A 71,692-nucleotide genomic window follows, 5' to 3' on the forward strand; every position below is an offset into this window, starting at 1 on the left:
AGATTCATCCCCTTCCTGCCCAAATCAAAACTCAGTAGTTCCTTGATAAGTTTTTGTTAAATCAGAACTTCACATATCTGGAGAAATAACAATGAAAAAGAAGGAGGGTTATCATGGAAAGTATTGGGGTTCCAGTAATTGATGAGAGAAATTTTATAATTGATGAAAGTATTTCAAATTCCCAAAGATTGCAACTTTACCTGAAGACCTGACCAAAAATCAAACCCAAATCAGCAAGCAGTTCAGGATCGTCGCCCTTGCCAAACCCACAAAAAGGACGAATTGGGTATCGTCCAAAACAAACCCAGACCAATTCCTCCTCTTCTCCTTTCTACTCCAGCAATCTCTATTATTCCTCTGCACTCTTCGCTCTCACAGTCTCTCTGTTTCTCCACTGAAACACGAAAGCGGTGGTGCTCACGATGATCGAATGAACAGTAAAATATGGTAAAATATGGAAAGGCAAAACAGAGAGTTAGAATGCAGTCGGATGCTTGAATTAAGAATTCTGTGTATCCAAAAATGCAATCAACAAATTATTTCTGCCAAAAATGTTCCCAAAATAAGAGGGGAAAAAAAAAAAAAAGACAAAATAATCACATAGAAAAGTTGCAGTGGTGATGGATACCTAGAGAGACAACGTGAGGAGTCCCCCTTCCCCTGAGACATCCGCTTCCTCTGACTAATTCTGTGGCTCCAGCGACATCCACTCCCTATTGTTTCATCACTCAAACGAGAAGCAGCAGCATATATATAGGACCTCCTAAGCACTCCTCCCCCTCTTCCTGCACCTCCACCCCCATCGTCTCTTTCCCTCTCTCTAGTGTTTCCTCCTTCTCTTACTCCTTATCTCTGTTTCTCTATTTTCCAAATTGCAAATAAGGTCCGTAGAGAGCTGGTCTCGCTGGTGAAGCCGTGAACTATGGCGAGGACGCCGAGGGCCTCGGTTGGAGGGAGTGGGGTCCACTACTGAGTGAAGAGCTTGAAGCTTCCGGGGTTGGTGACGTAGTCGGAGCCGTGAGAGACGGAGTGACGGGAGTAGAACTCTACGGCGGTTAACGCGCCGAAGGGGCTCTGCTCGTTGGCCTCCGACATTGGTTGGATTCATGTGGAATAACCGAACCCCGCAACTTGTGATCCAAGTGCAATCTTCCCAATCCTCTCGGATGACTCCATAGTCCTCTGCCACTATCCTAAATGTGGCCTCGGTGTATTTGCGTTCATTATGCCACTCTCCTAAACTTCGGAAATTTGTATATCCCAGCAACATATGATCCAACTCAAGGGGCACGTCAGTTCCACCTCGAAAAGGGGGGAGCAAAGGAAAATAGAAATTGTCCTGACCGTCATTTGCTTTTAAGGTACAGCAACAGGTGGTAGATTCAAGAGTTTTTCTATTATCAGCACCCCGCAAGTTACTGATGGCGCATATACCGAACCCCAGAAAGTTGCTTGCGAGCCAATTGGGTGGTAACGGCACAGTTACGGATAACCCTCCACTCTGATGGTTGAACCAATCTGGAATATCACTTCCAGGAAGAGTCATACGGCATTTATAATAATCCTATACATTGAAAACAGACAGTTAAACTAAATTAGTAAATTGGGATGTTTAGTATGTTTGTGCTAATGTTTCTGGGAGAGGGAATAAACCTGATTACGAGTAGCACTTTCCACAATATTTATAAATATATTGGTATTGTTTACCAACTTGAAGCAATTAAAAAATTGGAAGCAAATGAACTCAGCGTACGGAGGCTGTGGTGTTGAAACTGTCTCCAAAGATGTGCAATTGTGGGCTTCTATGTCTTGTATACTCGATGAAAGCTCTGGTATTGATTTCAGTCTCTTCAGACCTCTCAGATAGAGCAGTGTTAAATGACCCAGGCGATTCATTGCTGCAGGTAAACTTTCCAAATTCTCGTTTCTACACAGCTTTAATGTTTGCAACGAAGATAAATGAGCAATACCATCCGATATTTCCAAGAGATTGCAGTCACTTAAATCAAGATAGATGAGAACAGAGTAACTTGGATTTTGGTGGTTCCATGTTGGCCACGAGGAAAACGGCTCCGTCATCTCTTTACATCCATTACATAATAATGAAGACCTACACAAGATAGAGAATGGAAGTTGTTTTATACCACTTCCCTTCAGTTCATATCGATACAATGATTTCAAATTCCCGAAGTTCTCGGGCAACTTTGAAAGGTTAGAACACCCAGTCAGACAGAGATATTGAAGGCATGCCATATTGCAGATATTTTCCGGAAGACAGACAAGGCTTGTGCAGTTACTCATATATAAATCAACAAGCCCCGTAAGATTATTAATAGATGAGGGTAGTTCTTTAATTGCTGTCCCGTCTAATCGAAGCACCTTTAGCTCCTCCATTACTTCTGAAATCTCCAGAAACTCCGTAAGTTTCGAGAAGCCAGATAGATCAAGAGATTTCAGAGATTTCATGTGAATGCTGCTCGGAAGACCCCTGAGTTCTCTGCACCCAGTCAGACAGAGATATTGAAGGCATGTCATATTGCCGATATTGTTCGGAAGACATACAAGGCTTGTGCAGTTTCTCAAACTTAAGCTCTGAAGCCTCGTGAGATTATTAATAGATGAGGGCAGTTCTTTAATTGCTGTCCCCTCTAATGGAAGCACCCTTAGTACCTCCATTACTTTTGAAATCTCTGGAAACTCCGTAAGTTTCGAGCAGCCAGATAGATCAAGCTTGTTTAGAGATTTCATGTGAATGCTGCTCGGAAGACTCCTGAGTTCTCTGCAACAAGCGAGGCTCAAATCCCGCAGCCCGGAAAGATCATTAATTGACGAGGGTATTTCTGTAATTGCAGTCTGATCTAACCAAAGTTTACTTAGCTTCTCCATATTTCCGGATATATTTGGAAACTTATTGAGATTTGAGCAGCCCCGTAGGTCCAACTCGACGAGGCTTTTAAGAGCTGAAATGGATGGGTGAACCTCCAATAAACTTGTACATTCTCCAAGCCTCAGTTGCTTAAGATGTGTTGCCTCAGTGAAGTCGGGGGTTTCGATTAGATACTTTGAATGACTTAAATTAATGTATACCAAGTTTTGCAAACGCTGTAAAAACAATAAACGAAAATCATACGTTAAAGAAATTAAAATGAGATATGAGAGCTAAATTATATCAATGAAAATATGAAACATTCATGATGCATGGTTGTACATACCTTGGTTCCTTCCCAAAGTTGTTTAATATGACTACTGCACATGTCAATGTAAATAAGATTATTTGGTACAAAATTAATTGGGAAAGACTTTAGGGGGCATCCATGCCACACAAGAACTCTCAACTCATTTGAAAGAAACTTCAAGTTCTCATTCATGTCTTGTACACAGGGTTCATAATCTGCTTCTCGCGTCCTTGCACTTCCATAAGCATGTTTTTGTTGCCATCCATAATGATATTTATATCCATCTCCATAATGATATTCAGAAAGCTGGAGTAGCCTTAGTCTACTCATGCTAACAAAAACTTCATCATTTATGTATACCGCTTTTAACTTTGACAAGTCTAGGATTATGCCTTCAACTTTCGTAGCCTGCACAACCAATCGTAGAAATTACAAAGTGAGTAATACTTGTCTAGAAGCTAGCCTATTTAACAATAATATACACACACACACATGCAAAAATATGATTTTGGTTGAAAAGTTGAAGCTTTTCTACTAAATATTATGTATAGATCTAAGATATGAAAAGGGAGATCATGATTATAGGTCTTATAATAAAAGATATGAAAAACGGATATCAAGATCGTACATTCTTACCGTATTTTGAGCTAACACTAGGTGAACATCTTCATAATTCCATAATCTACTACGCATTCCCGGATCTTCAGTAGATTGTCGGTGGACGATGTCCCTACCCACTTCCTGTATCAAATCATGCATCTCTAGTTCACCATAACGTGAGACACTTACAAGAGATCTTTCTTCCAAAACTCTTAGTCCATTCTGGGGGAAAAAGCCACAACTTTCATGAAACTTTGTTACAAGATCTTTGTCCATTCTCTTAAAGAAACATGCAATATCTAGAAATATTTTCTTCTGATATTCATCCAATCCATCATAGCTTGCCCAAAGCACACGTCCAATATTATTATCAAGCGACGTGATTGAAACTTTCTTTATCTTCTCCAACTCATATTCCCACTCCTGTACAGATTTGTTGTCAAGCAAAGCTCCCAAGACTTTGAGTGCCAAAGGAAGACCATAGGCGTATTTTACTGCACGCCTTGCGATAGCATCGTAACTCTCTGAGGGTTTGTTTGTTCTGAAAGCATACTTGCTAAAGAGTGCAAGAGCTTCTTCATTAGTGAACAACTTGGGCTCGTATATCAAATATCCAGCTAGTAACTTCTTATCTCTAGTTGTTATAATAATTCTGCTCCCTCCACCAAATGTAGGTTTCTCTCCAATCAAGGTTTCAATTTGGTCCAGATTGTCCACATCATCAAGAACAAGAAGAATTCTTTTCTTACCTAGTCTTTCCCTAATCATATTCAGCCCTCCATCCAAAGTGCTTCGATCCTTTACCTTCAGAAGTTTGGATAGAAGTTTTTCAACCATTTGTACTGCACCATTTTTTGTGATGAAGCCCTCCTTTACATTATCAAGAAAGCACTTGTGTTCAAATTGATGAGCAATTCTGTCAAAAAAAGCTTTAGCTATGGTTGACTTGCCGATGCCACCCATACCCCAGATTCCAACAATGGGAAAATCATCCACCCCCAGTTGTAATAGCCTATCAATTGCATTTATGTGAGAATCCATTCCAATCAAGCCATCGGTTTTACTTGGTGAGATGTGGATCAATTTCTCTAAAATGTCTTTTACAATGCTGTCGATAAGCTGGGTATCATCCCTGTGAAATAAAAAAAATTGTTTTTGACATGCAGGTGGGATACATTAATTTGAAGCAGGGATCTAGGTATGCATCCATTAAAAATCAAGTAAATAGTTAAAAGAAAATCCAGTTAAACTAATTACTGGACAAAGAGTGATTTAATGAGCAAAAGTCCCTGCGAAATTAGTGGATCCTTCAATACTTGAAGATTGAGATAGGCTACTTTAATGCAATAAATCAGTTAAATTCCCCTTAAAAATATTACCCAAAATTTGTGGAGTGGTAGCCAGATATATTGGCGGCTCTGTTTAAACTGGACTTCCAGCTCTCCAACTCTTCTTTGTCGATCTTGGAATTGCTTTCATGTTCTGCAAAAGCTTCTGCAAAACTTTCCTCAAGGTTGCAAATATGGGAGGGATTTACTTGATAGAATATGGGCACCACAATCTGGCTCCGCCTATCCAGGATGTGGACCAGTTCTTTTAAGCACCATGTGGAAGAGGCATAGTGTCTAGAGAAAACAACAATCGAAAGCCTCGAGTCTTCAATGGCTTTGAATAGCGCCGAAAGGTCGTCGCCTGTTCTAAGCTCTTCGGAATCTATGAAGACGTCGAGTGCTTTCTGTTCCAGAGCTTTGTAAAGATGGCAGATGAAACACCTACGGGTGTCTTCGCCTCTGAAATTGATGAAAACGTCGTATCTGAAACTGCCTCCTGATGATGAAGAAGCACCAGCCATTAATTAACGAGCACAAGGGAGATTGAAGCGCTGATCAATAATAGACTAGGAATGAAGAAGCACTCAATTTTCTGATTGGGGCTAGGAATTTAAAGCGTGGATGAATTTCTAGCTTGCAGTTGATGGGGGATATGAACTTGCTGAGAAAGAACACAAAACACTCGATTTTGTGATTGCTGGCATAAAATGGGGATATGAAGTCAAGGCATGGACCCCATGAAATCCAATCGTTACTTGATCCTTGTCGGTGGGATAAGGTTGGGAACTTAATTGGGCAAAACAAAAGAGGATGGGGACTCACGGATTTTCGGCCCAATTTCTTCCCCCGGCCCAAATTACAGATGAGAAACTCTGTTTCTCTTGCTGTTGTTTGGGGATATGAAGTTGCTGATTAAGAACTCAAAAAACACGGTTTCCACGGGATTAGAGAAATGAAGTTGCAGACTTGCAGTACCCTTTACCATTTTTTTCTAGGAAAAGGACGTAAAGTTTTTAGCTTTTCTGATTTGGATGGACTATTACACTTGCTAGGAAAATAGGGTAATTTCAACTTAATCATGATTTGTAATTTATCCGTTTGGATGGACTATTCTCACTTTATCAGTTTGTTTATTATCATCATGTTATCTCTTTCCAGAACCAGACCCGGAAAATTAGGGACTTGGAGTCTTGTGCTAGTGGCTGTCGGTGAGTGCTAGAGCGATGGCAAAGTGGCAATTAAAAGGAAACAGAGATAACTGTAGAGAACTTGACTTTGGGAGGGAGGGAGAGAGAGAGAGAGGGAGAGAGAGAATTCAAAACACGGTTTCCACAGGATATTACAAAAATGGGGAATAGTGATGAGATATTACCTTTATTTTTACTTGTGAAAATGACGATATATGTGATTTAGATGGACTATTGAGCGTACTTGCTAGGAAAGTATAGGGAAATTTCATCTTAATCATGACTTATAATTTACTCATTTGTTATTGTTCTCACTTTATCAATTTGTTGTTGAAGAATGTTGATATTTAGTTTGTGCCTCGTCAAACTAAGATTAGTTCTATAGTTGTAATAGAAGAGATTTCCTACTCTGAGTTAGAATAAAAATCTTTGTACTCTAAGATTATGTACTTTGTAATACCTATATATCAGGCTCCTATCATCAATGAATACACACAATTATTCTCCCAATTCTCTCTACAACCTCTTTGCATTCCAATTTCCTTTAACACGTTATCAGCACGAGCCCTAACCCAATCTTTAAGGAGCCGAAGTCCCCGTTTGCTGAGCACCTACCTTTGCCAAGCACAGCACCCTTGCACCATTTGCTTTTACCTACCTGCGCAGCACCTGCACGCCTGTTGTACAAGCCCACCTGCACACACCTAGAGGCTCACCCAATTATTTGTGATGTCTAGGAAAGATTTGAACTGAGAAAACGATTTTACAAGTGAGTATAGCTCCACCAAAATCTTGCCTTACCTTACCTGGTCACAACCGAATTGGAGTGATCGAAATGATTGAGTAACTACTACTTGTCTAAGCTTGATTATCATTTTTGGATTAAATTTTGATTTAGAAACTTTGAAGTAATCATTGGCTTTCATTGAAATAAAGTGTCGATTTTGATTCGAACTTTATTCATTCAAGTATGTTTCCCGGAGAGCTAGAATGTCTCGTGGATAGTGCTACTATGCACACCATACTTTGAAATAGGCAGTTATTTCTTGAGATGACGCCTACTCGATCTTCAGTGACTACGATGGCAGGGTCATCTAAATTGATTCATGGTAGAGGACCAATTCAATTCTTGTTGCCACATGGCACAATCATTAATGTCATTGAAACTCTCTATGCTCCTAGGGCTGGAAGAACCCTTTTGAACTTTAAAGATATAAGAGCCAATGGTTTTCATGTGGAAACACATTGTGAGAATGAACGAGAATTCCTTTGCATCACCTCTAATGACTACAGACATAAACGAGTATTAGAGAAACTTATGTGTTATTCTAGTGGGTTGTATGCAACCACTATTCTAATCATTGAGTCCAACCATGTCATGAGAGATGACTTATGGAATTCTAACACATATAAGCTTTGGCATGACCGTTTGGGACACCTAGATCGTGATATGATGATCTGTATATTAAATATTTCACACAGAGGTCCATTCTTTCGAACGAAAAGAAGTAAAACTTGAATTTTGGACCAAGGAGTAGCACCTGCGCCTCACTGCACCGTCCCCCTGCAAGTACGGCCATCTATGGCCGGTGCCTCCTACCCTCTGTGGTCCAAAGGTGGCTTTGACGCCACCAGTGCCTCCTTGACTCCTCATTCTACTTCTAAAGTCAATTGTGACTTCATGGCTCGACCAAAATCCCAAAGCCCATCATTCGTTCTGCAAAGCCTGCTCTTTAGCAAAATTAGGATTGAGACCATCCTATGCAAAGGACACTAAAGAAAACATTCAATTCTTACAAAGAATCCAAGGTGATATTTGTTGACCTATTCAACCATCTTGCGGACCATTTAGATATTTTATGGTGTTGGTTGATGCATCGACAACCATCGACAAGCTGGTCACATGTCATGCTATTGTCCACAAGGAACGCTGCATTTGCTAAACTCCTAGCACAATTTACTAAGTTAAGGGTTCACCACCCTGATCATCCTATTAAGTCCATAAACTTGACAATGCTAGGGAGTTTATATCAAAAACTTTTGATGATTATTGCATGTTCATTGGGATTGAAGTTGAACATCCAGTTCCTCATATTCACACCCAAAATGGTCTCGCAGAAGCTGCCATTAAGAGACTTCAAATGGTTGCTAGAGCATTGGTAATGTGCACCAGTCTCCCTATTTCTGCTTAGGGCTATGCAATATTACATGTAGCTATGCAATATTACATGTAGCTGTGCTTATTCGTTTGAGGCCCACTTCCACTCAACCATTTTCTGCGTCCCAGATGGTTACTAGGTATGAGCCTGATGTCTCACACTTATGTATATTTGGGTGTACAGTTTATGTGTCAATTGCACCGCCACAGCGCACCAAAATGGGTCATCAACGATGATTAGACATTTATATTGGATATGACTCTCCAGCTATTATCTGCTACTTAGAACCCTTGACAGGCGATCTCTTTACTACTAGATTTGCTTATTGTCACTTTGATGAGACAGTCTTCCCGTCGTTAGGGGGAGATAGGAATATAAATGTTCAACAGGAATGACAGGAATTGCAATGGTCTGTCCCCACTTTGTCTCATCTTGATCCCCGAACCGCGCGCACAGTCCAAAATTGAAGTGCGGAGAATTCTCGATCTTCATAACGTAGAAGATTCGATGCTTGATGCGTTTTCTGATATCGCTAAAATGATGAGATCACACATACCTGTTGCAAACGTGCCTGTAAGGATTGAAGTCCCTAAAAATAGAGGACATGGCGCCGTCCTTAGTGTTATTAGCCATGGCGCCGCCGCCCACAATGGTGATGGCACAATGGCTCAGGTCGGGCTCCCTACAAGGAAATGAGGGAGGCCCAAAGGTTCGATGGATTCTCGCCTAAGAAAGAAAGCGAGTTTAGCACAAAATAATCCATTGATCATCGATATACATAATCCGTCTCATGAAAATATTCCGAATTATGGTTATGTTCAAGAGACATCATTGGGGGACGCTCCAATATCAAAACTAATTCTAGAAAATAGAAAGATCTCCATGAATTACACTAGTGTACATGATACGATGAATAGAAACTCTATTTCTATTGATGATGCCTTTGCATATTCTATTGCAAAAGGAATTATAGTGTATGGTGATATCGAACCTCGCTCAGTTGAAGAATGTCGACGAAGAGCGGATTGGCTTAAATGGAAAAATGCGATCCAGGCTAAATTAGATTCACTAGCAAAGAGACAGGTATTTGGGCCTATAACGCAGACACACCCTAAGTATAAAGCATGTTGGCCATAAATGGGTCTTTGTTAGAAAACTTGATAAGAAAAATGAGGTTGTTAGATACAAAATCTGTTTGTGAGGCAATGTTTCTCACAATGCCCTGGAATGGACTACGAGAAGACATATTATCCCGTAATGGACGTCATAACGTTCTGCTACCTTGTCAGTTTGGTAGTTTCTTAAAAACTTGACATGCAGCTTATGGATGTGGTTACAGCATATCTCTATGGAGATCTATATTCAGAGATATATATATATATATATATATATATATATATATAAAGGTTTCATATGGACTTTAATACCCAAATTAAGTGGCTCTAAACCATAGAGCGCGTTTTCAATAAGATCCATGATTGGCCATAGTCTTGAGCCTGGAAAAGATCCATTCCGTCCAAAGGATGAGGACGAAGAATTGTTAGAGGCCGACGTGCCCTATTTGAGTGCAATAGGCGCATTATTGTAATTAGCTCAATGTACAAGACTGAACATCTTATTCGCAGAGAACTTGTTAGCTAGACATAGCTCTGCGCCAACACGCCGTAATTGGATTGGTGTAAAAACAATCTTTCATTACTTAAAAGGTACGATCAATATGGGCTTGTTTTATCCCTACAGAGAAAAAAGGAATGACGAAAGAATGAGAACGGACCTCATTAGCCAAAGTGGCGCTGTCCATGAAATGGCTGCCGGCCATGTCACTGCCGCTACTGTCCATGGTGGCAGTCGTTCTCCTCCTCCTTTCTATCAAAATGACGGTGATGTTTTGATGGGTTTTTCTCTCTGACCCTCACAAATGTCGCTCCCAAACGGGTTATGTCTTTACCATGGAAAGCACTGCAATATTTTGGAGGTCTACAAAACAGACCCTTGTTGCTACTTCCTCAAATCATGCAGAGATTATTGCTCTACATGAAGCCTTGTGTGAATGCATATGGCTAAGGTCTGTAATTAGACATATTTAAGGAACTTGTGGTTTGAAGTCTACCACGGATGAACCTACATACATTTATGAGGATAATGCAACTTGTATTGAACAAATAAAGTTAGGTTTCATCAAGGGCGACAACACCAAGCATATATAGCCTAAGTTTTTTTATAATCAGCAACAACAAACACTTCTAAATATTGAAGTGAATCAAATCCGTTCAGATGATAATGTAGCGGACTTGTTTACCAAGTCGTTACCTAAATCCACCTTCGAGAAACATGTGAAGAGCATCGGATTAAGAAAGTTATCCGAACTCCCATAATTGTATAAATCAGGGGGAGACCTTGACATTAGGGGGGAGCTATGATGTCTACATGTTCGATCTCGAAGAGTGAAAGACGTGTTGTACTCCTTTTCTCCTCCTCAAGGTTGTTTTTGTCCCACAAGATTTTTATTACTTGAGGAAGGTTTTTAACGAGGCAACTATCATAGTGTCATCACCAAGTTTGAGCGGCACAAGGGGAAGTGTTGAAGAATGTTGACATTTAGTGTGCCTTGTCAAACTAGGATTAGTTCTATAGTTGTAATAGGAGATATTTCATACTCCGAGTTAGAATAGAAATCATTGTACTCCAAGATAATGTACTTTGTAATCCCTATATGTAAGGCTCCTATTATCAATAAATACATACAACTATTCTCCTAATTCTCTCTATAATCTCTCTGCATTCCAATTTCCTTTAACATTTGTTTATTATCATCATATTATTTCTTTCTAGAGCAGACCCAAACATTAGGTACTTGGAGAACCACCACAGTGGTTGTAGGTGAGTTAGAGTCATGGGAAATTGGCAATTAAAAAGAATTAGAGATAATGATAGGAGCATTTTAATATGGTATTTTAATAGTTAATTCCTCACATTTTGCTTAGTTAATTCCTTAATGAATCGACTTTTAACTCAATTTCTATTTTTAGGTACATTGGAGTAGATGAAGATGAAATGAGCATTAAGTCCATAATTACCTAGAAATGATGGAGAAAAATGGAAATGTACTAAAATGTCAATTTTACACATTTTCCTACTCCGGCTAGGAGAAACCAAGCCAAGCAAGGAAGAAGAAGCAGGCGCCTGACCAAATGAACTCCGAATAAGCTAAAACCTTTCAGATCCATTATAGACATCCTAAGAAACATTTCTTATGAAGAGTGCAAGAGCCAGATAGAAGTGGAACGCCTTCAAACAGTCAGTCCAATTTTCTGCAAAAGCAAAACTGAAAAACTAGACCTGTAAGGAGTTCAGCAGCGTTTTCGAGCCAACCACTGTTCCAAAAGCTCTGAAATTATACCAGAATGATCTATATTCATAGGGGAACATTTGTTATGAAGAGGTCAAAGGCAAAATCTGAAGTTTTGATGGCGAATTAATTGAAGCAATAAAGGGGCAGAAATTTTTTTCATCATCATGTTTTCTCCATCATTACTTACCCTACTTACCATAATTTACTCCATCTTTCCATCATCATGTTTTCTCCATCATTACTTACCCTAATTTACTTACCCTACTTACCCTAATTTACTTCATCTTTCCATCATCATGTTTTCTCCATCATTACTTACCCTAATTTACTCCATCTTTTCCAAATTCACTCTTCTTTCTCTTCCCTATATAAACACCTTCTCCTCTCACTCTCAAAATACATTCCTTCATCCATTTCATCTTCTTTGTCTCTCCATTTCCTTTCCATTCTCTAGTTCTTAGATATCTTCCTTCATCCATTTCATCTTCTTTGTCTCTCCATTTCCTCTCCATTCTCTAGTTCTTAGTTTCATTTCTTTTCCATTCTCTAGTTCTTAGTTTCATTTCTTATCCATTCTCTAGTTGCAAGTTCCGCGTTTTCAAGCAAGGAGAGGAAGAAGAAGAAGGAGCCGTGAAGATCATATCCTCCATCGTCCACCTTGAAGACTTGCTTCCAAGATTCAAGATCCAACCATCAAGCTCTCCATCTCCATCTCCACTCACGGTGTAAATCATTCTTTTTCCTTGTAATCACTTTTTGGTTTCCTTGTTTGATTTCGTATAAATTTGTTTCTAGTTAACAATAACGTTTAAGGCAAAGTTTAAGCCCAATTTCTATGTTTAATAAAGTTTTAGAATTCTATGATTGTGATTCTAAGTTGCTTATGTGAGTTTGTTCGATTGAATTTGCTTTACAGAAAACTTTTATATGGTTATCTTATTTGGGTCGACTCTTATAGGATTTGCATATAATTGGTGCTAGATTTAGATAAATGATTCACCTAATAGTTTTGTGAACCTAAATCACAAGTAGTAAGGGCTTTGGACAAAGGTCGAATTCAATTGAAGAGGATTGCAAATAGGTGAACTTATTCATAACTAGGTTGTGCACTTAAGTTGATAACCTTTCTCTATGCTTCTTGCATTGAACATGTTTTGATTAGCTAGCTTTCTAGACTATGATTGCATGTTTAATAGGATTGATCTAGGTGCTTTCACTTAGGTTAATTAGTAAAGGAAAGTAAAAAAATGGGAAATCATTTGCGTCAAATGTTTCACATGATCGACTTCTTTCTCATGACTTAGATGATCAATTATAGGATTTGAATTGAGTTTAATCATATGGAATTAGTTTTGATCTTTGTTTCTTACGTTTCATTCTTGTACATATGTTTATATTTTCTTTATTTTGTTTAGTTTAATTTTCGAAACCATAATTCTTAAACCCCCCTTTTATTTCGTTATTTGTATATATTCTTTTTGTAAATTTTTACTTTATACTTTTATTTTAATTCTTTATTTGTTTACACAATTGTATATATTTATATTCTTTATTTTATTTTTGTAAATAATACTTTTCTTTATTTGTTTCACAATTACAGGTGTACCCTTAATCCTCTGTTAGAACGATCCCTACTCATTCTATACTAACGATGACATTTTACAGGATTAAATTGCGTGCTACTTTTAGCGTGTCAGATAACTGTAGAGAACTTGAGGGAGAGGGGGCTTTGTATTTTATTTATAAAAAAAATTGAAAAAGAAAAAAAATCTAATCAATGAGTTTATTTGTTGTTAATGTGGCATTATTAAATAGGGTGGTGATATCACAACATATCGTCAAATATCCTTGATATATAAGATATTTAAAATATATCCTGATAAAATAAAGAAATATCTGTAAAATCAGATGGAAAAAAAAAATATTATTACATTAAACATACATGATGCAATATGGATGTCCTTTTAAGTTTTAACCATGGTTTCTAGTCAGATCCTCCTTCCGCCCTCGTCCAGATCCTTCTTCCGGCCTTCCCGTCCAGTCTGTCTTCCTCCACCGTGTCCCTCGTCCAGCCAACATCCAGCCCAACCTCGCTGCAGTCACCAATGATCGCCAACTACTTGAGTCAGCCACCCATCTGCAATCCAAGTGGAGGAGGAAGAAGAGAGGAAAAAAAAAAAAAAAAAGAGAGAAGAGAAAAAAAGAGAAGAAAAGAAAAAGAAAAAAAAAAGTGACCCGGCCCAAAGAGCTAAAAATAAGAAACAGGCCCCCCGGCCCATAAAGAGAGGAATCCCGGCCCAAAAGAAAAAAGGCTCTGCAGCCCAAAAAAAAACAGAAAAAAGAAAGGAAAAAAAAAGACCCGTGGCCCACTGCTGAAAAGAGAGAGGAAACGGCCCAGTTTTTCTCAAACCCAAAACATCGCTACGCACGCCTGCATCAACACGCGCATACACTAGGATTGTTTTATTTTCTCGAAACCAAGTATGTTCTCTTTTATTTTATTTTCGTACTATGGTATATTTAATTATTCATAATTAGAACTTTTGAGCATGTTTAGTTAGATAATTTTAATCCTTTTAAGCATGTCTTGTTATTTATGTTTTACATAATTATGTTTAGGGAGGTGCTATTCACACACCATTTTTCTCTATTCACACAAAGGCTATTTTTCTATTTCTTTAATTCAATTTTTTTTTAAATTACCTTAACTACCCTCCCTTGTAATTATGTTTTTTTTTTCTTTTTTCTTTTTCTATTTGTTGAGTTAATCATGAATCAAATATCATTGTACAATAAATCAATTTTTTTACCTATAAATTAAGGGAAACTAGTAAGTTTATTAACTAGAATGACCTATACTATTAGACAAGGAATATGTTTCTCATGTAATTACCTTCATCTAACTGAATCCAAATTGCAAAGTTTGTCCTCATGCTTTGCAAAGCACCAAACTCAATGCTTGTTTGTTTATGATTCTTAATACAGGTGCATCATCCTCAAATTATATATATATATATATATAAATATATATAATCAGCGTTTTATCCACTTCGGCCACAAACTTCCACACTGCAGCCGATAATGTACACATAATTTGGAGATGCTCTACATAATATTGAATGCAATGAGTTGCAATCTTCTTGTGGGGACAATATTATGTTCTACTAGCATAATATAGTAGAACAAATCATGTCTATCATTATAAGGTCATCATTATTAGGCTGTTGTAAAGTTCTATAGTTGCTCAGTGGATTCAAATACACCAAATAATTTCAGTTAGAATCTTATCAACAATGATGGATTCTAACGGGCTCGAATGATCACCGAGCTCATATTTTTCTTTCATGTCTCCATTGCAATCATATGTAAAATTTTATCCAAAGATAGGTCTAAAGTTTCTTGTTCTGCCATGATTGAACTTCAAAGCATCACATTAGAGATATAGAATGACTATGAAAGAAGTTTTTGATGGAAAAGAAAAGAGAGAATCGAAAAAAGTTTTGAAGTCTTCTATATATCTGCGGGAAAATAAGGGTTTAGAATTTGGGGATGATTGACTTGCCAAATAGAGAAAAGAAAAAGGAAAAAGAAACATAATTATAAGGGAGGGTAGTTAGGGTAATTTATATAAAAAATTGAATTAAAGTAATAAAAAAAGTAGAGGGGGTGTGTGAATAGAGAAAAAGGGTGTGTGAATAGCACCACCCTATGTTTAAGCATGTTTTAATTATGCTATGGTTTATACTTTATTTTGAACTTGCCATGTATATTTTGTTATATATTCTTTATGCAATTGTGAGCATGTTTTGTGAATTTTATTTACGCTTATATAATTATTCCTAATCATGCCTTTATATTATGCTATTGTTTACATTTTATTTTACGCATGATATATTACTACTACTATTATGTGTAACATATATTTTGGTGTATATTTGTGATTTTTGAGCATGCCATGTATTTTTTTTTTATATATGCTATGTTTTATTTATTATTACATGTGCTATGGTTATTTTTAGAATGCAACATATAAATTCCGTTTTGCCATGATAATGAAAATTTATGTGCATTATACATACACACTTACAGTGATAAAGCATTTTCATATAGCATCGAAAAAAAATGTGTGACCATTACGAATTTTGGTCTTGAAATCTAATTCATATTTTTGGAAAATAATTCACGTGGATGTCTTTATGATTGTGTAATTTATATCTTCCCTCTTGTTTATGTAGATGACTGATCCAACTCGACCAGAATTTGACATCATGGACTCAAAAGGACTTGAGTACCATCGTTGGGTTTCTGATGTGAAAACTGCCTTTGTGGCAACAATGCACCACGTGGAAAGAGACGTGGGGGGGGGGGGGGGGGTCGTGGAAACAAGGTGAAAAAAGCACCTACGAACCCTTCAGTCAAACAGGAAAGAGTTGGCAATGAACCATGCTATAGGTGTGGAGTCATTGGGCATTGGTATAAGAACTGCCAAGGAAGCAACATAGTTGCAGCTACTTACAAGAGGTATAGGGAGTCTAAAGAACAAAAGGCTCACTATATGGAAGAAGGAGGCCATGACCCAGACGTCAACCTCACAATTGCAGACTTCAATGGCAACGAGGCACTTGCTCAGTCAATGGATGCTCTCAATCTTGACTGATCTGCTTTATTTATTTTATTTTCCAAAGTTGTGAAGGCATAATGCCTCATTTTTAATTAGACTATTACTTGATCTTAAAGTTTATTTTCAATAATGGTTTGATGAATTAGATTTCTGAACAAGACCTTGATTTGATTATCATTGGCTTATTAATAAATTTCGGATTTTATTCTAAAGCATTGAATTTATTCGAATTTATTTACTACACATATTTACATGGTTCGAAATAGCACTATAAATATGTAAAGCAATACATCTAGAAAAAGAAAAAATTATTAAAATGAAAAGATTGTCATTCTATCCAAATAGAAATACTCACCAAGAGCTAATCGAACCTTGTTAAGTTTTCAAAGATATTTGTGCCAACGGTTATCATGTAGAAACACGCAGTGAGAATGGAACTGAATACATTTATATTACCTCTAATGAATGTGGAAGGAAACACATTTTAGAGAAACTTATGAGTCAATCTAGTAGACTGTACCTCACTACGATTCAGATCACTAACCTATGTTGTCACCAACAATGAAATGTAGGACACTGACTCATACAGGCTTTGGCATGACCTCCTGGGGTACCCTGGTCGTGACATGATGATCCGTATTTTAAAGAACTCACACGGACATCTCTTCTTTTGAGGGAAAAATAAAATGGGACAAAAATCCGTCACACTGCAAGGTGTCAGTCCTAATACTGCTCAAATGCAGCCATTGCCTTCTGAAATACCAGAAGTAGTACTACCTCCCTCCCATTATGCCTTATTAACTATTTCAAAGGCACATCATTCGTTTAGCAAAGTCTGCTCTTTAGCAAAAACAGGATCGAGACCTTCCTATGCTAAAGACACAAAACAAAACATTTCATTCTTACAAAGGATACAAGGAGATATCTGTGGACCTATCCATCCTGAATGCGAACCATTCAAGTACTTTATGGTTCTGGTGGATGCTTCGACAAGCTGGTCACATGTTGCTTTATTGTCCACAAGAAATGCTACATTTGCAAAACTCCTAACACAAATTATACGTTTAAGAACTTACCACCCTGATCACCTTATCAAGTCTATAAGGCTTGATAACGCTGGAGAGTTTACATAAAAAAACATTTGATGATTATTGCATGTCTATTGGGATCGATGTTGAGCATCCTGTACCCCATGTGCATACATAAAATGGTCTCGCAGAAGCCACCATCAAAAGGCTATAGAAGGTGGCTAGGGCACTGGTTATGAGCACCAACCTGTCTATATCTGCCTGGGGTTATGCAATATTGCACGCAGCTTTACTTATTCATTTCAGGCCTACTGCTAGCCAACCATTTTCTGCGTACCAGTTGGTAACTAGATATGAGCCTAATATTTCACACTTACGCGTATTTGGTTGCACAGTATCTATGCCAATTGCGCCCCCACAGCGCACCAAAATGGGTCCTCAGAGACTATTAAGTATTTATGTTGGATACAAATCTCCAACAATTATCCACTACTTAGAACCCTTGATAGGTGATCTCTTTACCGCTAGATTTGCGGATTGTCACTTTAATGAGACAGTCTTCCCGTTGTTAGGGGGAGATAGGAAAAAGGATTTTCCAAAGGATTATCTCCAATGTGTCTCATTTGAATCCCCGCATTTCACAAAGTGAAAGTGAAGTGAAAAGAATAATCGATCTTCAGAACGTAGCAGATTCGATGCCTGATGCGTTTACTGATATCTCAAAAGTGACGAGATCACATATACCAGTTGCAAATGTGCCTGCAAGGTTAGAAGTCCCCAACAATGGGCACAGCGCCACAGATAGAGGCGCTGCAACCACACTTAGTAGAGGTGTGGTTGAGGCCGTGGCTCCCTAAAGGAAGAGGCCGGGGAAGGCCACTTGGTTCGATTGACACTCACCCAAGGAATAAGAAGGCGAGTAAGGCACAAACCGATCCATTAATCATCAATGTAGAGAATCCCTCTCATGAGATTGTCTCTGATTATAGTTATGTCCATGAATCAATACCGGAGTACGCTCCGATGTTTGAAATGATTCCAGAGAACAAAGAAATCTCAATGGATTATGAGAGTGCGTATAAGTTGATAGAAAGATCTTCTATACACATTGATGATGTATCTGCATACACTATTGTTCAAGAAATCATATATCACGATGATATCGAACCACGCTCTGTTGCAGAATGTCAACAAAGAGTAGATAAGCCTAAATGGAAAGAAGTAATTCAGGCAGAACAAGATTCTCTGGTAAAGAGACAGGTATTTAGTCAGGTAGTGCTAAACCCACTAAGTGTAAAGCCTGTAGGACATAAATGGGTCTTTGTCAGAAAGCGTAATGAGAAGAATGAAGTCCTGAGGTACAAGGCTCGCCTTATGGCGCAAGGTTTCTCACAACGCCTTGGAATTGACTACGAGGAGACACACTCTCCCGTAATAGACGTTATAACGTTCCGCTATTTAGTTAGCTTGGTAGTTTCTGAAGGACTGGAAATGCAGCTCATGAATGTGGTTACTGCATATCTCTATGGGAATCTTGATTCAGAGATGTATATGAAAGCACCTATGGCCTTACATTACCCAAGTCAAGTGACTCTAAACCACAGAGTGCGTTTGCAATTAAGTTGAAATGCTCACTTTATGGATTGATTTACGGATTGAAACAATCCGGGCGGATGTGGTATCCATCTAAGTGACTACTTGATTGGGAAGGGATATAAGAACGATGAATTATGCCCCTCCGTATTCTTAATGAAAACAAGTATAGGATTTGAATTGTAGTAGTATATGTCGATGATATGAACATAATAGGTACTCTTGATGAAATAAGAGAAATCGCGAGATACTTGAAATCCGAATTTGAGATGAAGGATCTTGGGAAAACTCGATTCTGTTTAGGCTTTAAACTAGAACACCGAGTTTGTGGAATACTAATTCACCAGTCTGCGTATGTCCAAAAGTCAGGCGATTTAACATGGACAAAGCACATCCTGCTAGCACTCCCATGATCGGTCGAAGTTTGGTCCATTTTGTCCAAAGGAAGATGACGAAGAGGTGTTGGGAGCTGAAATTGCCTATCTAAGTGCAACATGACGCATTATTGTACTTACCCTAATGTACTCGACTAGACATTGCATTCTCGTTGAACTTGTTAGCTAGATTTAGCTCAGCGCCAACGCAGCGTCACTAAAATGGTATCAAGAACATTTTCCGATACCTAAAAGTAACAATTGACTTGGGACTGTTCTTTCCCTACAGAGAGACAAGAGGGACCGCAGATGGAACTACAATCCCTAAAGGAAATGTTGACAGCGAAAGCACCACTCACTACACCAAAACCCCAAATGATGGTTTGGTTGGTTTTGCTGATTCTGGGTACCTCTCTGACCCACATAAAAGTCGTTCCCAAACTGGTTATGTATTTACCATTGGGAACACGGTGATATCTTGGAGATCAACCAAGCAAACCCTTGTTGTTACCTCCTCGAACCACTCAGAGATCATTGCTCTACATGAGGCGATTCGTGAGTGTGTAAGGTTAAGAGCTATCATTACACATATTTGTGGGACTAGTGGATTGAGTTCTACCACTGAAGAGCCTACTTGCATTTATGAAGATAATGCAGCTTGCATCGAACAGATGAAGCTAGGATATATCAAGGGTGATAATACAAAACACATATCGCCAAAGTTTTTCTACAATCAGTAACAACAGGCTCTCCTCAAGATTCAAGTGAATCAAGTAATGTCTGAGGAGAATGTGGCAGATTTGTTCACCAAATCATTGCCTAAGGGTACATTTGAGAAACATGTGAAAAACATAGGCATGCGAAGATTTTCCAAACTCCATTGATTAATGTAAGGATCAGGGGGAGGTGTAGACGTCAAGGGAAGTCTAACACACACATGTCATCCTCAAATGTAAAAGGTGCATTGTGCTCTTTTCCTTTGACCAATGTGTATTTTTTGTCCCACAGAGTTTTTATTGTTACTTGGCAAAGGTTTTTAGTGAGGCAACAACTTATGCATCATTTTGTCTTTGATTTGGCACAAGGGGGAGTGTTAAAGGAAAAGCACATTATGTGCCTTCGTCAAAGTGACTGACGAAGAGGGAACTAAGGAATTAGTGATTACCATCAGTCAACATCGATTACATATCAATAAGCATTTAATGTCATCATTGTAATTGATATTTCCGTTATAATTCTCTCCCTATATGAAGGGACTATGAAATGCAGACCAATTCCAATTCTCATTTACTTTTACAAGTATGAATTTTTTTCATCTGTTGTTGTGTTCAATTTATCTTATTTCTATTGAACCTAATTTATTTAGTGTTTAAAAAAGCAAGATTCGAAGTGCTATCTTTGCATTTTTGTATATAAATTCGACGCCATTGAATTTCACTGACTTACTCAACAGTGAAACAGACTTCAATGAATCTCCTCAATAGCAGTTAAAAACTAGTTATTATTGATTTTTTTTTAAATTAAAACATTTAATTGTTGTAATAAATTAAGAAAACTGTAAAATATGGTATCTATTGGAGTCAGAGCAGAAAAATTATGAAGATTAGACATTTGCTTCCTCATAATACAGAAATTATAGGGAAACCATTGGAGTTGCTCTTATAATTTATATTTTCTTTTGGAGAGATTTTCTAATGAAAACCTTTGAATGAACGGTTGGATGATATGCATAAAATTAAGGATTCTTTACCCAAAGCACCAAAATGAGCAAAAAAATTATCTCACTTACCCCAACAACAGTTTCTTATTCCCACTATCCATTTAACAACTAAATGATAATTTTACCCTCGAACTAATTAATAAACTACCTCATGCCATCTTCTCTCTCTCTCTCTCTCTCTCTCTCTCTCTCTCTCTCTCTCAATCTTCCTCCTCCCGCAACGTGCCCGTTCCTGAGACAAGAGCGCCGCAGAGGCCGGAGACGATGCTGCAGTTCGAGGACTTTGTTGAGATCAGACGGCGACGAAAATGGAGCGCTGAGTCAACTCTGGCAGAGAGCGACTGCCACTGACGTCCTCAAGCCTTAGCACGTGCCGCAAATTCCGCCGTTTACAACCTCGAGCTTCTGGTCGATTTCGGCGATCTGCACTTTTTTTTTCCTGTCTACGGCGCCAATCAGAGAAGCAGTATCCATTCTTGAAGATGACGAAGCAGCTCCGGTCAGAGCTACCTTACCAGAGTCCAACACTTGGTAGGCTATCTCGGAGTCGGAGCTCCGAAGCACTGGCCAGAAACGTGTCCACTCTTGATGTGGGTGCCCAAATCATTTCTTTTATAGTAAAATGGGGTCAGAAGGAAAGAAAAAAGAAAAAAAAAATGTTTTGAATATCTATTGGGGTGCAATAGTTGTTTTGAATTGATGTAATGTTCTTATTTTTTTCCTTAATCAGAGTTTTACTTGTTTAATTTTATTGAGATTAGTTCTCATTCTGGGGACCGAAAGTTCTATTGGGGGCAACAGACGTCTACTGAGGGCAATACAGTTTTATTCAGGGGGCAATAAACCTCTCCGGCCCTATATGAGATCTACAACAACCTCTTTGGAGACTTCCGGCGAGGTTTTATAAACCTCTATTGACTTCCAATAGACATTTATTGGGGGGCAATAGACGTCTATTTGGGGGCAATAGACATTTCTAGTGACCAATGAGATCTTCGATGACCTCTTTGGGGACCTCAGGCGAGGTTTACAGAGAAATCTGGTGGGCAGCAACTGGTGATGGAATTCTGATGGCCGGTGACTGAAATCCGGCGACTGGTGACTAAAATCCGGCGACTGGTCACTAGATTTTGGCTAAAGTTTGTCGGAATCCGGCGTAGTCTCCTGGTTTCTTTCTCTCTCTCTCTCTCTCTCTCTCTCTCTCTAAGTAACAATGGGGTGAGGGTAAAATAGTCTTAAAAAAAATTTAATGGGGTATTAGGGAAGACTTCTTTAGAGTGTTTTGGGTAGGAGAAATTAAAAAAACTTAATGGAGTAAGTAAGAAAAAAAAATCTTTAAAATGGAGTAAATGGACAAAATCTCTTTTAATATCAACTAAAGTTTAATGTATTCATCAAATTATTTATTCAAAAGTCCTCACTTAATCATTATTTATAAGGTCCTCATTAAAGCTCTCCCATAATCTTATCTCTCTGGCTAAATAGGAATTTCTTATGGGGAGATACTGAAAATAAAAAAAATAATTCATCTGGTGAATTGGGATACAGTTTGCTTGCCTAAAAACCTTGGTGGTTTAGGAATCAAAAAATCTGCTGATATGAATCAAGCTATGCTTGCTAAGGCTGGTTGGAGGTTATTTCAAAATGATCCTGGCTTGTCGGCTTCAATTTATAGAGAAAAGTATTTGAAACGTGGCTATTTGTTCGACCAAAACTATCAGCAACCTAAAGACTGCTCTAGTACTTGGAGAAGTGTTCTTAATGGTGTCAATCTCTTGAAAAAAGGTCTTATATGGAGGGTTGGTGATGGTAGGAAAATCAAGTTTTGGACTGATGTATGGTTCCCTCCTACTGCATTTATCAATTATGCTCTGCCTGATTCTATTATTAATATCGAGGCTACTGTCTGTAGCTTTTGGAATGATAATGGTTGGGACTTGAATTTACTTTCTGCTCGTATTCCTACTGATATTACTGATCAAATTTTGCGAATTCCTCCTAGTTTTGATGGTTGTGGAGATGATACTCAAATCTGGGGAGGCACTTCCAATGGTTCTTTTTCTGTCAAGTTAGCTTACAACATCTTCTTTGAGGACTATGATCAAATGAACTCTCCTTGGAAATTTATTTGGAAAATGCATGTTCCCCCAAAGCTCAAGACTTTCCTATGGGTTCTCTGTCATGGTAAATTTCTCACCAATGCTCACAGAGTCAAAAGGAATCTCACCGATGATGATACTTGCCCTATATGCCGCTGCAATAGTGAATCCCTTTCTCATCTTTTCAAAGATTGTCCTGTTGCTCTTAATGTGTGGAATTCCTTCACCTTACCTCAGCTTGTTAAATTTACTTTCTCCATGAGTTGGGAAGGCTGGTTACAGGCTAATCTCTTTTGCAAAGCCAAATGCAATGCTGGAAATCTTTGGTGTTCTACTTTTGCTTTCATATGTTGGTTCATCTGGAAATGGAGGAACAAGCATATTTTTGAGGCTCACTTTCGAAATCCAAATCATCCAGGTATGGTCATCAGTGCTGCTATCTCTGAATGGAACAATGCTCAGTTGAAATCTGATTTGAACAAATCCTATTGTCTTCCCCTTCTAAATTGGATGAAACCTCCTCATGGATCCCATAAACTCAACATTGATGGTAGTAGAAATGGACATTCTGGAAAAATTGGTGTTGGAGGGGTTATCAGATGTTCTAATGGTTTATGGATCAAGGGTTTTCAAATAAACTTGGGTATAGGTGAAGTTTTAGATGTTGAATCTTGGGGTCTATATTATGGTCTTCAACAAGCTCTTAAATGTCACATCACTCATATTGAAGTAGAAATGGATTCTGCAATTTTAGCGAAGTTGATCTCTCAATCTGATGTTGCTCTTCATCCCATGGGCTCTCTTATTTGTTGCTACAAAAATTTGATCAGAGGCTTCCTTTGCTTTTCCCTAAAGCACATTTATAGAGGAAGTAATATGGTTGCAGACTGCCTTGCCAAGGAGAGCATCAACCATGACTATGGGATAATTGAGTTTGATGGTCCTCCCATTCATGCCTCTTCTGCTTATCTTGATGATCTTGTCGGTGTGACCCAGCAAAGAAGAATCCTTGTTAGGCCTGATGATAGGCCAAGCTAGCTATTTTCTTTTTAGTTTGTCTCTTTGTTTCTGGGTCTTCTGATCCCTTACTTACCAAAAAAAAAAAGTTTTCTTTCCTTCTCTTTGCGTGACTTTTGCCTCCATTGTAAAAAAAAAAAAAAAAAAAAAAAATCGAGATAATTTTCACTACTTGGTAACCTTTATTGAAACAACGCCGTCTCCTTTATCTTCTCCTACCCCAAAATCTCAAATGCTTCTCATTTTCCCGCCAAAGCAACTTTTCCTAACTTCAAAACGAAAATCGACGAATCAAAGATCCAAGCTTTCTATATATATATATATATATATATATATATATATATATATATAGAGAGAGAGAGAGAGAGAGAGAGAGAGAGAGAGAGAGAGAGAGATATGGAGGCTGAGAAAGCAGGGTGTTAGGTTCAAAGCCCCAACTGAAAGGAAATTGCAAGGAAATTAAAGCAGGAAGAGCAAAATAAACTTTTATTCATCGATGGAGGCTGATGGTTACAGCAAGGGAGTTTATATACTCCAAATCATGTGGACACATGTCGCACATGGAGTGAGCAAGACGGGATAAAGCCCTAACTTGATTAATTAAGCATAATAGACTAATTAACAGATAACAACTAATTAACTGATTAACTAATTAGTTAACTAATGATCACGTGAAAGCTATTTTTCATAACAATCCAGCCCCCATAAGATAAGCTTGTCCTCAAGCTTGGAATTCAGGAAAGCGCTGCAAGATTTCTTCAGCATCCTCCCATGTGGCTTCCTCCTCTGCCGTGCCAATCCAATGAATTAACCACTTGGTTACTAGTTCATTTCCCTGTTTAAAAAGCTTCCTGTCCAATATTCTAGCAGGATACCATCTGGGATTATAGGGATCTATATTTGGGGGCAAATGTGCAGAGACCATAGCTGACTGCCCAATCTTCTTTTTTAGTAGAGACACATGGAATACAGGGTGAACTCTAGCTGTACTTGGTAGCTTCAATTTGTACGCCACTTTACCAATCTTCTGCTTAATCTGATATGGTCCATAGAATCTGGAGGCAAGCTTGTGAACAATTCTTTTCTTGACTGATTGTTGTCTGTACGGCTGGAGCTTTAAGTATACCCATTCTCCTTCTTCAAATGTCCTCTCAGTATGGTTCTTGTCATAGAATTTCTTCATTCGTGCTTGAGCTACTTGTAAATTCCTTTTAATAATAGCTAACACTTCATCCCTAGTCTTGAGCTGGCTATCAACAGCTGCTACTACAGTGGAGCCTGGTATGTATGTCCTGATGGAGGGAGGCTCATAACCATACAAGGCTTGAAATGGAGTCATGCCTATAGCAGAACGGTGAGCAGTATTATACCAGTGTTCAGCCCAAGGTAAAGCATCCACCCAAGAGTGAGGCTTATCTCCCACTACACATCTCAAATATTGCTCTAGTGTTCTGTTAAGATTTTCGGTTTGGCCATCAGTTTGGGGATGGTAAGCTGAACTCTTGTCAAGAGAGGTTCCTTGAGCCTTAAATAAAGCCTCCCAAAAGTTACTCAGAAACACAGGATCTCTATCGGAGATGATGGACTCAGGCATTCCATGAAGCTTGAAAACATGTTGGACAAAATTCTGAACAATGACAGCAGCCGTGTAGGGATGGGCTAAGGGTATGAAATGACCATATTTAGTTAGTCTATCCACCACAACCATTATGACATTTTTACCTGCAGAAGTGGGCAGTCCTTCAATGAAGTCCATCGAGATCCTTGTCCATGCCTTGTCTGGGATCACATTTGGCTAAAGCAAGCCTGGTGGCTGTATAGTCTCATAGTGATTTTGTTGACAAAGATGACATTCAGCCACATACGTTTGAACATCCTTGTGTAGCCCTGGCCAAGCAAAAGACCTTGTAATCCTCTTCTTTGTTCTGTGAATTCCAGCATGACCACCACTGTAACCATCATGAAATTCTGCAATAATTTTAGCCCTCCAACCATCTTGTTGTGGGACATACAACTTCCCCTTATACATTAATTGAGAGTTAAACAAGGAGTAAAGAGATGAGACATTGGTACCCTGCTCCAGTTGTTGAATGATTTGGCTAGCCTCAGGATCAAGAGCAGTGGCTTTTTGAATCTCTGTGAGATAGTTGTGCACAGGTGAAGAAATCCCAGTAATTGCATTTAGTGTTCCATACTTGGTGATGGTTTCAGATTGAATATTACTGAACTCTTCCCTTCTTGATAAAGCATCAGGAGCTGAGTTGTTCTTACCAGCCTTATAAGCAATAGAGTAGTCATAACCAGCTAGTTTCAATAGCCATTTCTGGTGTGTTGGAGTGGAAATCTTCTGATCCAAGAAGTATTGGATGGTTCTATGGTCTGTGTAGATTTTAAAATGGTTTCCCAGTAAGTATGGTCTCCAATGTTGGACTGCAAATACCACTGCAAGCATTTCCTTATCATAAACTGATAATGCAATGTGTCTCGGGGCCAAGGCTTTACTAAGAAAGGCAATGGGATGCCCTTCCTGGGATAGTATGGCTCCAATCCCAATTCCAGATGCATCACATTCAATAACAAATTCCTTTGAAAAATCAGGCAGGGCTAATACCGGAGTGTTCATGAGGGCTTGCTTCAATTTCTCAAAAGCTGCCATTGACTCATGAGTCCATTGAAATCCTCCAGTCTTCAGCATGTCAGTAAGGAGTTTGGCTATGGTACCAAAGTGCTGCACATATTTCCTATAATATCCTGCAAGCCCCAAAAACCCTCTCCAAACCTTTCAAAGTTTGTGGTCTACCCCAATTTTTGATACATTCTATTTTTGCTGGATCCACAGCAACTCCTCGAGCACCAATCACATGTCCCAAATACTCCACTGTTGGAACACCAAAACTGCATTTGCTGTGTTTTACCTGAAGGGAATGTTGCTGCAACGTCTTAAAAATCCTCTCCAAATGATCCAAGTGTGCTTCTACAGAAGGACTGTACACTAGAATATCATCAAAGAAAACCAAGGCAAATTTTCTCAAATAATCTCTCAGTATATCATTCATCACTGACTGAAAAGTGGATGGGGCATTGGTCAAACCAAATGGCATGACCAAAAACTCATAGCGGCCATTGTGAGTTCTGAAGGCAGTTTTACTTACATCAGAAGGGCTCATTCTTATCTGGTGATATCCAGACCTCAAGTCTAATTTGGTGAAGATGGTGGACCCATGGATTTCATCTAATAGCTAATCGACAACTGGGATTAGATATTTATCTTTGACAGTTGCAGCATTCAAAGATCTATAGTCAACACACATTCTCCAAGTCCCATCCTTCTTCTTAACCAACAACAATGGGGAAGAGAAGGGGCTTACACTTGGCTTGATCACCCCATTGGCTAACAATTCTTGCACAATCTTTTCTATCTCAGATTTCTGAAAAGACCGGGTTTGCAACGAAACCCTAGCCATCCCCAAAGCAAAAGTAGTTCCTTTTCTCTCTCTCTTTCTCTCTGAGTATGTGTGGATTGGGCTTTGTCTGATTTCTGAGAAATTTTATGAAATGTTGATATATCTGTATGCTAGGTCTTACGATTTTCAACATTTCTCTTTAAAGATGATGTCAAAGATTAAGGGAAATTTGTTCAAAAGTTTGGGTGAAGTTTGTGATGATTGTGTTTGTGGCTACTTGGAAAATTAATTTGAAAGATGAATTGGAAAGAATTTGATCTTCGGACTAGGAAATTTAAAGAAGCATTTTTGATCATCTGGATGTATCATAAACTGTCTAAATGAGATTTTTAATTTTTGTTTTCTAGGTTAATGAAGGTTTTAGTTGTTAGTCGGCTACTGCTTGTATAATTAGATGGTACGATGTGATGGCAGAAACTGATCGATGCATCGCTAAGCAGCAAAGGAAATTGAAGGATATGTCAATTTATGCCCCCACTCATGTTCCTGAAAGAATGTCGATGTTGACTTTGGACACAAATAGATGGTAATACAACTTTCTTGGGCATCTCGCATCAATAGATGAAATGTCATTGATGTGAGTTTGAAATTTATTTGCTTTTGTTTGGTAGAGAGCTTATACTGTTTCTTTGTTTCAGTTTATTTCCAGAAAGCTCTCAGCAGCAAAACGCTGGTTCTGGGACCTTCAAGCTTGAGGAGGATCCTGCACCACCACCCCCACCCCCACCCAAGGTACATCTCTCTCTCTCTCTCTCTCTCACACACACACACACACACACACAGACACTTGTCTGTTCTGTAATCGTCTATAGCTACATGCTCTGTAAACATTTTGAGGGCCACTATTCTTTCTGTTTTTGTTAATTTCAGGAGAAAAAGGGTCGTTCCACGCCACCATTGTGGTTTATAAGTGCTGAAGAGCTGGATTCCTTGTCATCGTGAGTAAAGTTTCCTTTCTTAATTCTTTTGCTATATTTTTCAAGAGGAAGTCCTGTCTTCGTTGTTTTCTTTCGGACAACAATAGCATACTATCATGGTAGTCACTTATACTGTTGTACATCTGACATGGACATAGTCACATAGGCTGTCTGATAAGAGATCTCAAAATCAAGTAATGCTAACCTGGCAAAGTGATATACATAGAGGTGGAACTTTGGGTACCATCTAGTATTGTCATTGTCGCAAGTGTTAACTAGTGGCAAAAATGTATAAAATGTTATTTCTCCGCTACTTTAAAGTACTATACATTCACAAACTACTGCAATTTCTTTTCTTGCTAAATAAGAATATATATATATATATATATATATATATATTTTTTTCAATGAACAAAAAAGTTTCAGAAAGAGATATTAAGAATGAAAACAACCCTGACAGAGCTGAAAATGGATTAGGAGGTCTCTGCCTTTTAACTCATATATGTATCTTATAAAATGAGCCTTTGTCTGTATTGAAGAATGTTCTACCCTTTGAAAGTTGTACAACTCTTTCCAGCTATAATTTTGATCCCAGATACCATGAATTTAAAGGTTTGAAAGACCACTAATTGTAAATTATCAAGCCATCTTTAACTTGGTTTGTTTTGCCTCCAAAGAGGAGAAAATGATTTCTACGGCCTCAAAAGTAATGCTATATAGTAGGCTGTTGTGTATCTACTCCATGATGGGTAGGTATTGAAAAAAGAGGTCTTCTGTATCTAGCCTTGTTATTGGCATCATTTTCTTGCTCTAAGTATTACTAACTGCAGATACATGAAAGGAAGGCTTACACTAGAGAAGGTCAATGCAGCTATTAGTGACATGGCAACATATGCTGAAGCGAATTATCAGCTCATAACTGCTCCAAAGAAGAATGTTTTTGTTCTGCCTCTGATTTTTGGTTTGTACATCTTTGGCACAGGTCTGATTTTGGTTATCAATTATCATGCAGGTGGCAGGAGATCGATGGGAAAAAGCCTCGGTAAGTGAATTAAATCAGGTTATTGGGTCTGTTCTCTGGTCCTAAGTAAGATGTTAAAGGAATTAACACACTTAGCTAGCTAGTACCTTCTACATCTCAAATTTCTAGATCTCTCTCTCCCACCCCCTACCCCCACCCCCCCCCCCCCCCCCCCCCCCTTTCCTCATAAACCCTTGAATTTCATTAGTCATGAAGATGACGTCCCTTCTCTGAATTTTTTATGGCCAGTCAGGTCCTTACTCCCAGTTCTATCAGGATTGGGGCTGCCTACCTCATATTTTGTCGCTCATTGTTCATCTGTACTAAAAGAAAAGAGAAGAGAAATAATCAATATCCTTTTGGAACCGTTGTTTTATGCAAACAATGTGTCAAGTATGGGATTCTGTAATTTGTATTGCCATGTGAATCAATGAGCATGTAGCTTTGTCAGTTCTCACTGGTGGTTAACTTTTCATATTTGTAAGCATGGTTTATAGCTGCTTATGTATGCCATTAGCATTGATACCGCTATAATGAATACAGGAAATAAGAGATGTAGCAATGCATGAAGCAGTAAAGGGAAAACACTTCTTTCTCGAAACTGACATGAAGGGACCATCCTTGAAGCTTGACAACTCTGGAAAAGCAATACTAACTGTAAGGTTCTTGTCTTTATTTTTCAAACATGTATTGTGTAGACCTTAAACAATATCATGGTGCACTCAAGAAAGCTTCAATTCTATTTGGCATAAGTTGAGTGAATACATGGAGCTCCCATCTTCACTAATAAAGAGGTCTCAAGTCCAATCCTCTTTTCTCAGTAACTGATAATGTAGTAGTTTCTGTCATATCTACTTGGACTTGGAAGATCATGGCTCTGATATGTGTATTCTCTGAAATAGCATTTATCTTTCATGACTCTTTACAAATTCAGCTACTTACAGTGATGAAACTTTTGTTCTTGGTGCCTTTTGCTGCTTCACAGGTCCTTCGTCACCTTGGTTGTGTAAGTGAGGCACGGATTGGTCATCATCGGGTGATCATTCTTTTGAAGCCTCACTGATAGGGCTTGCTTTCTGGACAAATGTATGCATTGTTTTTAATCCTTTTCTGCTTGCATATGTTGTAAATTAACGGTAACTAGTAAGGTGTAGAAGTTGAAAACTGTTTTGGAAAGTTATGAAAAAGTGGGTTGTTCAGAATTTATTCATCCTGTGTTTTATTTTATTCATAGTATCATTATATTATGTAGAAGTTCAGAGTGATCAGATTTTTCAGAAAAGCCCAAGAAGGTAAAAGCTCTAAGAGTGTGTTTGGATGAGAGAAAATATGATGGAATTTAATTGAAAGTGAGGATTTCATAATTCCTACAAGCTAATTCCCTCGTTTGGCATTATCAAACTGGAAATTTTAAATTTCTCTATGGAAAAAAAATGAAGGAATTCATCAATTAAATTCCCCACTTCAATTTCCACCAAAATAGGTGTCATTTACGAATTCCCTTGCAGTATTCAATTTTCATTTCCAAAACAAGGTTTTTTTCTATTTTATTTTTTTATTTGTTTTAAACTTTCTTAATTTATTACACATTTGAAATCCTAAATGGTTACAACCAAACAACAGAAATTGCAATTAATGGAATTTTAGATTGATGAATTTAAAGATTCCATCATTTATAAATTCCTATGGATTTCATAATTTTCTCATCCAAACGCACCATAAAGGATCAAAAGTTTCCTGGGAGTTTGCTTCTGCTGAAAATAAAAAAGATAAGAAATTTATGTGATCTGGAAAAAGGAAGGGAGTGAAGCAATTGACCTGAAAATTGAGGTAGAGATGACTTGGCCGTCGCTGTGTGACTGAGCAGCTAACGACGCAAGAAGAGACCTGAGATCTTCAAGCTCAGTATGAGTGAAAGCTCTGCAATGAGTTCGAGATCAAAGTTAATTTGTGTGTGAGATTGGTTAAGGGGCTGTATGGATATAGTTGGAGAGAGAGAGAGAGAGAGAGAGAGAGAGAGAGAGAGAGAGAGAGAGAGAGAGAGAGAGGAACCTGGAGAGGTGAGCGAAGATGGAGCAACCTCGAGAGTTTTCCGAAGAGTCCAAGGGGAGAGCAGAGAGAAAAGTCAGCAAAAGAGCAAAAATGAAGGGAAAACAGAAGGGCAAAACCGTCACTCCACTTTGTGCACAGTGATGAAGAGAAAACCGGGCAACTGAACTTTAGTATATTGTAAAGGGGAAATATCACCAATGGTCACTGAGTTATGATTTATTCGACACTTAACTCACTGTATTTTCAACAATATCACTTAACTCACTCAGTTTTACATACGTCTTTCACTTAACTCACTGCCGTTAATTCTACCGTTAGACGCCGTTAAAATTGAGAGTATATTTGTCAAAACACTTAAAAATCATTTTTAACTTAAAAAAATTACATTTATTATATTTTTTTCAATTTTTTTAAATTTCTGAAATTTTTAATAAAAAATGATTTTTTAAACTTAAATATAATTTGAAAAAAAATGTCTTTTTTAAAAAAAAAAAAAATTAGAAATGCATTTTTTTTAGTGTTTAGACAAATATCCCTCAATTTACATTTATTAGACTTTTTTCAATTTTTTAAATTTCTGAGATTTCTAATAAAAAATAATTTTTTTAACTTATATATAATTTGAAAAAAAAAAAGTTAGAAATGCATTTTTTTAGTGTTTAGACAAATATACCCTCAATTTTAATAGCTTTTAACGGCAGAATTAACGACAATGAGTTAAGTGAAAAACGGATGTAAAACTGAGTGAGTTAAATGATATTGTTGAAAATACAGTGAGTTAAGTGTCGAATAAGTCATAACTCAGTGACCATTGATGATGTTTTCCCTATTGTAAATAATAATTTCTTGCAGTTGTTGGGGGATATAAAGTTGCTGAGAAAGATCTCAAAACACGGTTTCCATGGGATTAGAGAAATGAAGTTGCAGTACCCTTTGCCATTTTTTTCTAGGAAAAAGACGTACAGTTTTTAGCTTTTGTGATTTGGGATGGACTATTACACTTGCTAGGAAAGCATAGGGAAAGTTCAACTTAATCATGACTCTTAATTTACCCACTTATAATCATGACTTGTAATTTACCTATTTGGATGGACTATTCTCACTTTATCAGTTTGTATATTATCACCATATCATCTCTTTCCAAAATCAGACCCCAAAATTTGGGACTTGGAATCGTGTGGTGGTGGTTGTAGGTGAGACCGTGAGAGTTAGAGTTATGGCAAATTGGCGATTAAAAAGAAACAGAGATAATTGTAGAGAACTTGACTCTGTGTGTGTGTGTGTGTGTGTGAGAGAGAGAGAGAGAGAGAGAGAGAGAGAGAGAGAGAGAGAGAGAGAGAGAGAGAGAGAGAGAGAGAGAGAGAGAGAGAGGGCTTTGTATTTTATTACAAAAATTGAAAAAAATTTAATGAATGAGTTTTTTTTTATAGGGGAAATGAAGATATATTCCCGTGATCAAAAGATCATACAACCGTATAAGGTTAAGTTAAGGGATTCAAAAATCACCCATTACATTCACTACTCAAATAGTGCACTGACAACACATTTAAAAAATCACTACTGGCGTAAATTACTACGCGTTGATCAAATGAAGCTACAAAACCCAAAGACCAGTACATCTGCCTAAGACTCTTTTGGTGTACATCAATACTGGCCCTTGGGCAAAACATCGTAACAACCAACAGAACAAGGTATACAGGGACAAGGCCCACGACACTCCCTAGCAAAGATGGAGCATTGTTAGACAAAATAAAACAAACAAACCATAAGGTTTGGGCCCAAAACAAAGCCTAGACCCAAGGCCACTCAAACCCTAGACAAACTCCAAACAGTAGCAGCCACCACACCTCCACACACATTTGCAAAACCCTGGCCGCCGCCAACAGTAGACGCGGGACGATCAACCACCTCGCCATCATTGCCAGCACGCCGACAAAAATCACCACCTCACCTAAACATGCGAGGAAGCACCCATACCAGATCGAAAAACTCTAATATGAATCGAGCCTGTCGAAACCCCACCTCAACGCCATTCTGCCAGCCGTCATCGATCAAAGGGGATAGAATGCCGATACCACCATTCAACCACCGATAGGGCCTCCAAACGATCTCAAGACGCAACACCACCACACGGCTTGCAATCTCGTCAGGGTCCAAGCTACGCTGCCGTAGCAGAGGCTGAGAAACTGCCATCAAAATTTCTCTGTCCGGCTGCACTCACCACTCACCAATAAGGCGAAAGTGTGGCGGGACGTGGGAGTCGTTGGACGAGGGCCTCCAAGCTAAGAGCAACTCCAACAGATTCCCTATATTTTGATTTTTCTCTACTTTAGGGAAAAATAAGTCTCTTTTGCTCCAACAGATTCCCTATAACTATCCCTATTTTAGGGAAAGTGAGGAAAGAGAAAACCAAATTCCCTATATTTACAGCAAACTCTAAAATTTTAAGGAAGAATATGGAGATTTTAGAGATTGTTGTAAAATAGGGAATCTGTTGGAGTTGGATAAGAAAAAGAGGCTAAAGCTTTGACTTTTGTTTCCCTATAATACAGAAATTATAAGGAAGCTGTTGGAGTTGCTCTTACCGAAGGAACCCTAACCATGGCTGACTTCTATATGATGTGACATGATTGAATAGGGTGCTAATATTACTAAATTTATATATCTCTAAAATTTTAAAGAAGAATTTAAGGAATAATAGAGAATATATTGAAATTATGGGTCATCATTTAGCCTGCGGACCGAAAGGCTTGGCCCGAAAAAGTCCATAAGGCCCTAGGCCTTGATTTTTAAGAAAAACCTGCCCTGCCCAACCCAAAAAATAAAAAAAAATACGTTGAGGCCATGCCTGACCTGGCCCGAGCCCATTGATTTTGGGCCTTGCAGGCATTGATGACCCCTAGTTGGAATATGTATTATATATTATGAGTCCCGTTCCCCTGGTCAAGGTTTTAAATATCGGTATTTTCATATCATTGGTACTTTGAAACAGGGAGATATCGGATATATCGGGGATACAGTGTACAAAAATATCATTTTTGAAAAAAGTCAATTTATTAGAAATTTAGAACTACATATAAATACATATGAATGTAAACTTCATCCACATCCAAAAAGAGACTCTAGGCGGTTGAAAAGCCGCTTGCTGGTCTACGAAAATGCAATAATCAGACCAAGACATATGACCCATATAGTGCGAATTGTAGTGATGAACATGATAGTTATAGATCTCTTTAGAGCTGCCGACTGTTTCCCCTATAAGGGGATAATAAGGATGAACCTAACTAGATGACTGATCATATACTTCTCCATATTGATTATATCCATAAGCATCATAACCAAATTGATTGTTGGCTTCATGAGATTCATTTGAGATCCCACTGCGCTCTGTGCCTAAACTGATAGAGTCAAAACTTAAGGCAATTGAAGAAACATCAGATGGGGTACTTTGATCATCAGTTGCACCTCTAGTCCTCCTCCCATATCGGGTCTTCTCTTGAGCACCATGACCAGCTATTCTCACCCCGTGGTCTTCATCTTGGGTGGCTTGATCAAAATTACCTTCACAGGTAAATTGGAATCCTCCATCCACAGAAGATTGTCCATATTCATATCTTTCACCTCCACCAACTGTTCCGCTTCCACCCTCTCCACCATCATCAGAACTATCTGGAGTTGCTGTACCACCCCACGCATCATCACTATCTGAATTATCTTCTGGGTTTTTAACAACTTCTTCATATAAGACTCTCTCTACGTTGATTCCAGCATTAGTTGCAGTTTCTACAACTTGTGGAAGAGGTCTTCCAGCTTCATCATCGAGGTGTGCAGACATAATCCAATCATGAAGTGGATCAATGCCATTATCAAGCGGCTCGCTTGCAACATGAAGTAGATCTATATAGTTTTTTTCATTGACCACCAAATTATTATTCAAGTCTCCCACCAATAATTTCTATGGGAAATTGATAGGAAATTTCCTTCCCTAATCAATTTGGGGCCCTTTGTATAGTTTTATAAACATTGCACTTAATAAAATAAAATCAATAAAAAAGATGAATTACATTTAACTATTTAACCGTCTGTAGTTTGCTTCATATCATATATCACTTTCTATTTTTAATTATGTTGATCCACTAAAACAAGAGACAACTTCCAAAATAAAATTTCAGGTTTAAGACACAGACTACACAGTAGCTTCGTTATTCCTCACTTTTTCAAGATGCATAGCCAAAATTTAATACTCCGTACTCTGCACTCTCTTCTCATCATGTCATCCATATATGGTTCCTTGACTTTCTTTTGCAATGTCATTTGGCCTCATTTGAATAATTGAACCTTTATGGCTTTATCTTCTTTCTATTATTCAACTACAGAGTTACAAACTACATACAGAGTTACAGAAATAGTCACAGACTACACAATACCAAATCTCTCCTCACATAGATTTGCATTTAGACTTTTAGAGAATTACTTCTCACCCAAAATCGCCTTGAGGGTATTTATCCAATTCTCCTCACCTAGATTCACCTTGAGGGGATTTCTCCTCACTCAAATTTGCCTTTAGGAAATCTCTCTTCACACAGATTTTCATTTAGAGAATTACTGAGTTTTTTTTTTACCTCAAATTTTACAGATATTTCTTCACTTTATCGGGATATATCGCACATATCTAATATATCGGGGATATTTGACAATGTCAGAGAAATTTCGCAGAAACTGTGACAGATAAGATATTTACCCCTAGATATATCGATCCGTCGAAAAAAAAAAGATATCGGGGGATATATCGGAAATATCGCAGAGATTTAGAACCTTGCCCCTGGTCAGCTGGTCAGCTACTGACCAGGGGATCATGAGTGTATATATTATACTTTCACTACTTGGTTACCTTCATCGATACGACGCCGTCTCCTTTATCTTCTCCACCCCAAACTCATGCTTCTCATTTTCCCGCCAAAACAACTCTCCCGACTTCAAAACGAAATCGACGAATCGAAGATCGAAACTTTCTGGAGAGAGAGAGAGAGAGAGAGAGAGAGAGAGAGAGAGATGGAGGCTGAGCAAGCAGGGGCGTCGTTGGACTCGCTGATCGCCGTGTTCAACAGTCGGATCTCGGAGCTCCAAGAGCTCGTCATTGCTCGAAACAGTAAGACCCGACCCAATTACTCAACCTTACTTCATTCAATTTCAAGCATAGCATTCCCTAAAGCTCTGAAGTGTTCACGTTGCAGTGTACCCAGCCAGCAGCGTCACCGATTTGACGGCCGTCGAGGCCGCCGTGAAGGCCATGGAGCTTCAGGTCCAGGCTATCAAGCACCGGGTTCGCGATGAAACCCTAGCCATCCCCAAAGCAAAAGTAGTTTCTTCTCTCTCGCTTTCTCTCTGAGTATGTGTGGATTGGGCTTTGTTTGATTTCTGAGAAATTTCATGAAATGTTGATATATCAGTATGCTAGGTCTTACAATTTTCATCATTTCTCTTTAGAGATGATGTCAAAGATTAAGGGAAATTAGTTCTAATGTTGGGTACAGTTTGTGATGATTGTGTTTGTGGCTACTTGGAAAATTAATTTAAAAGATGAATTGGAAAGAATTTGATCATCTGGATGTATCATAAACTGTTCAAATGAGATTTTTAATTTTTTTTTTCAAGGTTAATGAAGGTTTTATTTGTTAATTGGCTACTGCTTGTATAATTAGATGGTACAATGTGATGGCAGAAACTGATCGATGCATCGCTGAAGCAGCAAAGGAAATTGAAGGATATGTCAGTTTATGCCCCCACTCATGTTCCGGAAAGGGTTTCAATGTTGAATTTGGATACAAACAGATGGTAGTAGAACTTTCTTAGGCATCCGGCATCCATGGATGATATATTGTTGATTTGAGTTTGAAATTTATTTGCATTTGTTTGGTGGAGAGCTTATACTGTTTCTTTGTTTCAGTTTATTTCCAGAAAGCTCTCAGCAAAACACTGGTTCTGGGACCTTCAAGCTTGAGGAGGATCCTACACCACCACGACCACCACCACCCAAGGTACATCCATCTCTCTCTCTCTCTCTCTCTCTCTCTCTCTCACGTTTCAATTTATGGCATGTCTGTGTTAGGAACGTTGTGGTATGGGGCACCCAATTACAACTGAAGTAGAAACTATGAAAATGAGTGAAGCACATGATGATAGGCAAATTGTAGAAGGATTTCACTATAGCAAAATGATACAACAATTTCTCTACTGCAATAAGAAGAGCAACAATTGAGAATACCCTCTCTCTTATAACAGGAGGAATTACACACTAACAAAGGAAAGACACTTGAGTTTTAGGAGAAATCTCCATTTTCTCTCTAAACTCCATTCCTTCTCTCTCTTTGTTTTCACTCACCACAACATGGGATTACAACTCTATAACTTAAGACCTCTATTTGTACTAGATAGAGGAGGTTACAACTTGCTTCTTAAAGCTTAAGAAACTTAGCTATAGATGAGTTGTAAATACAATCTTTACAACTATCATATGTTAGAAAGCAAGCCACAAACTTTGACCTATCAACAACTTAAGTATGAAGTAAGTCACAATCTTTGACTTATGAAAAACACCATGCTTATCAAGAACTTAAGCATGAAGCAAGCCTCCATTTTTGACTAATCAAGAAGATCATGCTTATCAAGAACTTAAGCATGAAGTAAGATGCACAAGTGGCTTTACTTCTACATATCTCCCACTTAAAGTCACTTTTGCAATTCTTCTATCCTTTCTACTTTGCCATGTCCACACTGCTCATGTTTCTACTAGGCCAATAGAGGATCGACACCAAATAAACTTGTCATTGTTGATCGGCTTTGTTAGAGCATCTGCTAGGTTTTATGTATATCCACACTTCCTTCTTCCACCTTCTCATGAACGAAGTGATATTGTACTCTTATGTGCTTTGTCCTTGAGTGAAATGCTGGATTCTTTGGCAAGTGCAAAGCGCTCTGACTATCACAAAATAGAGCAATCTTCTCTTATTTGTGTTCGAGCTCCTCCAATAGCATTTGCAATCATATTGCCTCTTTGTTAGCTTCTGTAGCTGCGACGTATTCTGCCTCTGTCGTAGACGTAGTCACAATAGACTGCAGTTTTGAAACCCAGCTTACAGCTCCTCCAGCAAGAGTAAACACATAACCTATGGTGGACTTACTCTTATCAAGATCACCTGCAAAATCTGAATCAACATAGCCTCTAACAATAAAATCTGATCCTCCATAACATAATGCAGCATTTGAGGTACCCTTGACATATCTCAGGATCCTCTTCACAGCATTCCAATGCTCTCTACCAGGATTCTCCATGTATCGACTAACCGCTCCCACTGCTTGTGCAATGTCTGGTCTTGTGCAAACCATAGCGAACATTAAGCTACCAACTGCTAATGCATACGATACTCGAGACATTTCCATCCTCTCTGCTTCATTGCTAGGGCTCATACTTGAGGATAACTTGAAATTAATAGGAAGAGGGGTAGAGATTGACTCACAATCTTGCATGTTGAAGCGACACAAGATTTTCTTTAAGTAGTTTTTTCTGAGAGAGCCAAATCTTCCTACTATTTCTATCTCGGTAAATTTGCATCCCTAGAATCTTGTTTGCTAGTCCCAAGTTCTTCATTTCAAACTCCCTAGCCAACTGTGCCTTCAATTCTTTAATACGATCTTTGTTGGGGCCTGCTACCAACATGTCGTCAACGTACAATAGCAGAATAATGAAATCACCATCACCAAATCTCTTGTAGTAAGCACAAGGATCTGGACTGAGTCTGTTGTATCCAAGGCTCATGATGAAGGAATCAAATCTCTTATACCAACATCTTGGCGCTTGTTTAAGACCGTACAAAGATTTGTTCAACCTGCAAACCAAGTTCTCTTTTTCTTTTTCCTCAAATCCATCTGGTTGGAGCATGTAAATCTCTTCTTCAAGTTCTCCATGAAGAAATGCAGTTTTCACATCTAACTGCTTTAAGCACAAGTCAAATGTTGCATACATCGCCAGGACTACTCGAACTGTTGTAGTCTCTAGTTTCTCTTTTGAAGTGCTATCATTTTCTTTTCCTTGTACCTTATCTTCTACATCTCTGCTGATTATCACCTTGTGGGCAGTGGGATCCCCCAGGCGGTACCCCTTAATTCCATCAGCATACCCTAAGAAAATACATTCTCTGGATTTTGGATCCAGTTTTGATGTTTCTTGGGCGTTGTACATAACGTACACAGGACTTCCAAACGTATGTAAGCGAGAATAATCAGCTGGCTTACCAGTCCACATCTCCATTGGAGTCTTCAGATCAATTGCGGTTGATGTTGACCGATTGATCACATAACAGGCGGTCTTCACTACTTCTGCCCAAAATGACTTGGCCATCTCCGCAGTCCTCAACATCGCTCTTGTCTGTTCTAACAAGGTTCTGTTCATCCGTTATGCTACTCCATTTTGTTGTGGAATGTATGCCACTGTGAACTGCCTCTTGATACCTTCTTGTTTACAGAAGTTATCAAATTCATTACAGGTATATTCTCCTCCATTGTCCGTCCTCAAACACTTGATCTTCTTTTCAGATTCAAGCTCCACACGCGCTTTGAATACTTTGAAAACTGGGAACACGTCCGCCTTCACTTTGATTGGATACACCCAACATCTTCTGGAGTAATCATCAATAAAAGACACAAAGTATCTTGCACCTCCTAGGGATAGAACTGGTGCTTGCCAAACATCGGAATGGATCAGTTTTAAGATAGCTTTGCTTCTAGCATTAGAACTGCTGAACTTTAATATGTGCTGCTTACTAGTGACACAATGCTCACAAAAGGGTAATGAAACCTTTTTGAGCCCTAGAAGAAGCTTTTGTTCAGCAAGAATCTTCAAACCTCGTTCCAACATGTGGCCAAGCTTACTGTGCCACATCATCATTGATTCTTCTAATGATCTTACTGACGCTATAGATGCTTCTCCTTCTTGTTGTGTTTCTCCTTTAAGCATGTACAGATTTGCAGCTATCTTTTCCACTTCCATCACCACAAGCGCGCCTTTAACTATTTTCATGATCCCATGTTGACCATGGATTTGGTATCCGCTATTATCTAATTGTCCCCAAGACAATAGATTTTTCTTTAGGCCTTTCATGTGCCGTACCTCCTGAATGGTGCGAACTGTACCATCATACATCTTCACTTTGATGGTACCAATACCAGCGATCTCATAGGGATAATCATCTCCCATGAACACAGTTCCTCTTGAGATAGGTTCATATTGGTGGAGCCATTCTCTTCGGGGAGTCATATGCCATGTTGCTCCTGAGTCTATAAGCTAGATATCAACAAACTTTCTCCTCCCTTCAATAACTGTTGTTCCCTCGCTGTATAAGACTTCACTATCATCTGAGGTACTTGCTACACAACCCTGTGCTCTTGATGACTCAGGACCTTTTCCTTTGGTTTCTTCATTCTTCTTGAGACGCCAACACTCCCTTTTGTAGTGCCCTTTCTTGCCACAGTGATGACACTTGACATTCTTCTTACTTCTGGATTTTGATCTACTCTGACTTTGACTCCCACTGGGGCCACGTTCCGTTGATCTCCCTCTCGTTATCATCAAAGCTTCGGCCTGCTGTGAGCCACCCAATCTATCTTCTTTGCTCTTGCGCCGACTTTCTTCTTCAAGAACCGCAGCTGCAATATCATCGAAGACTAGTATTTCTAGATTGTTGGTTAAGTTGATGATGAGTTGATCATACGAATCAGGTAGACTTTGAAGTAGAATTTCAGCACGTTCACCCGTCTCTATGTTATGCCCCATTACTGTGAGCTGTGAGAACAAGGTGTTGAGTGTGTTGATGTGGTCGGTCATTTCGACTCCATCATCCGAAAGGTGTAAAGCTTTCTCTTCAAGAAGATTTTGTTGTGTAGTGATTTGGCCTCGTACAATTTTATGAGTGTATCCCATATCTCTTTTGTCGTCTTCTTCTCCGCCACACTTGACAATACTTCATCGGCTAGTGCTAGATGCAGATTAGCAATCGCATTGCCATCCATCTCGTTTCACTTGCCATCGTCAATGATCTCCTCAGGCCTATCTCCAATTGCCGCCAAGCAGTTATCTTTTCTCAAGACTGCTTTTATCCTCATTTTCCACAATGAGAAATTGTTCCCATTGAACTTCTCTATTTCGTACTTCGTCGTCATTGTTGAAGATGCCTCCTTTCCACTAACTAGATCTCACTTTAGCACGAAAACCGGCTATAAACCCGGAGCTCTGATACCATTGTTAGGAACGTTGTGGTATGGGGCACCCAATTACAACTGAAGTAGAAACTATGAAAATGAGTGAAGCACAAGATGATAGGCAAATTGTAGAAGGATTTCATTATAGCAAAAGGATACAACAATTTCTGTACTGCAATAAGGAGAGCAACAATTGAGAATACCCTCTCTCTTATAACAGGAGGAAATACACACTAACAAAGGAAAGATACTTGAGTTTTAGGAGAAATCTCCATTTTCTCTCTAAACTCCACTCCCTCTCTCTCTTTGTTTTCACTCACCACAACATGGGATTACAACTCTATAACTCAAGACCTCTATTTATACTAGATAGAGGAGGTTACAACTAGCTTCTTAAAGCTTAAGAAACTTAGCTATAGATGAGTTGTAAATACAATCTTTACAACAATCATATGTTAGAAAGCAAGCCACAAACTTTGACCTATCAACAACCTAAGTATGAAGTAAGTCACAATCTTTGACTTATCAACAACTTAAGCATGAAGTAAGTCACAATCTTTGACTTATCAAAAACACCATGCTTATCAAGAACTTAAGCATGAAGCAAGCCTCCATTTTTGACTAATCAAGAAGATCATGCTTATCAAGAACTTAAGCATGAAGTAAGATGCACAAGTGGCTTTACTTCTACAGTCTGTTCTGTAATCGTCTATAGCTACGTGCTCGGGATACAGAATGAGGGTCGTGTATTCTTTCTGTTTTTGTTAATTTCAGGAGAAAAAGGGTCGTTCCACGCCACCATTGTGGTTTGTAAGTTCTGAAGAACTGGATTCCTTGTCATCGTGAGTAAACTTCCCTTTCTGATTCTTTTGCTATGTCAAGTGGGAGTCCTGTCTGCATACTTGCATTGACAATACTTACATTGCAGTACTGTTGTACATCTGACATGGACAGTCACATAGGCTACTTAATGGGATATCTGAAAATCAAGTTATTCTAACCTGACAAAAAGATATAATGTGCTACACAGAGATGGAACTTTTCACAAAGTGTAGTACTTTCATTGTCTCGAGTGTTAACAACTAACATTAGCTGTCATGTCCAATACATAAAAAAATTGTCAATTTCTCCTCCTTAACAAGATTCAAGTCTAAGATTAGTTTCCTATTTCATAGCAAAAATTTATAAAATGTCTTCTGCTATTTTAGAAGTCCTATGCATCCACAAACTACTGCGATTTATTTTCTTGATAAATAAGTTTTCTGTAAAAAGTTTTTATCTTGCTATGCAATAAGCGTATACAAAATGAAACAAAAAAAATTTCAGTAATAGATATTAAGAGTATAAAACAACCCTAAACGAGTTAGTAATTCGATTAGACGTGTGCCACGGAGAACCCGCCTCACGCGCGGAGAAAAAGGAGAGAGAGAGAGCGTCTTCGAGAGAGAGAGCGCCTCTCCCGGCCGAACGCCGCCGGCTCCCTGCAGTTGCGGTCCGGTCCGGGAGAGGAAGTTTTTCCCGGGCTAGCGGCATGGATCTCTGGCGGAGGCCTGGTTCACTGATGGTGGAAGGTGGTTTGACGTTGGACGGGGCAGATCGGGTGAGATCTCTTCCCCTTGGGTCATGGGTGAGATCTGACAAGGAACAGCGAAGGGGTGATTGCCAGCGGCTGTTCCTGGCGTCACAGATGGTTCAGGGTGTACGGAGGTGGCTGGGGCTTCGATCCCAAGGCAGGGACGAGCTCGGAGATGGTTCGCCCCTTTCTGGGCTTCAATCTCGGACATCGACCAGGTTTGGGGGTGACCGGCTTTGTGGTGCGGCGATGAGGAGGGCGGCGATAGTTCCTTGCGGGAAGTGGAGGTTGGGCCAGGCCGCTGTGTTTGGTCAATTTTTTATTAGGATTTTAGTTTCAGGTTTTTGGTTAGGTCAAATAAAACGTCCTTACTCAATTGAGCTAGGGTTTGGAGGTTTTGGTCGTGTTGTGGAGCCATCTATATGGTGTTACTCCTGGGAACAATATGTTAGAATTTCGATGCTGTTTGGTTATCAATGGAAAGATGGATTTCCCTTGCACGTGGTCTGGCGGTTTATGGACACGGTGTGGAAGAGGGTGGAGTGGTTCGTCTGGCTGTTGGTGACGAGGTTGTATCGTGACACTCGGGATTGGTTATCTTTCTTTGTAGCCTGGGGTGATAGGCATAAAAATTGGTTAGGGGTTGGACCTTTTCGGTTCATGGATGTTACTATTAGTGACGGACCCATAACTATGGATCTTGGTAGGAATATGTGTCGTGGTGTTGTTACCACAACCGATTATTCCAATGCTTTGTAATTCTTTTAGTTATTAATGGATTCTATCTTTTCTAAAAAAAAAAAGAGTATAAAACAACCCTGACAGAGCTGAAATGGATTAGGAGGTCTGTTCCGGCCCACTCATACAGGTATCTCATAAAATGAGCCTTCACTTTTATTGAATAATTTTTTACCCTTTTGAAAGCTGCACAACTCTTTCCAGCTATAATTTTGATCCAGGTACCATGAAAATGAAGGTTTAAAAGACCACTACTTGTAAATTATCAAGCCATCATTAGCTTACTTTGTTTTGACTCAACAGAGGAGAAAATGGTATCTAGTTATTAGGCAGTTCTGTGACTAATCCATGGTTGATAGGTATTGGAAAAAAGAGGTCTTCTGTATTCAGTCCTTGTTATTGGGGTCATTTTCTCGCTCTAAGTATAAATAACTGCAGGTACATGAGAGGAAGGCTTACACTAGAGAAGGTGAATGCAGCTATTAATGACATGGCAACATATGCTGAAGCAAATTATCAGCTCATAGCTGCTCCCAAGAAGAATGTTTGTGTTCTGCCTCCCTGAGTTTTGGTTTGTACATCTTTTGCACAGGTCTGATTATGGTTATCAATTTTGATGTAGGTGGCAGGAGACCGTTGGGAAAAGGCTCTGGTAAGTGAACTTAAACCAGATTACTGGGTCTGATTTTCTGGGGCTTTTGTTTGTGGGCGGTTGGCCCATAGGGTACCTAATGTCTGGTACGTAGCTCCTCTTCATCCTTGGTGAAGTTGGGAATTCATCTTTAGTCCTAGATAAGATGCAAAGGAATAACACACAGTTAGCTAGTACCTTCTACGTCTCAAATTTCTATATCACTTCTTAATAATACCTCTCTCTCTCTCTCTCTCTCTCTCTCTCTCTCTCTCTCTCTCTCTCTCACACACACACACACACACGTTTGTTCTCATATATCCTTCTATTTCATTGGGAAGATACGTCTCTTCTCTGAAGTTGTTATGGTCAGTCAAGTCTTTAGATGGTTATAACAAAGGTCATGCTTGCTCACACTTTTCTCAGGATGGTGTCTGCCTACCTCATATTTTGTCGCTCATTGTTCATCTGTAATAGAAGAAAAGAAAAGAGAAATAAGCAATATCCTTTTTGAACCCTGGTTTTTACAAATAATGTGTCAAGTATAAGATTCTGTAATCTGTATTGCCATGTCAATCGATGAGCATGTAGCTTGTCAGTTGTCACTGCTGGTTAACTTGTCATATTTGTAAGCATGGTTTATAACTGCTCATTTATGCAATTAGTATTGATACCACTATAACAAATACAGGAAATAAGAGATATAGCGATGCATGAAGCAGTGAAGGGAAAACACTTCTTTCTTGAAACTGACATGAAAGGACCATCCTTGAAGCTTGACAACTCTGGAAAAGCAATACTAACTGTAAGGTTCTTGTCTCTCAAACAAGTATGTGTAAATTTTAAACAATATCATAGTGCACTCAGGTAAGCTTCAATTCTATTTGGCATAAGTTGAGTGAATACATGGACCTCCCATCTGCATTTACTATGAACTGATTATTTTATGTAGTGGTGAAGTACCTAGGTAATCCTTTAAAAATGCTGGTTTGCAGGGGGAAGTTGAACCTGAAAATAGATTTAGGATACTCCATGCTGTTCTTTACACAGCAGAGGGGAAAATTGGTTCATTCTAATTTCACTTTACTAAAAGTTCCTATTTACTGCTAATTGAAGTGTGAATGTGCTTGAATAAAGTCACCATATGTATAGCCGTATAGGTGTTTCCTCTCTTGTTTTTTTTTTTTTCCCTTTTCAGATGTGAACATAAATCATGTCTCTGAATTCCTTATTTCCTAGTCACCATGTTTTGGTTGAGAAAATTTGAGTTTGCATGTTATGTAAAGAAAGAGTTCTTGTGAGTTATAAAGAGGCCTCAAGTCCAATCCTCTTTTCTCAATAACTGATAAATGAAGTAGTTTCTGTCATATCTACTTGGACTTGGAAGATCATGACTTTGATTTGTGTATTCTCTGAAATAACATATATCTTTCATGACTCTTTACAAATTCAGCTACTTACAGTGATGAAACTTTTATTCTTGGTGCCTTTTGCTGCTTCACGGGTCCTTCGTCACCTTGGTCGTGTAAGTGAGACACGGATTGGTCAGAACTTCTTGATCCTGTGTGTTTGTTTTCCTTGTATTATTATATTATATATATATTTCTTACATTTATTTCCTGTTCTCAGTAGAAAGGACGAACCATTGACCGATGTATATCCCTTTTCCGTGCTAACTGCCAACTCCCTAGGCACAACTCAACCCACACACACACTCCCTGCATCATCCACCATGGCCAGATCTGAGGGTAAGCCAACTCATACCCCACTACTGATGATGTGTTGCTACAATTAATTAGGGCTGGGCACAGGCCAGGTCCAACTAAAACTTCACTGGGCCCGGGCCCCTTTTTTACTATTCAGGCCTAAACCCCGTTTTGGCACTAACAGGGACTGGCCCGTTTTCTTTCGGGCTGGGTTTATGGGCTTTCGGGCCCAAATATCAGTTTTATTCTTTGCTATGTGCCCATATATATACATTCCAAAATTTAATTAATTTCAACATGTTGAAGTTCAAAACACCATCCATATCCAAGGTTCAAGCTACACATTTAAATTTCCAAATTTGAAACACACATTATCCATATTTGATACACATTATCCAAATTCAAATACAAGAAGTCAAGAACAATTTGACATGCAATTGAGCAATTCAACACAAAGTCCCAATTCAAATACAAAGCTGCAATTGAAATAGAAAGTCCAAATTCGGAAGAAGCAATTCAGCAGCCTTTTTTTCTAGTCTCCTAAGCAATTCAGCAACTATTTAGCAAATCCAGCCATCAATTGGCAATCATGGTTTACCCTACACCAGCCAATATATAAAAATTATCAACAAGCGATTCAATTATGTAAATAAACCTTTTGACATCAGTTTATGATAACATCTTGAACATAATAATCAGTTTGTCACAATACTTCATAAATTGATTTGATTATCTTGCAAGCTTAGTCATAATAGGAAGAAGAATTAGATTAGTCATAATATGAACAACTTCAAGCAAAGGATGAAGGGATAGGAGAAGAAGAAGGGGAGATGAATTTTTACTCACTTAAGCAATCAGACTATCCAAAATCAAACACCCTCCAGAGCCACCAGTTCGAAGGCTTTTGAAGCTTCCAAAATGAAACCAGATGATATTAATTAACCCATAAAAGGCACAAAATTCACAACCTAACTGAACCTAATCAACCGATTAAAACCCAATTTGATACTTGCAAAATTGGATTGGGCCGATCACTGTAGAAACCTTGGCACCAAACACAAACCCAACGAATTGCCTGCAAATTGATAACGAATTAAAAACTTGACAAACAAAAACACAGTAAAAACACAAAGAGATTGAAAGGGGGAGAGAGATACAAAGAGAAAGAGAAAGAAACTTAACAAAGAGAAAGAATCTCACAGCGTAATGTGGAGAGAGAGAGAGAGAGAGTCTAATCTCGGCTGTGTAATGGTGCAGGTGAACTGAAGAGAGAGAGAGATAGAGAGAGAGCAGTCTCGGCTTTGGTGGATATGGCGGAGGCAGCCTCTCTTGGTTCAGATCGGGTTTGGGAAGAAGGACTGAATGAGGCGGCCTCCCTCTGTTCAGATTGGGTTTGGGAAGAACTGAAGGTTGAGGCTGATTAGGTTTAGTTGTTTAGGTATTTGAGTGAGGAATATAATTCAAGTGTGTCCGATCCTATGTAAAGATTTTGAGCCTTATATTAGGACCAATAAAACATAGACATCTGTCTCTTTTTTAACTAAGACGGGCCTGATAGGCTTTTCCAACTTTGAAAGTGAAGGCCCGGCCAAACTGTTTTGCTAAAAAAAAAAAAAAAGGGTTCGGCCAGAACTGGTCAGGCTTTGACAGGTTGGTTCGACTTTGCGGGTTTTCGGGTTTAAACGCCCAGCCCTACAATTAATTAACTAGTATTGTGCCCACTAGTTCTATGGAAGGTTTCTGAGCATATTGTTGAAACAAGGGAGAAGGGAATGGTTGGAAATTTCAGGTCTAGACCTATAGGTAATGGTAGCACTATGGCTTTGGTAGGTAGTACAGTAAGTGGAGCAACAAGTGGAGCACCGCCTCATTACTTCCCGCAAACCAATTTTGGTTCTCAATTAAATCATACCTCTACAGGATCTAGTTGCCTGGGATTTAATCATTCTCAAACGTAACCATCTCATACGCACACACAGATCCCACATGAACATAACCCTTTTGTGATGACATATTTTGGTCCTTACTTTGTCACAATGCATAATTTCTCAAACAACATTACTTGAAACAATGCAGCACCCACCTGCACACAGAAATTTATACCACAATTCAATAGTGCACCATCCACATTTGCAACAACCACCACCACTCAAGTATCTCAATCACCATACTCATACATTCCAAATCACCATGAGGCTTCATTTTATCAACAACCATTACCACAAAGTGTCCCACAATCTGTTCTAATGTGTCACATGAATTACCCTAACCCATTGTCTCAAGCACCTCCTTATCCATACCCTCCACCATATGTAGATCCTAACCTCCCCACAATGAAGAAAATGAGATTGGAATTCAGTGTTTTCAGTAGAGGAAATTCAGTAAAATGGTTAAATAAGACAGAACAATACTTTGAATTTTATAAAACACTAGAGGATAGGAAGCTATCAATTGCTACTATGCATCTATCTGATAAAGCCTCTGATAGGTGGTACATGTTTAGACATGAGTTTCCATGTACTTGGCAAGGCTGATTGACTTATGAGAGAATTCAATGGATATAAGAGGACTAAATATCAAGCAGCTCTAGCTAGAATGTCCCAAACAGGCAGTGTTGAACGCTACAAGGAGTAATTCACCAAGCTTCCAGAAGAGCCCTAGGGTTTCCTCCATAGATGTTGCTGTCATGTTTTATTGGTGGTCTTAAGGAAGATATAAGGGTAGATGTGCAAGCTCAAAAACCTAGAACATTATATGAAGCATGTGAGTTGGCTAGGGTCTATGAGACTAGAAATGAAGGACGTAGAAACTATGCCAGAAATTCTGGAGGGTCAAGATCATCCATAGGATTGCCAACTCTATTGCATACTAAGATTCACTCCTTTAGTACTGGCACTAAGGTTTGGGTACCCCCATTTACATCTAAAAGCATTGTGAACAATACTGCAGGACACTCTAGTGGCAGCAAAAGATTATCTCACTCTGAGTATCAGGAGAGAAGAGTAAACAACCAATGTTTTTTCTCTGAGGAGCCTTTCAAACCAGGACACAACTATAGGAGAGGGAAGCTAATGATCATGGAAGTCTTACAAGAGGATTGTGATTTGTAGAGCACCTCATAAGAATTGGATAAAGCTGAAGTACCTCCAATTGTGGAAACTGAAGAACCTTTAATTAGATTACGGATAATGGGTGACAGCAATGCAGCTACTATGCAGCTAAAAGGGAACTCCAATGGCAAAACTGTGCATGTGCTCATTGATTCAGGAGCTACACATAACTTCATCCACCCTCAACTGCTTAAAGGTACTAAGGTACAAGTTCATAAACTTTCTCCCTTGAATGTTATACTAGCTAGTGGTGCCAAAATGAAGACAAGAGGTGAGGCCAGAGTTGAACTCAATATTATAGCAATTTACTTTTTCTTATGGTTTTTATATTTTACCTATAATTGGATGTGAAGTTGTGTTAGGGGCCAGTTGGCTTAAATCTTTGGGTAACATATTGTGGAACTTTGAAACTATGAAAATGGGGTTCAAGGTAAAGGGAATTGAATTCTTGCTTCAAGGTAAAGTCAATATAGAGAAAGCGCATGGACAAAGCGCAAATAAAATAAAAACATGCTTCAATGCACCTGTGAGTCTAAAGCCCTGATCACATTAAGCATATAGAGAACGTCCTGAAGTGATATTAGGAGTCTCTACTAAATAAATGATTCAATCATGCACTAGCTAACAAAGAGTGTTCCATTGACTACTTTATTTGTTTTGACATAGCAGTAACATATGGAAATATAACTCAATATGTAACTCGATTACAATATATCATAATTACCAAAAGCATAACTTTCATACTATGTTGGCACCCAAAGATAAATCCGACAACACTTAGCTTCACTCTGCCATTTAAGTGGTATAGACCATTTGACAAAGTAAGGAATTCGCCCTAGAGTAGAAAAAGCATATTGAGTGCACATACAAGCAAATAGCCTGACTAGCCCTACACGACAAATATTGTAATGCCCTGGAAATTCGTATTTACTTTTCGAGGACTTTCTGAAATCTAATTTATGGTTCTTGGACTGTTTCGTGGCTCGTGGACGGAGTGGAATTGTTTCGAATAATTTTTATTCAAAAAATGTGGATTTAGGGGGGGAGGGTTTCAAGGTTGACTTTTAAAACGTGTGGGTTTATCCCGTGGTTTGCGTGAGTTGTTTCCTTGATTGAAACGTGTGAGTTTATCTCTTGATTTCGTGTGAGTTGATCTCGTGATTTCGTGTGGGTTTATCCCGTGATTTGCATGAGTTGTTTCTTTGATTGAAACGTGTGGTTTTATCCCGTGATTTGCGTGAGTTGTTTCCTTGATTGAAACGTGTGGGTTTATCCAGTGGTTTGCGTGAGTTGTTTCCTTGATTGAAACGTGTGAGTTTATCTCGTGATTTGTGTGAGTTTATCTCGTGATTTCGTGTGGGTTTTTCCCATGATTTTGTGTGGGTTGTTTGAGTTACTCACACGAGCTTTCACAAGCTTACCAGGTTTGTTGTGTGGCAACCCGGTGCACTATTCAATGATGTAGGGGTTGATCCTGCAGGTCAGGGTAATCGTGACAGAAATTGAGATAGCGAGCTAGCAGCTTTACGATAGGAAGCAAATTTTGTGACTTTACCATTATTAAAACTTTCGCTTGTAGTAAGCTCTGAGAAACATTTACTTATTATTTTGTTGTGGCAATTTAATTTGTAAACTCGTGTAATATATAACTCTACGGAGCGAGTATAAATTGACTTTGTGGGTTCAGGGCATCAGTATGTACTTGGTTTAAAAGGAAAAAGTTTTTCAGGTATTTTGTATTGATGGCTGAATCATCACGTATGTATAATTATGAGATTATATATTGATTTTTATTTGTGTTAAAAATAAGGGGCGTGACAAATATAAAGATTTATTATTTTCAAAAAACGGAACCAAACTAAACAATATAAATAAATAACAACTTAAAAGAAAAAACAACTAGAGCAGGGGCCCAACAATTGACCCCAAGCAGCCACATGCAGGACCTAGCCCAGTTATTGTACAGCCTCCACCATCTTCCCACAACTCGTGTCGCGCCACCACCTGCAACGGCTTTGCCACAACTTGAAATCATCGTGAGGCCATCTCTAGCTGTGGGGGGGCTAAAGTAGACCCAGGCTAAATTTTAGCCCCTAATTATTACTATTCAAGCAAATAGTAAGAGCTATAATTGTAACAATCTCCAACTCTTAGGGCTAGCTAGCAAATTCATGAGCTTCACAATAAAATTAATCACAGTTCTTGATCTTTCTACATTAAATCAAATTTGTTATTTGGACTAGTAAATGTATGGGCTTCACTCCATGCCTTGAGGGCTATACAAAGGGCTAAACCTAGCCCAGTCCTTGGCCCTATAGCCCCTCAAAATTCTTTTTTGGTTTAGCTTAGCCCACCCATTGGAGATGAAAATCTTGATTTTAAGGGCTAAATCTAGCTTATAGCCCTCCATTGGAGATGGTCTGAATAACTTGGAAAGTTCTTCTGCAATTGAAGCTCCAATTTGCAATCATCAAACTTTATTCTCTTTGACATAGGTTGGTTAATTTGATTATCTATACTATTATTAAGAGAAGAGAGCTTGCTCTCCAAAACTGAATTTTTTTACCAATTTAACTTTTTTTATATTAAAAAACTATGAAATGTAATTAATCAATAGGGATAATATAGTAAATTGAAATATAGAAAACAAAAGAATAAAAATAAAAAATAAAAATCGCAGAAAATGTGGTAGTTGTACGAAAATTTTTCCACTACCTTACTTCTCTCCACACACATAGTGGGTGGGCCCTGCTAGTAATATCTGATGTGTGCCTACCTTGTGTTCATTATAAATTCATACCGTTATTGGTGATTCCGAAAATTCAGCCAAAAAAAAAAAGTCATGAACTCATGGTCCATGAAGGCCAATATATATCCACACAAAACCAACCGGCAGTAAATTACATCCTTAGTTTCCCAAGGTCGAAAGAGTGCTTCCAGATCAATTTCACTTTTTGAGAAACATTTCTAATGGTATAATTTCGCGGAACTGGCATATTGCTAGCTAGTCGGAAAATGATATTTAAGTAGCTAGCCAGGTCGTATTTCATAATTTTATAACACTAATCATTGTTTGTGTTAATAAAAGGGGAATCTTGGAAACATCTTGGCCAAGAGAGGACAGGATTAAGAGATATAAGCCTCATGTGATTGATAATTTAGACTACCCACCGTTGTCTTTTTGTTTTGGTCGTTTAGAAACCCTAATTTATATACACAACGCTCCAAAAGTGGAAAACTGGCCCTCTTTCTTCAAGTTGCACCGCCAGCAAGTCACACAGTCACCTCCAAAATACTGCACTGTTTGCTCACATGCATGCATGAGTCTCTTTGAAAGTTTCAGATTCCAAAAATGAAACAAAACCCTATAAATACCCTAATTCTGGTCACTCTATCCACACCTCAGAAGTTATCGATTAGTCCACTGCCTGAAGATTTGGTTACTTCACTCCCTAGCTAAAATGGCTACTTCTTCTAAGGCAGTGGCAACTATCGCTCTTCTCCTCTCCCTCAACCTTGTGTTTTTCACAACAGTAAGTGCAACTCATCATGTCCCTTGCCCGCCGCCACCACCAGCAGCGGCGGCGACTTGTCCTAAGGACACCCTCAAGCTAGGGGTGTGTGCCAATCTGTTGAATGACCTAGTGCACCTTGTTGTGGGCACCCCACCCAAGACTCCCTGCTGTAGCCTCATTGAGGGTCTTGTTGATCTTGAAGCTGCTGTGTGCCTCTGCACTGCTATTAAGGCCAACATTCTGGGGATCAATCTGAACGTGCCAGTCTCTTTGAGCTTGCTTTTGAATTACTGTGGGAAGGGCGTCCCATCGGGCTTCCAATGCGCCTAGAATATTGATTGTGTGGCTCAATTGGTTAATTTCATCTGATTGATCATTTTCAGTATTTTTCATGTTCATTATTTGGAGTTCTCTTTACTTGTACCGATGTCGATTTTATTTGCTTTTTTTGTTGTTTAATGTATCACTCAAATTTGGGTTGGTTCCATAGGTTTGGTTGAATAAAAGAAGGCCATTAATCTTTGGCTCTGCAATACACTTGTGTTTCCTTTCAAATATGGATTCATGAAATGTTCCCTCCACGGAATATTCTTGTTTAATTATTCACTTCTTAAAATAATGAAATTCGTTGCTTGCTTTTTATTATTATTATTATTATTATTATTATTATTATTATTATTATTATTATTATTATTATTATTATTATTATTATTATTATTATTATTTTGTTTAATCTTTTTCATTTTTATCTCACTAATTTTTTGTGGGGAATGAATAACTTATATTCACTTGGCTTCACAAAGTCACTGCTAGGAAATTACATACAACATAGCATAAGTTTCTGGAACACCATATGATTATTCGGCCTAAATAGGGCATAAAGCCCCAACAAACAATCTCCATTCTAAAAAAAAAAAAAAACAAGAAGGATTCAAAGCACCGACTTGCACTTACACTAACAGGAATAGACAGCTGGTACACGTTTGGTAATTAAAAAAAAGTTGACTACAAATATAAATCAACTAATAAATGCTAAGTCACTTGTACTGCCAGTGCATAGAAGAATTCGTTCTAAAAATCACCACTCAATTATTTAAGGTAACTACTACTCGCATAATTTGACTGTATCCAATTCTTCATATACATGATTTCTACTCATAGAAATTGACTTTATTCTTCTGTTAGGAGTGTCTTTCACTTAAAATTAAGGTCAATAGGTTGTTAGGTAAGGCAACAACCACAAGGCAGTACCAATTTGATGACATATGTATATTTATATCATCTAGACAGAAATATACAATAAATATATTCATAAGTTTGAAACTTATAATTGTTGTAGGGGAGAGAGGCTCTAGTGATGAGGACTTAAAAATCAACAGTCGGATGAATTGTATTAATTTTAGTTGAACTATTAATTATACAATACACATATCATTCAACCATTGATTTGAAAGTCATCAATAGGTTCTCATTTTAAAGTCCTCATTCTACAACACTCGTTCTTGTAGTTAGTAACTTCTTCGACCACAAAAATTAAGAAAATTATCGTATGTTCCTATGGAGAGAGAGCTAAAATTCCAAAATGGTCGTATAGCTAAGATTTCACGTCCAATATATATAGTAAAAAATACGAAAGAATGTAACTCGAGGCTGGAGTATAGCACAGGATATATAGTCTTGTGACTAGTTTGGTGCCCACGTGTGCGGGCCATATATATATAACCTCAATTCAATGGATGAGGTTGGGGCTCGTGGTCTACCAAAAACCACACAGCTAATTACAATTGGTTTATTTGATCATTTGAACCACAAATCAAGTACAAGGAGCAGATGTACATCAATCGTGCGATTCCTAAGCTAGCTAGCTAGCTAGGCATAGATACCTTTCCTAATCAAGCACATACAAAGCCTTCGGGCACCTTTCCGCCACAAGCATTAACAAGCAAGCTAATAGCAACAGGTACTTTGAGCTTGACAATTCCCAGCACATTGGCCTTAATAGCAGTACACAGACACAATGCAGCTTCAAGATCCGCCAGACCCTTTATCAGGGTGCAACATTCCTCGCTGGGTTTCGTCCCGACGACCTCAGTCACCAATCCTAACCAACTCCCACAGACCCCGAACTTGAGGGTGTCTCTGGGACACTTGGCTTGCTTCTTTGGAATAGAGGGAGGGGAGGAAGGATTTGTAGGAGGACATGGAACCTCGTGAGAGGATACCAGAGAGAAAAATATGATGTCAAGGAGAATGATAAGAGCAACTGCCTTGGAACCCCTATGAGCCATCTTTTTCTTTGTGATGTTTTCACTCAATTGACAGAATGCATAATTGAAGGTAACATTTATAGAAATAGTGGAATAATGAAACTGAAAGGCTAGTGGCAATTGAGATATATGATCCACGTACTGATATCGAAATAGATATTTTTTTTGAAATGGGTGGTCGGTATCAGTAGCATATTTGCCGTTTTGCGGCTGACAGCGAGCAAAATCTTATCATAATAATTTGGTTCATCCCTTTTTTTTCTTTATTTTTTTTTTTTGTTATTTTTTTTGTTTTGGGAACAAAAGTGATAATATCATTGATTAACAAATTAAGTCAAAACCACATATACATCAATTTCACAACTCAGACTATGTCTAAGAGATCCAAGTGAAACAAAGGACTTGACAAATACCGATCATTATGTCTAATAAACTCGTTTTTTTTTTTTTTTTTTAATAAATGAGCCTACAAAAAGAACAAAACCAAGTAGAACCTAACTTTCAAAAACTGAGAATCAGGTTGTAGACCGTAGATAAACTCTAGAGAGAGAGAAGCTCCCTTTTATCTCTAGAGTTTTCAACACTTCTTTTCACAATGAGAGTCCACCGTCAGCACGAATTTCACCACCCGCCACCTCCATCTTCTTCCTCCCTTCTTACCAATCCACCCTCACCCACAATTATCACCCCCTTATACACCCTCTGTGGTGTTTTGTACTTGTTTTGTTGATATCTAGAGGGTCTAATCCCTCCTTGCTTGATTTCTTATCTTCTTCTTATCAATTTATCCCCAAAAAATTTTAGATTTGACATAATCCTCCATGATCTCTTTCACCAACACCTCATATCATCTCTCTTCTACTTTCTTAGATTACTTCCATGAAAGTTCCCATGGCTTCCATGAAAGTTCCCATGGCTGCCTTTCAAAAGTGAAAATCACTTACCTAGGAGAGTATGGATGCTCACACATGGGTTTCTCAATCACCATTCTCTATTGTAACAATTCTTTGCTTTTAGCTTATATTGTTCTCCGGTGGCCTCGGCTCTTCATGGATGGTGCATCTTTGGTGGAGAAGAGAAAAGTGGTTCAAGGTGTGCTTTTAGATTCTCCATCCCCTGTCTCAAATATGCTTTTTGCCGTATTTTGGTTACGGAATTTCTCGGCAGCTTATGGTGACTTGTTACGGCTTTGTATGGTTTATGTCGGCTCTTTGTAGCTTTACTTAGTTTTTAGGTTTAGTTTCCTCATACTGACTCTATGTAGTTTAAATGGAAATTGAATTTTCTATGTTTTGTATAGGCTTGTCCATCATGAACTTCTTTATACAGGCAGGGCTGCCCGTGGGGTGGCTTACTTAATCCTCTATTTCAAAAAAAAAAAAAAAAAATCAGGTTGACCAGATGGCTGTGCGATCTGGGCTATTTAAATTATCAATTTCTATATCTGAATTATCTGCTTTCACCTCTTTTTTTATGAGAGAGTATTTAATGCACCGACGTGTACTTAAATCAACATAAATGGACAACTAGCTAGTACATTTTTTTGTTATTAAACAAAAAAAGTTTTCTCATAAATATCAATGATTGAAATCTGTTTATTCACTTACACCATTGGTGTATAGAAGAAATTTTTTTAATTTTTTTTTATAACAAATGTCTTGAATATGGACGGAGATGATATCAGCGTAAAAATGTAGGAGCAAAATTATTAATAATCCTAAACTTTGATTACATAGTATATCCATGTCCCTTGTCACCCTCTGTCAAAGCATACAAACCACCCACAACAATTTCATAACAAGTTAGATTTGGCCACCGTTAAACTGACCATAATGTTAGGCCTCTGATCCAGCTCATGTTCGATCGTTTCTGTGCAGGTGTGCTCGCTTTGAATGCATTAATTGTACAAATATAAAACATCAAGGTGGAACATCCAAGAAAACTGGAGCACTAATAGCTAGTTAGCAAAAATGGAAGTCGATTATCAGAAGAGCTGATAGCGTATATACTGTCAAGGCTTTCTCCCAAATCCCTGATGCGTCTCAAATGTGTGCATAAATCGTCATGATCAATAGCTCCATTCTCCAACTCTGTAACCAAACACTTCTCCATTTCGAATAAGCGCAACAACCTCTTCTCCTCCTCCACTACCATCCTCTTCTTGCATTTCGTCTATGAAGACATCAACACCTAGGAGAGAGACATTTTATTGTCATCATTCAATCTTTTTCATGATAATGAGACGACGACGATGATGATGACAACAATCTAGGTTCTGATCTCGATGACCTCATTATCCCGAAGGATTTAAATTGGTCTAGAAAAACAGTACACATATTTCAGGTCAATGTGATGGTATCCTCTCCATATTCGATCACAGAGGATGTTATTTTATGCAATCCATCAATCAAGCAATTCAAGCTTCTGCTGAAGTCACACCTTCTCCTCTCTTCCCCATAATGTTTTCCTAGAGCTTATGTGGGATTCGGCTATGATCTGAAATCAAAATCCTACAAAGTTGTTAGAATTATATGCTGTGACCATGCTGGTGAAGATAGTTATGTCCTCATTTATCCTCCAAAAGCTGGTGTACACCTTGGGTACTGATGATTCTTGGAAAGAAATCGAGACTCATAATATTAACGAAAATGGCCAGGTGAACTGATCTACTCTCCATTTTTCTTCATGTAGTGTAAGGGAATGGTTTATTGGATTGGATTTGAACTAAAGAGGAAATGGCGCATGGACGGCCACGGTTTCATTAAGGACGTGATTCTTTCTTTTGGTATGAGGAATGAGGTGTTGCACGTTCTTTCATATCCAGATGTTTTGGTTTTCAAAACGAAGATTTTGATTACAAAATGTTAACAGTGTGGATCCAAGTAGGTTATGGACCAAAGTCACATGAAACGCGGAACGTTGTGGTATGGGTACGCTAAGATATATTAGCTAATTTTAATTAAAATAAATTATATATATTAAATAAAATTATAAAAAAAAAAAATTTGATAACCATACCATAAATAAAGGACTTTTATTTTACCTAAATTAATATACTATGAGAAGCACTTTACTTAAAGAGGATAAATAAGTAAATTAACAAATAACAGAAAATAAATAATAAAGAAAGATGATTTATTTTTTATTTTTTATTGGATTATCTTGGATCATCTCAATCTGGTTTTTCCGTGAATCCACCCACCAAAAAAAAAAAAAAAGATTATGTCGTGAATCACAAAGATTCAATCCGTTAATTCTCTTCATCTCTTAAAGGAACTGCCGTCGCCGCCGCAGATCTAGAGGAAGCCAGAGGCGAGCAGTCATTCCTTCTCTCTGTCGGCCCCAGCGGTTACGGCTCCAACAGCACCGCCAAGCAAGTCACCGACAGCTACCCCGATCTCCGCTCCATCACGGTCATCATCACAGTTACATGTTCCTCTAATCGATGCCACCCAAAAAATACAACCATTTTTTGTTTACTCTTTTGAACTTTTGATCATCGATCGTATATATGGTTGTTTTTTCACTAGGTGCTACGTCGAGGATCGGAGCAAAGACGGCGCGAGTGTTAGCCAAGCGCGACGCCAAACTGGTCCTCCCTGCTCGGAGCCTCAAAGCCGCCATGAGTTCGCTATGTTTGGCAATCCGTTTTGCGAACACCCCACGATTGAGTTTGTGCGATCTGGAACACGGGTCACCGGCAGGTGCATCATTTCCGATAACTCTGCTATGGACTCGCCCTTCCTATGCTACCTTGCTAAGGAGCCGAAAGCAAGATCAGATTTTCTTGTCGATTCACCTCAGATCTGAAAGGAACCCCAATTTAGTTTGCAGAAATGAGAGAGAGGTATTCACTCAGATAACTAGATGATTGGATTAGTTTGAACAAAAATTAAGAGAAGAAGGGGAGAGAGATGAGAGAGGAAGGGACAACTGATAGCATTTGGTGTTTATTTTGTCGAGTGTGAATATTTTTTTTTCTTAGTAAGAGATTGGATGGGAGATTAGAATTTAGCCAAAAAAAATGTAAGTGGGATCTCAAAATTTATGGCGCATTATAATTGCACTACGTAAAAGCACATTATTTACAGCATACTCTAACAAAATGAGTAAATGTAAAGTAACAATTACAACACAAAATAAGAGCATGCCGTTAAAGATCAACAAAAGAAAGTCATTTACGGCGCGCATTCAACGCACGCCCTGAAAGACCAATAAGGGAAAGTTTCTTATGTCGTGCATTCAAAACAAGCTGTAAAATTTAGGAGGTAAAAGAAACTTTTAGTGGGAACAATGACACCATTGCTCTAAGTATCTGTCGCAACCATAGCTACACCTCCTCCTATGATATATGGGTGATCGAAGAGTACTACATCATCATCGACAATATCGATTGCGCAACAGCAAACCAGGAGTATTCTTGGACAAAACGCTTAACGTTTGAACTAGTAGGTGTTATGTCCTGTACCTCAATTTACCAGTTTACAGTCATTTGGACGGTAAATGACAATTACTTTCACTTTTTACTTTGTTTTGATACTTTTAGTGGCCCTAAAAGTTAACTTTTTGTTCGGGTCAAAATTTGAGAAAATGTTCAGCATGAAAGTTGTAGAGGACGTTAAACCGAGCGTGTGCATATGTGGTATGTAAAAATCGGAGTTCGTATGTGAAAGTTATAAGTGAAAAGATGAATTTATTGTTCATGGTAACTCTCTCTATGTAACGAAACTTACCGAGGTAAGTTCCCATTTCAGAACTTACCCTGACCGTCTCTCTCTCCTCTCCCTCTTCCCCCGCGTCGCCCTCCCTTCTTCTTTTTCTGATTTCTTCACCGTCCAGAATCCGATTGACTTGATTCCAGTTGTCCTTGTGATTTGGCCGGAAAACCCCGAATTTATGCAAGCATTGTTACTGTAACAGTTTGCTTGTCCGGCGAAATTCTCCAATTCCCGGCTATCTTCGACGGTGAAATTGTCTCTATTAGGAGCGCCTCGAGTCACTGATCATCTTCTCTTAAGACTTCTAGCTGAAATTTCCACGTTTGGAAGGTGAATTTGAAGGATTTCCAAATTGGTGGGTTTGGAGATCTCCGGGTTTGTGTTCATCGGCAAAATTGGAGCACTTCAAGGTATTTTCTCACTTGGTCACAGTTATGAAAAATGCTTAGAATGTTGAGATGATTATGTGGTTGAAATTTTGTGGCCGGAGGAGGAGTTGGCCGAGCATGAACAGTGCCGCGCGTGAACAGTGATGGCGTTTTAAACAGTAATTTAAATTATATTTTTTTTAGCTAGTTAAATCCTATAATTTTTGTAGAGGTTGAATATGTGAATTTGGTTGGAATTGGAGAAGTTTTTAATCGATTATGAATTTCTGAAAATTTAGGATTTCGATTATCGATTTACGAGAATCCGACCGTCGGATATCTCTCGGTTCTGACTTGGAACCTTTAAGATAACGAATTGGTATTAGAGGTAAAATTTGGGTTGAATCCGAGAAGAAGTGGAGAGATGATTTATAAGGATTTGATTTTGGGAATCGTATTTAATTGTTGAATAGTTATTCACGGAAAATATTTGTGTTCAGGGCGACGTACCGATTTATTGCTCGACGAAGGAACTCGTATGCGTGATCGCCTCAATAGTACTGTGAGTGGACTTTTGTTTTAATTAATGATGCATGCGCTTATTTTCTTGAATTAATGCTTTATTTAATTATCATATTACATTTCGAGCATATAATTTATTTTCGGAATTTGTTTTCGATTTATCTCATGCAATTGCTTTCGATAATGAATTGTGATTGAAGTTGGTTATGATTTATAATATTATTTGACGAATTATTTATTTCCGAGGTGATTTCCAAAATTATACTTTTTTACTATATTTCTATTCGTCGATTTGAGGTTTTTAGAGGATTTTCGAAATGGGATTTCGATGGAATTATATTTTCTTATTTATTTATCGACTTTCGGTTTTGGCATTGGGAATGCCTTGATGATGATTTTGGAATTGGTTTTGTTTCGATCTATGGAAATTATGATTTATTATAATTTCTTGCCTTTCTGCTATTGATTTGAGATACTTTTGGCGTGTGGGATATGTCGATGATATTTTCGGCTTATTGTGAGAATTTAGGGGAAGCTTTATGGATTTATATGGTTTTCGTATTTTCTTTTGCCATACTTTGGGTGACTATTATCATTGCTTGCATTGATGTCCGCCTTTGTGGCGAAGTGATGGGATCACCGAAGCCCGTCTGCCTTTGTGGCGCTGGTCATTGTCTTTGTGACAGTAATGTTGAAGCCCAGTATCCTAATTGCTACAGTTAGTGGCGTGTGGGTATATAACGAGAGTATATGGGAGTACTTTAGCCTGGGAGGCTATCACCCTAGCCTGGGAGGCTCATTCGTATGGCTATCTTCTTCCCCTACTTTTATATTATTACTTGACAAGCGGGGCTAGTCCGATTTTTCTTAACCAACGGGGTTGGTATGTTTTTCATGAGTTTTTGAGTTTAAAGAAATACGTTTTATAAACGTTGCATGCATCGAGGTTTTATAAATTTAAATCTGTGGGAAAGTAATACAACTTCGTTTCTTTTAAATTATTTATTTGGTTGTTTATTTTTGTCCACTCACGCTGACTTGTTTTTCAATTACTTTCTCCTGGGCCCTCGGTTTCAAATGCCCAGTTTGCAGGCAAAATTAGTTGAGGTCGGGCGTACATGGAGTTGAGGCATAGCCAACAGCACAGCTTCCGCGTATCTATTTTATCCAAGTTTTCCTTATTTACCTTTTATATTAGAATTGCTCTGATAACCTGTAGGATGAATATTATTATATTGAGATTAGTACTTGTGAAATGAGAGATGTTGGGATTTGGGGAGCACGGTGGCTCCAGGAGAATAAGGATGGATGATTTAGAAGTGCAAATGTTTTCTACAGGTTTTGAGTAGTCCATTTTTAGGGGAGGTTCTGTCAAATTTTTGGTATAATTTCTTCTAAAGTGGGCCCTGCAGGGCCTCTTCGGATTTCGAGATAAAATTCAGGGCGGGTCCTGCCAGTAGGTGTGCGTGACATTGAAAAGATGTTGGCATTTGGCAGAGACATCCGCCACGACACTTTTTTTTTTTTTTTTTTTGGTTATTGCCAAAAACAAATGTGTTCTGATGTGGTAATTCCAACAAGTTTATGCATCTTTCTATTAGCTGCATGTTTATACGTCAAGCTCTTTTTTATGTGAATAGTATAGTTTCAATTAATGGAGGGAATTATACGCTTGACTAGGGAGATTATTGACAATATATTTCTATGGCACCATGTATAACCTCTCACTCCATCTCGTGTGATGTCAACGTACAAGCTTGATGGAATCATTAGAAATGAAATTCTATGGATCTTTTACAATCGTGACCCTATCATTTATTTTATATAATTTATATTTCTTCGACGAAAAATATTAAGGTAAAGTAAAAATAGTAAATTTTATTGTGTAGGGCCAGAGCCATATGCAATTCGCAAAAGACGCTTGTATAGACGTATGGTTGTTCAATTATCAAGTTGTGGGATGAGTAGTTCAGTATTTTTAGCTTGAAGAATAAGAACGTCATAATATATAGTTTTCGGACTTCTCTGAAGAAGAACATTTAGGGTGTAGGGAGAACCAGAAGCCAACAGCCGCAATTTTCCCCTCCTTCACCTCACTGACATCCACTGTAATCTCTCTGATCAGAACGAGAACGTTGATGGAGAGACCCGGCCTCACACCTAACTCAGAGGAGCCCGGCAATGGCCCGTCCAACGATGGCATAGGGGCACGCCACCGGACAGGGGTGAAACCCTACTATCTTTCTCTCAGGCGTGTGGGGCGCGTTCGCCCAGTTGATTTCAAAAGGTCATAATCTTGTAAGTATGTCACGTCCCGTATCTCAATTTACCAGTTTATTAGTCATTTGGACGGTAAACAACAATTATTTTCACTTTTTACTTTGTTTCGATACTTTTAGTTGACTAAAAAGTTGACTTTTTGTTCAGGTCAGTTTTTTAGAAAATTTTCTTCATGAAAGTTGTAGAGGACGTTAAACCAAATCTGCGGATATGTGGTACGCTTAAATTGGAGTTCAAATAAGAAAGTTATAATTGAAACACTATAGTTACTATTCAGAGTAAGTTTGTATATATAGAGAAAGTTACTATGGTAGGTTTCCATATCCAGAAATCCACCACAGTATCTCTCTCTCTCTCTCTCTCTCTCTCTCCACCTTTTCACATTTTCCGTTGATTCCTTGCCGTCCAGCCACCAAATGGCGAGCCACCGATCTTGTTAGAACCGCCTTCTCCTTCTCCACAAATTTATAGCAGTGGGTCACGGCAATTTGGTCGGAGAAGAGTGAATCGAAGCTTGGAAGTGCACTGTAGCAGTTAGGGGTTTTTCTGCGATTTCTTCTAATTCCGGCCATCTCTGGCAACGAAACCGGTCCTATTTGGAGCTCCTTGAGCCATACTACCATTTCCCTCAAGTTTTTTGCTTCAATTTGCAGTGTGGAGGAAGAATCGAAGAATTTCATATTCTAGGGTTTGGAGTTTTGGGTTCTTTCCTTTCCGACCAAATTTTGACAATTCAAGGTATTTTTAGGCTTTGTTGCAAGTGAGAAAGTTGTTTGGATTGTTGAAATGATCTTGCTATTGGAATTCGGTGGCCCAATTCGGAGTTGGCCGGCGGGCCCACTCTCCACCACTGTTGGTGGCCTGTGGCGGTGTGTAGAGAAGATTTTATTTTGCTATCTTAGCTAGATAAATTAATTGGGAGTTGTAGAATTCGTAGAGATGATTTTGGTCGAAATTGAGGAAGTTTAATATCGATTGTGAATTTTTGAAGTTTGGAGTTTCAGTTGTCGATTTATAGGAATCCGACTATTGGATCTCCCTCATTTCTGCTATGGAACACTTTAATCTACGAACCGATATTAGTGGTGGAGTTTGGAATGAATCCGAGGAAGAATGGAGGTTTTGGTGTTTAGAGGCGATCTTTAGATTTCGGTTTGTATTTAACGTAAATGTAATTCTAGTCTGTACTTGGTTATTTATGAGTGCTACTTTGTACAGGACGAGAGGAAAGCCCCATTTGAGGAGGATCCTGACCGACGGCAAGATTAGCTAATTTGTACAGGACGAGAGGAGGCCCTATTTGAGGAGGATCCTGACCGACGGCAAGATTAGCCATTTAGAGTGAGTGGACATTTGATTTTAGATGATGCATGCGAATATTTTCGGAATTATTGATTTAATTATCATATATTTGTCAAGCATATTATTTGGCTTTGGTTTATAATTTTGGTATTGACTTTCCACATGAATTTTCAGATGTGAATTTGTTTTGCTTGGATTTGAATTTACGAATTATGTTGATTTTCGCCGAATTATTTCCTGAGGTAAATTCCGGAATTAAATATTGTTTTCATTCGTCGATTTTGGTTTCCAAAGGATCTTCAAAAATGGGATTTTCAATGAGATTTATGAATTTTTCTGATAAATGGTTACATGTAGTTGTATTAAGAATTTACTTTAATCTCGTTATTTGTTATTGCTTTGAGATTATTTTGACTTGTGAGACACGTCGTTGATTTAATTGAATTATCATGAGATTCTCCGAGTATGGTTGGGAATCATACTCATGATTTCATTTGCGAGATTTTGGGGAAGCCTTATGGATTTATTGGTTTTCGAATATTTTTCCTATGCCGTACTTAGGGTGATTATTTATCATGCTAGCATGTTGTCCGCCATTGTCCACTCACTCTAACGTTTTTAAATGCTTTTGCCTGGGCCATTTGGTTTCAAATGCCCAGTTCGCAGTGTAGCTGTTTGGCATTAGGAGTTGAGGCTTAGCACCACCGTTGTCATCTATCATTCGTGGGTTACTTGCTAACCTACTTTGTGTACCATGTTTGTATTATCCTTAGATTGCTCTGGTAACCACGAGATTTTTATGTTTTAACATTCCAAATTATGGGTTGGATGGAGATCGAATTTTCCTGAGTTGGTTGTTAACTTGAAATATTGGGATTATTCTTTTTCTTGATAATTTTTTTTGTCGAGTTGTTTGGTTTTGAGAGCAGGGGGGTCAAGAAGAATAAGATTGGTTTGTTATAAGTGAAATGTGTTTTAACAGGTTTTGGGTTGTCCACTTTTAGGGGAGGTTTTGTAGAATTTTCTCAAAAAGTTGGCCCCGCAGGGCTACTCCGGGTTTCAGGGTGAGATTTCGAGGTGGGTCTTGTCAAAGTACCTCTATTAGAATTAAGATTACAAAATAAATTACTCAGATTATCACATCTATAAATAAATGTTTGAAAAGTATCCCATAGTTTGCTTTAGAATTTTAAATCAAATATATCAACTGTTTGATTTTTTAAGTCAAATATAGTATTCCACTCAAAAGATGAATATACCTACCAACCTGATCATTAATGTGTTTCTCTTAGATTTTATGCGGATATCTAATGTACGATGTAAGAAAAATGAGCTAAAACGTTTGATGAGAAGAAGCTATTGTGGTCAATGACTCAGGCCCAGTTTAGGATTGATTCCTAAGCTGGTTTTGGACATGCCTCTGCTTTTGGGCATAGAGTAGAGTGTTTGGTAAAAAAATTTAAAACTGCTTTTGGTCCAAATAGCTTCTCCCTAAAGCTGATTTTGAGAAGCTACCAATTGGTAGCTTTTGGAGCTGCTTCGAGGGGAAAAACATGAAGCAACAGTTGATCATTGATGAAATATGTTGAACTACCAATTTTATCCTTCTTCTTTTCTAAAAATTACATTGAAATAGCTAAACCCAATCTTTGATATGCAAGTTCATTCTCTTCCTTCCCTCCCCGTCGTTAAAAATACATAGAAACAAATCAGGAGAAGTGGTCTCTTTGTGATGCCCAGATTTCTAAGCTTTAATCCAAAATCCAAAATTCTCAGACGTTTTCTACTAGTGCCCAGACTGGTGGGTGCAGAGGCGTTAGTAACCTTACCCTTAATTGCCTGCGCCTAAATGACTCGTCATTGGTGGTTTTTCTGAGCAAGCATCTCTAAGAACTGAACTTGCTGTGCTACTCCTTGATGTTGTATCAAGTCCTTGCTTCCGCTGGAGAGACTTTCCCCAATCTCAGGTGTTTTTTTTTCTCTAGATTTTTCTATTTCATATTCATGTAAGGACATCACTTCGCTGCCCAGCTATGGGTAGCCCTTCTTAAACAAGAGAGGCGTGTCTCACTCCTGGTCCAACACGTGTTTTTTTTTTTTTGCCATCATTTGTGCCTTCTGTTTTCCTTCTCCTTCTTCCTCTTCTCCACTCCTTGTCAGGTCCTCACCCCAACCAAATTGACTATCCCCAAAATTCATTCCTTTTCCTCTTTAATTCTATGAGGACGACCCGACCTGCGGAGGTGGTGGTCGGGGAGATGGATTGGACAGTGGTGGTTGGAGAGGTAAGTCTTTTCCGGTGAGAATCAATTGTGGGAGTTTGAGCTCCAATGACCGCTTTGGTGAGTCAAATCGGAGACGATTTTCGAGCTCTAATCTGTCTGCATTTACTAGAAATCCAAGGATGGATAGAAGGTTTGATAACAAATTTGGGAATAATTCTGTGTAGGAAGATGAGTTTTTGGGGAGGAGAGGTCCGAATTTCAGAGGGAATCGAATGAGAGTTCGAGTTCTTTGAGTAATAGAGGAGGGAGAAGGTGGATTCGAGTTTCAAACGAGGCGGCGAGGGGTTCAGGAAAGGTGGGAGAGATTCAAGAAAGATTGTGGTGGATGATAGGGAGTGGAGAAGAGAAAGAGGAAGAATAAAAGATGGAGGAAAAAAAACACGTGTTAGACCGAGAGTAAGACACGCCAATCTTGGTTAGGAAGAGCTGCCCATAGCTGGGCAGCGAAGTATTGTCCCTCATGTAATTGGTATTGTTTTGTGACTTGGGTTTGTGCTTTTAAGCCTTATTGAAGTTTCTGCCTTGCTTTGTTGGGATATGAAGCATAAAGATTTTGTATTTGAGTTAGTTTCTTGAAAGAATGTGACATAAAGTGTAGACAGATTGCTATATAGTTTGAATTGTTCACTGGCTTTATGTTTTGCAACAATGTTTGTGTTGGCTGGGTGATGTAGCAATTGTTAGATCTATAGAAAGAAAATTGAAGAGAATATAAGAAGGGAACTAGGCCATTGGGTGGGTGATGTAGCAATTGTATGTCGACTCATATTTGTGCACGACTTGAGAATGGTATTGCTTGTGTTGAAAATGATCAAGTTAGTCACAAGCAACCCTGTGTTGAAAATGATAATTAATTAGCAAAGATAGTATTCATATTTATTTTCAAGTTATGCAGGAGTTTTTCTTGTTGTACAAACGGGCCTAGGTGTTGTTAGTCTGTTGTTTTACTAAGTAAGAATAAGTTTAAGAGGGGTCATAATACTTTTATTTTGGATGTCAGTCATGGTAGTGCATCGGAGGTAGTTGAGCACTTGAGCTGAGCTTATCATATCTGTGTGTGCTGCAAGGCTATGATATATGGGCAATGCAAGTAGATTCTTGGGCACATTGACATGCAGTAAGAAACAAAGACTTTTAACTTTTGTTTGTGTTGTCTTCTGACTTATGATTTCTTACCAGATCTTGTGTGATGGAAAATGGAGCAAGAAGATGGTGCTATATTGATTCATATGTCAAAGTCAATAATCTGGCAGTATGTGGATTGCTCATGCCATAAATATCTGAACCATGTCTTTCTCACTTGTAGTCTGGTCTTACTGGAGAGTCACTTTTAGTGACCAAAAATCCTGGTTATGTTGTTTACTCGAGATCAACATGCAAACAAGGAGAAATTAAAGCAGATGTTAGTGCAACAAGATTCCAGATTTTGTTGTCTAAGTAACTTCCAACAAGATTTTAGATTTTGTATAGAAAAAGAATGGTATTATCAAAAGTTCCATGCGGTGTATGTAGTGTTCTCATCCTATGAAGGATATTTGTAATTTATATATATATATATATATATATATATATATATATATAAAAGAGGATCAAAGGATTTCACTTCTATCCCCATGGTGACTCGAACCCATGACTTCGCCATTTGTAATGTGATATAACACATGTTGCATCCTCTTCGACTTGCTTCGCTTCCTTGCACCTTTCCTTTTTGGAGATGTATCTATGGTTCCAATTTACTATATGCCATGATGTGATCAGTCATTGTATTATAATTTAGTCTAAGATATGCCATGACTTGTTACATGATTCTTTTTGGAGCTTTAATTACTAATCGTATTTCATTCTTTTGGAATCTTGATAAGTTTGCTGCAACTAGGTGTGATTAATCCAGAACTGCTCTTGGGAAACTTTCTAACACTTTCTGAAACCACACAACTAGAAAAAATAAAAATAAATAAATAAATTTGAATGTACAATTTGTATAATTAATATAGAAGATGAGATAAAAAGTGATGCATTGATAATTTGAACTAGTGTATGAGGATAACACATTAGTCAAATTTTAATTTGATACGGTTATATATTCAAAATAACAAAATTACTAAGTCACTAACAAAAAAAAAAACAACACCAAGCTATTTACATTCCAGGCTCGGAACAACCAAGCGTAAAAATGGGTCAAGAGAACTACAAGTGAATGCGGAAGCTCACAACCAAAAGGTATGGACAATGAAAGTGGTTTGTGAAATTTGATTTTTGATTTTGAAAAATAAATTGACGATTGAAAATTAAAGTAGCTAATAAAAATTGAGATAATAGGAACTAATCAAGAAATGGAAATTAGGTCATTAGGGTATCATTCTAGCCAAATTTAATACACAAATATATTCCAACAATGATCATTCAATTCATAGTGGCATCAAGAATCGTACCCAAGGTTTTTCAAGGCTAATGGTCATTAGATTCCTTAAAGAGTATTCATACTCCGGATCAAGGGTCATAGAAACTCAATTGGGACAATCTAGAGCCTTGTTAGGGCCTCTAGTTGCACAAAAAGGCGAAGAGTCCTAGAATCAAAGTTCTCAAGCCAGCCAATACGGCAATCGAAATTGGTATTGTAACTAATCATGTTCTAAGCAAGTGTCCTAGCCATAAATTAGAAAAATGATTAGGCCCCCTAATTTGTTCTAGACTTGTTCATCTACACATTCAAGAGTTAATCAAGCTCCTAAGCATGCATCTAAGTCAAACATTATAGAATAGAACATATGCCAAACACGAAATTGAAAACTATTAAATCAAAATATATTTATTACATTAAATCCATACTAGGGCTCAAACCCTAGTTTCCTAAATAGACTACTCACAACTCATCCACAAATCGACAAAAATATACATCAATTAAAGAGATAAAGGTGAAGATGATTGAGAAGCAACAAGAACAAATCACAAACTGCTATAGAGTAAGTATGACAAGCCTTGATTTATGATTTTTCACTTTTACCCAATCTCAAATATTGATGCTCCTTGAAATCTCTTGAGAAATTGATGAGAATTTGATGTAGAGTAGTGAAGATTAAAAGAAAGGGATAATGACCATTTACACAATTTTAGTCTAAAAATTGCCCACTTACTCCACTAAGAGTTTTTTACTCTCATTTACCTAATCTAACATTTGTTGACAATATTGCCCTTATTTTAATTAATAAATTACACTAATCTCTCTCTCTCTCTCGCCCCCCTCTTCTCTTCGATCTATTCTCACTCTCCTCCCCCCTCACCGATCTCTCTCTCTCTCAGCCTCTCTCTCTCACTAGACTCCGCTGCGCTCGATGACTCTGGCAACCTAGACCGCGACGGCCTCCTGAACTGTCTCCTTGGATTAGATGGCTTCTTCTCCCCCAGATTTAGGGTTTCACAGTGGTGATCCAAATCGGAATCGGCCTCGACGACTCGGTCCAGATAGGAATCAATCTCGACGACTCGCTAGTCCCAGTCTAGATCGGAAAACATGCAGAACTGGAGAGAGAGATTTCCGGATCCTGATTTTGATTCTGGTCTGCATTTTGAATTTTCGATTTGAATTTGATTGTGATGGAATGAATGTATAAGATGGTGAAATCCGGTGAATTCAAGCCTCGAAGAAGGCAGGTCTGCAACAATCGAAGTCGAAGATGGGAGGAGAAGAAGATGTGGGTGCCCAGAGCATTTTCTGGGTGCCCAAATCATTTTTTTTTTTTTTTGTGGTAAAATTGGGGCAGAAGGAAGGAAAAAAGAAAACAGAAAAAAAAATTTAGGGGGTAATAATACGATTACTAGGGACATCAATATGATTATTGGGGGATAATAATACAATTACTGGGGGGGGGGCAATAATACGATTATTGGGAGGCAATAATATGATTACTGGGGGCAATAATATGATTACTGGGTATTATTAGGGGCAATAAAATCTGACACTGGAATCTGGATACCGGTTGTCGGACTCAGGTGACGGGTTGCAGAATTTCGGTGACGGGTTGCCGGATTCCCGTCATAGGAGTCCGCGGATAGGCCACATGTCACCGGAGTCTGGCGAGGTCTCCGATGACTTCTCTCTCTAAGTGACAAAGAAGGAGAGGGCAAAATTGTCCTACAAATAAATAAAAAGCAATAATAAAAAATACTTAATTCGGTAAATGGGCAAAATATATATAAGATATTGTGTAAGTGGGCAATCTCTTAGAGTTTTTGAGTAAATGAGGTTAATTAATCCTAAAATTGTGTAAATAGTCATTATCCCTAAAAGAAAATATAAAGAGGGTACGGTGGTATAGTGTTTTGGAGAAGAAGAGATGATGGAAAGGAGGTGTGCGGCTACTGTTAGGGAAGAAGGATGGAGTGTGTGTGTGTGTGTGTATATAGTAGGTTTTTGGGCAGCTGTTATGTAGGAGAGAAAAAGATGATAATGGGTGAGTGGCTATTGTTTCTCAGAGTTAGGCCTCATCATATGGCCCTTGGGCCCTAAGCCCGCCCGGCCCGGCCCTTCCATTAGGGCGGGCCGGCCCGACCCTTTTTTATTTAGGGTAGGGTATGGGTCACACAAATAAAGCCCGGCCCTACCCTACGGCCCGGCCCGATTGAGCCCATAAGGGCTAGGCCCGGCCCGGCCCTTAAAGCCCGGCCCTAAAATTTATATTTTATTTTTGTTATTTTCTATTACATGTGTTATA

General features: G+C 38.4%; 5 protein-coding genes and 1 long non-coding RNA gene across 15 annotated transcripts in view; 4 read left to right on the forward strand and 2 right to left on the reverse strand.

The window, feature by feature from the left end:
• The window catches only part of LOC112176526 (disease resistance protein RPV1), an 8,387-nt gene extending 2,572 nt beyond the window's left edge, over window positions 1–5,815 (reverse strand). For 8 of the 9 annotated variants that reach the window (XM_040514501.1, XM_040514496.1, XM_040514498.1 and 5 more), the window contains exons 1-7: window positions 5,156–5,815; window positions 3,813–4,908; window positions 3,213–3,584; window positions 1,654–3,102; window positions 629–1,564; window positions 201–394; window positions 1–77 (exon numbers count right to left, since the gene is read on the reverse strand). The exon at window positions 1–77 is cut by the window's left edge and continues 5 nt beyond it. In XM_040514501.1, coding sequence (XP_040370435.1) covers window positions 821–1,564; window positions 1,654–3,102; window positions 3,213–3,584; window positions 3,813–4,908; window positions 5,156–5,628 — 4,134 coding nt within the window. In that variant the 5' untranslated portion in view covers window positions 5,629–5,815 and the 3' untranslated portion in view covers window positions 1–77; window positions 201–394; window positions 629–820. Of the gene's footprint in view, window positions 78–200; window positions 509–628; window positions 1,565–1,653; window positions 3,103–3,212; window positions 3,585–3,812; window positions 4,909–5,155 lie in introns of all 9 variants that reach the window. The other variant, XM_024314498.2, reaches the window with a different exon arrangement.
• A 21,769-nt stretch (window positions 5,816–27,584) lies between these two features.
• On the forward strand, window positions 27,585–30,865 carry LOC112176607 (spindle and kinetochore-associated protein 1 homolog). 2 transcript variants are annotated; one of them, XM_040514513.1, is made up of 6 exons: window positions 27,585–28,247; window positions 28,360–28,453; window positions 28,592–28,659; window positions 29,621–29,680; window positions 30,203–30,316; window positions 30,645–30,865. In XM_040514513.1, the coding sequence occupies exons 1-5, from the start codon at window positions 28,129–28,131 to the stop codon at window positions 30,207–30,209; spliced, it is 348 nt and encodes a 115-aa protein (XP_040370447.1). In that variant the 5' UTR covers window positions 27,585–28,128; the 3' UTR covers window positions 30,210–30,316; window positions 30,645–30,865. The 2 variants fall into 2 exon arrangements, with proteins under 2 accessions (XP_040370447.1, XP_040370450.1); XM_040514516.1 differs by having other exon boundaries at window positions 29,651–29,680.
• Window positions 30,866–36,763: 5,898 nt separating this feature from the next.
• Window positions 36,764–46,106, forward strand: LOC121048839 (spindle and kinetochore-associated protein 1 homolog). Its single transcript, XM_040506755.1, has 9 exons — window positions 36,764–36,860; window positions 36,946–37,070; window positions 37,434–37,514; window positions 37,603–37,749; window positions 42,740–42,807; window positions 44,715–44,820; window positions 44,899–44,928; window positions 45,599–45,712; window positions 45,868–46,106. Exons 1-9 carry the CDS (start codon window positions 36,764–36,766, stop codon window positions 46,015–46,017), a joined length of 918 nt encoding a protein of 305 aa, XP_040362689.1. The 3' UTR covers window positions 46,018–46,106.
• A 7,013-nt stretch (window positions 46,107–53,119) lies between these two features.
• On the forward strand, window positions 53,120–53,840 carry LOC112176624 (14 kDa proline-rich protein DC2.15). The gene has a single exon (XM_024314652.2). The coding sequence runs from the start codon at window positions 53,185–53,187 to the stop codon at window positions 53,566–53,568; it is 384 nt and encodes a 127-aa protein (XP_024170420.1). The 5' UTR covers window positions 53,120–53,184; the 3' UTR covers window positions 53,569–53,840.
• A 1,162-nt stretch (window positions 53,841–55,002) lies between these two features.
• Window positions 55,003–55,609, reverse strand: LOC112181601 (putative lipid-binding protein At4g00165). The gene has a single exon (XM_024319973.2). The coding sequence runs from the start codon at window positions 55,524–55,526 to the stop codon at window positions 55,131–55,133; it is 396 nt and encodes a 131-aa protein (XP_024175741.1). The 5' UTR covers window positions 55,527–55,609; the 3' UTR covers window positions 55,003–55,130.
• A 373-nt stretch (window positions 55,610–55,982) lies between these two features.
• Window positions 55,983–57,817, forward strand: LOC112176834. The gene is made up of 2 exons (XR_002927169.2): window positions 55,983–56,597; window positions 57,383–57,817. It is a non-coding gene; the product is annotated as an uncharacterized LOC112176834 (long non-coding RNA).
• Window positions 57,818–71,692: the final 13,875 nt, after the last annotated feature.

Source organism: Rosa chinensis, chromosome 1, assembly GCF_002994745.2.
Source record: "Rosa chinensis cultivar Old Blush chromosome 1, RchiOBHm-V2, whole genome shotgun sequence".
NCBI classification, from domain to species: domain Eukaryota; kingdom Viridiplantae; phylum Streptophyta; class Magnoliopsida; order Rosales; family Rosaceae; genus Rosa; species Rosa chinensis.

Bases quoted from the DNA above. Each gene is read 5' to 3' on its own strand.
- LOC112176607 (XM_040514513.1), top strand. From the start codon at position 28,129: ATGGCAGAAACTGATCGATGCATCGCTAAGCAGCAAAGGAAATTGAAG. The intron at 28,248-28,359 runs GTAATACAACTT...TCTTTGTTTCAG, and splicing joins ACTTTGGACACAAATAGATG to TTTATTTCCAGAAAGCTCTC. The intron at 28,454-28,591 runs GTACATCTCTCT...TGTTAATTTCAG, and splicing joins CACCCCCACCCCCACCCAAG to GAGAAAAAGGGTCGTTCCAC.
- LOC121048839 (XM_040506755.1), top strand. From the start codon at position 36,764: ATGGAGGCTGAGCAAGCAGGGGCGTCGTTGGACTCGCTGATCGCCGTG. The intron at 37,515-37,602 runs GTTTCAATGTTG...TGTTGATTTGAG, and splicing joins CCACTCATGTTCCGGAAAGG to TTTGAAATTTATTTGCATTT. The intron at 45,713-45,867 runs GTAAGGTTCTTG...GTAGTGGTGAAG, and splicing joins CTGGAAAAGCAATACTAACT to TACCTAGGTAATCCTTTAAA.
- LOC112176624 (XM_024314652.2), top strand. From the start codon at position 53,185: ATGGCTACTTCTTCTAAGGCAGTGGCAACTATCGCTCTTCTCCTCTCC.
- LOC112181601 (XM_024319973.2), bottom strand. From the start codon at position 55,526: ATGGCTCATAGGGGTTCCAAGGCAGTTGCTCTTATCATTCTCCTTGAC.